Here is a 72,089-nt window from a genome sequence, read left to right as displayed (position 1 = left end):
CCCTGGTATGCCACAATGACTCTAAGCCCCCACCCCTAGCACTGCTCTTGCTCCACGACCGGTAACCCCAGGCTTATAGTATATGTCAACTGTAAACTTCACGGAATCAGGAAAAACTCCCATAAAAAGACTCAGTAATTTTGGGTCCTGCAGGTTAGTCTCATTCTGCCTCATTCTGTAGAATTCAGTACATGATCTCTGTTAATTTGGGTAGCAATACCAGACAGAAAAGTTCATTTGATCCCTGGTATCTCCTCACTGAGTTAACAAAGAACTTATATGAGGCCCTAAATGGTGTCACAACAGAATTTACATCACTTTGGAAAAAAATAGGCAGTATCTGGCACAACAAAAGCTACAGCTGATACATTACAAAAGTTTTTGTTATGATTATCACCAGCAAAATGATAGTGTTAACCAGGATTATATTACTGTACACTATCAGCAATTCTGTATTTACCAAAGATGAATTGAAGTGGTGACATATTTGGCTACCCACTTATCGCACATTTTAACTGATTCAAATTTCTGTGTGAGACACCCATAGTAGAAACCGTTGTTACCAAAGACTGATGAGCAGTTACAGGCAGAATAGATCATTGCTCAGAGCCTGATCTATTCTGCCTCAGACACTGTTACCGTCCGCTGGCCCAGCGGAAAAGTCATAATAGGGAGCCAGAAATACCGCAGGCACTGGCGGTATTCTGTCTCCTGCAGCTTCGGCGGTCTTTTTAAAAAAACGCTGAGGTTGTAATGAAACAAGATTTATTTATACTAAAACAACACTACCTATCAAAAACCGAAACTACACACTAAGCTCCACTAACCTAACTTATATTAACTTATCTTAACTTACCCCTACAGCTAACTATCTTAATCTAAACTTATCTTATACATGTAGCACCACACATTAAACATTGCCCACTCCACAGCCCCATTAAAAGGCAATAGACAAGAAGGACAACATTAACTAAAGCTAAACATAGACTAACAAAACCTGTTGCCTGAATGTTAGACCTGAGAGCCTTATGGTGGTCACCCCTAACATTTTGCCTGCCTCCCTCCACTTTTTAGATACTGTTTTTGCTGGTTTTCAGACTCTGCGCACTTTACCACTGCTAAACAGTGCTAACGTGCATATGCGCTCTCCCTTTAAACATGGTAACATTGGATCATACCCAATTGGACTATTTAATGTACTAATAAGTCCCTAGTAGAGTGCACTATATGTGCCCAGGGCCTATAGATTAAATGCTACTAGTGGGCCTGCAATACTGATTGTGCCACCCACTTAAGTAGCCCCTTATCCTTGTCTCAGGCTGTGTATGCAGGCCTGTATGCAGTTTCACTTCCAATTCGACTTAGCATTTAAAAGTACTTGCCAAGCCTAAAACTCCCCTTTTTCTACACATAGGACACCCCTAAGGTATGCCCTAGGTAACCCATAGGGCAGGGTGCTATGTAGGCAAAAGGCAGGACATGTACCTGTGTAGTTTACATGTCCTGGTAGTTTAAAACTCCTAAATTTGTTTTTACACTGCTGTGAGGCCTGCTTTCTTCATAGGCTAACATTGGGGCTGCCCTCATACATTGATTGAGTGGTAGCTGCTGATCTGAAAGGAGTAGGAAGGTCATATTTAGTATGGCCAGAATGGTGATATAAAATCCTGCTGACTGGTGAAGTTGGATTTAATATTACTATTTTAGAAATGCCACTTTTAGAAAGTGAGCATTTCTCTGCACTTAAATCTTTCTGTGCCTTACAATCCACGTCTGGCTGGGTTTAGTTGACAGCTCCTTGTGCATTCACTCAGACACCCCCCAAACACAGGATACTCAGCCTCACTTGCATACATCTGCATTTTGAATGGGTCTTCCTGGGCTGGGAGGGTGGAGGGTCTGCCCTCAGACAAAAGACTGCCACACCCCCTACTGGGACCCTGGCAGACAGGATTGAACTGAAAGGGAACCTGGTGCACTTCTAAGCCACTCTTTGAAGTCTCCCCCACTTCAAAGGCACATTTGGGTATATAAACAGGGCCTCTGCCCCTACCAACTCAGACACTTCCTGGAGAAGAAACTTGTAACCAGAACCTGCATCCTGCCAAGAAGAACTGCCTGGCTGCACAAAAGACTCACCTGACTGCTTTCTGTGAAGGACTGCTGCCTTGCTGTTGCCCTGCTGCCTTGCTGCTCACTGGCTGTGGTGAGGAAGTGCTCTCCAAGGGCTTGGATAGAGCTTGCCTACTGTTCCATGAAGTCTCAGGACCAAAAAGACTTAGGCCCTCATTACAACCCTGGCGGTCAAAGACCGCCAGGGCTGTTTTGGAGGTTGTACCGCCAACAGGCTGGCGGTACAAACTTGCACCGCCAGGACCACCGTTAATCCGCCAGGGCAGCGCTGCTTGCAGCGCTGCCCAGGGGATTACGAGTCCCCTTCCCGCCAGCCTTTCCATGGCGTTAGGAACCGCCATGGAAAGGTTGGCGGGAAGGGGAGTCGCAGGGCCGGCTCCCATGTTGCGGCCCACATCCCCGCCGGCCCAGCGGTGATGTCGGAATGGGCACAGCGGGAGTGCGGCCGCATTGGCGGTCGCACGGCGTTACAACTTGCCAATGTTGTAATGAGGGCACAAATCTCTACAAGAAGGACTCCTTGTGCAGCAAAATTCTATGCACAGCCTGCCAGAAACGACGCACAGCCTGCACTGCAGTGAAAATGTCACTGCACGCCGAACCGGAACGACGCAGCCCGACATCGCAACGAGAAGATCGACGCAGTGCCAGCGTAGCGACCGGAAATTCGACGCACGGCCCACTGGATCGATGCACAGCCGAACCTGAATGACGCAGCCTGACTTCCAGAGAGGAATCGATGCAGCACCTGCCGTGTGGTAGAAAATTTGACGCAACACCCACCGGATCGACGCAGTTCCTGTGACTTCGCCCTGCCAGTGCAGGAAATCCACGCACCATCGCTAGGGCATCTGAAAACCCTGCAACTCTGAATAGGATCCACGACCGAGAGCCGGAAATTGATGCACAGCTGTCCCTGCTTGGAAACTAAATGACGTATCGCTGTGTCGGCCCGAGAAATCAACGCACACCCCTTTGTTTCCATGCTTCTCCTCCTCTGCGGCCCTTTGCAGAGATTTTTCATGCAAACCAGGTACTTTGTGCTTGAAAGAGACTTTGTTTGCTTTTAAAAGACTTAAGCCACTTTATATCACTTTTTCAGTGATATCTCTACATTTACTTATTGCATCTTTGATCGTTTTGACCTTCAATTATCCAGATACATATTATATATTTTTCTAAACACTGTGTGGTGTATTGTTTGGTGCTATATAGTTTTATTGTATAATTTATTGCACAAATCCTTTACACATTACCTTCTAAGTTAAGCCTGACTGCTCAGTGCCAAGCTACCAGAGGGTGGCCACAGGATAATTTGGATTGTGTGTGACTTACCCTGACTAGAGTGAGAGTCCTTGCTTGGACAGGGGGTAACCTTACTGCCAACCAAAGACCCCATTTCTAACACTAAACAAATATATATGTCTTTGTATTTTTTTAATTTGCTTTTTGTTTTTTTGTTTTTTTAAATGTTTTACATATAACCCATACATAATATCCCCCAACACCCCCAAAACAAAACAAAATCCTAATTTCTACCCCCACAACTATACTATGTCCTAAAGTAACCTACTCTATGCTACCTAACCTATGCCTACTCATCTAAAACCCACTGAAAGTATTTACAATGAAAACTAAGGTAAGGTACTTGGAAGAGGAAACTGTCCAAATTTAGATCTTCTTTAGCTTCTTCTTTATGAATTTCAGCAGTTTGTAATTGCGCTCATTCATCTCCTTTAGTTTGGCCAAACTTGATTTCATCTCTGCCATGTCCTTGTGCATCTCGTCCAATTTTGAGCCAGAGGCAGTTGGTGGTGGCGTATGCTGGTATGTTGTTGTGTTATGTGCCATGGATATTGGGAGGGGGGAACCTGCAGACCCACCCCTGACCATCTGCATTGATGTTACACTTTTTTTGGTGCTTTTTGCAAGCTGTTTTGCTGGCCCTCCATACGTAAATGCCAGCCACGACCTTGATGTGGTTGCCCGTCAATACCATGTGGCCATCCTGCGGTACCCTCTCTGAACCTCACAGATGTGCCTTTAACTTTCAGCCCGCTTTTCAAAGGCACGCTTCTGTGCTTGAGCCATTGATGTCGCTAAAACATGAGGAGAACATGTCATCAAAAACTGCATTGGAGAGAGGTAGGATAAGCATGCAATGGAAAGAGCATCTTCAGACGGCACATGTTGTCCACCAGACATCCTAAAACAACGTCAAGCCCCAAGTTGATACCAATCTGCCTCCTAAGCATCTGTGATATATTGTTCATGTCGCAGGGATAACAGCTATCCAATGTTGCACACTATCTGTGCACAAACTTGAAACATCTTCTAAGTACCAAGTAAATACTCAGCATGCACATTTCATACACATGTGATGTGACCATGCCCACTCACCCTCATCAGGATGGATAGATCATGTAGGTTCATCTGCACTCATCTTGTTTGCTTCAATCCATAGATATGTCCCACATCCCTCTGGAGAAGAGCTGAAATCTCCATGTGTACTCAACTGACAGCTGGCGTTCTCAAAAAGCTCTTTGCACAGCCAGTGCCTCACTTCATTTCTGAAGAGTAGTGAAGCACCGGTGTTGCAAGTGTCTCACTGATAAGCCCCTTGGAGACCTCGACACATGTACATAACTTGTACCATGTCCAGAGTAACTTTGTGCATCGTGTGATACACAGTGCAGTAATGTGCTGTGACAAATATGTTGGCAACATCCATACATTTCTGAAAGCCAGCACCTCTGACACATATCTTGACTGTCATCACAGTGTTTGTGCACATATTTACCTTTTCCAAAGACTCGCAAATACATTGCAGCACATGTTGGCACTTGTGCATTATTAACCTCATTCTACATCCTCAACATTACATCAGACATGATGTAGATTCCCTAGGATAGTTGGTGGTGTCTTAATTGACACACATGCCATTTGAACATAGCATTGCACACATCACACTCCCTCACACACAACCCTTGATCTACACATTTGACATACAAGATAACACCTACTGGTTGCATTAGGGTCTTCAAAATGGGAAACCTCATCACTGGTGTAGGGTGGAGGTCCACCTCCAAGACATGGCAGGAAAACATAGCTTTGTTTTTGTTGAACAAAGAAAAGCATGGACAACACATTCCAATTGTTTAACTGAGTGACCTAGTCAGTTTAGTTTTAGGAATGACCAACTGATATCTATAACATATCATTCAGACTGACATAGCTTACCCACATAAACATGTACAGATATGGGATTCACCCATACATACCTGTCTCAGATGCATACATTACAAATTCTTGGGGAAAGTATACTGTCACTTGACAGAAGCCTAGTACCTTGTAGAAATTCTGTGTGAAAATGGTGCAACCACTTAGATGCTCGACTTTTTCACCCGCCTACTACCATCACATAACTCCACCATGTGTGTGTCATATTTGACATATGGCACATGTTAGGATACTAACGTTGTAAACTATGACAATATGGTGGCATTTAGCATGATTTGCGCCATACATGAAGGTGCCAAACCTGCAAAGTGAAATTAGGCACATTGAAAACAATGGGAGAATCACTTAACCAACCTGCCTTAGGCACGCGTTCAAGTTAACTCCAAAAATGCTGCAGTGGAAACTATTAGATTTAAGTGCTCAGGTTTTGTGTGCCTCCAACCACAGAAATACACCCCTTGCATTCATCATGCTTAGCACAGACATCATGTGGCACCAGGGTTTCAAAGTGCCATAATTCTTGCATTGTGAATCTTTTGACATATGGTGTGGCAATACTTGCCTCCATCAGCCATATCACTTTCCAAAACTATGACACTAATGTTGCAGTCAGAGCCACAAAGTCCTTCTTACATTTATGTCTTTGTTATGTCACTCTGCACATACATGACTCAAGGAACACACGCATACATGACTACCAATTCTGCAGCGTCATGTTTGTCATCACTCAAACATTACTTTGCTAATTTCCACAGTTGTCAAGCCAATGATGAGCATGACATTTGTGCCTGGGAAACATGAACCCTTGCACCATTGCACATGTGTGTTGTGTTTTGGGCACTTAAATATGTATATGCGATACACACAGTACAAAGAGAGGAATGTGCTAATATCTGCAACCAGTGCATTGTTGACCACAAAACTTGCTGTCCTGAACTTTGTCATGACATGCAGAAGTAATCCTCATGTCCCACTGTCATGCACATTCAAGTAAGGATGCTTCAATGTATAAGGGCTACTTACCAGCAGTTCTGCTGACCCGAATGATCAGGTGATCAAGGAGATACCTTTCACAGCTGAAAAGGTCTGCCCCCTGGTGCTTCGAGTGGTGGCCAGTACGCTCCACCAAGAAGATGCGGCAAAGCTGGGACAGCACCTTGCCCCAGTGCAGCTTCCGTGCCTCTGTTGGTTAGCCCATGATTACCCGGCCGCCCATAGCTACCACGTTGGGAGGTAGTGGCACACCAACCAGATGAACCCTCCCAGTTCATCCCCAGTCATCCACTCTGCCCTTCCCTTCCCTGACATGTTGTAGTTTCCCTTCACTGCAACCAAAATATCCCAAAAATAATGTAAACAACTATTCCTCAACTACCCCCAACTACCCAAACAAACTTAACAACCTCAAGACAGACACCCGACAATACTTACACAATAACAGGACAATAATCTACAATACAATGACAAATGTAACAAGATGGACACAACACAGACAGGACACAGCACACAATACCCAAAATCCAACACTCTTTCCACCAGCACAAGCACCACACAACCTCTACCAAATACAGGCTAGAAGACTCTAAAGTAAAAGTGAAAGTAAGTTCACTTTACCATGTGTGCAGCAAGGAAGACCTATTACATCACTTCCTGGATGTATGCGTCATGTTTTCTGATATGCGTGGTATTTTGTTACACATGACGGCCATGCATACATTTTAGTATGATGGCTGACAAGGCATAACCATTCAGTTTAGATGAGCAGGTGTGAAGGTCATTTTTGGTAAATGCAAAGTTTGAAGTACTACCATATGCATCTTTTTTTGACACATGACAGCCATGCATGAGTTCCTGCATGAAGGCTGACAAGGCATGACAACTTAAATTAGACACACATTATGCAAGGCGTCATTTTTGGTATTTGCGATGCATGCAGAACTACTGTATGCGTCATTGTAGAGTGAAGGCTGACTGTGCATCCAGATGCACATTCCTAGTTACAGGGGATATGCATCATTGTTTTTTGTATGGTAGGGCAACAAGTGTATACATGAGTATTACACTGTGTACCGGTAACATAGGAATGTGTTTCCAAAGGTTTGTGAGTATGTGAGATGCATGGGAGGGCGGATACTGTTTGCAAATGTGCATGTGTATGAAAACTCTTTTCCACATACAGGTTTCCCCCACACATTACAAAACACCAGCCACAGCACTTGTGTAGTGTCCAAGTGACCACCACATATTGTATCTTAAAGTGACATAAGGGAGTTTCTCAGCTGTCCTTCCATATCATTTATTCAACATGGGCACACACTCTCACCTGCATTCTACAACCTATGTCACATTTACGATGAGTGCATTTTGTATCTGTGATTATTCATGACAGCTATGAGTAGAGAAGATGCAACATCCAAACTATCTGTTTCCTTCATCACACGAACAATTTGGCAAAGGCCTGTGACTTGTTTGGACATTGTTTCTATTACATTCACATTCCAAACTGGATTGAGTGTGGGAGACCAAGACATTTAGGTGTTTTAGTCACTGTATGTCACTCTCTCTTGGTCATACATGTGAGTACCCCTGAGCAGTATATTTTTAGTTGTCACGTGTGATAGTGTCATTCAGACTTTGCTTGATTACCTAGCAGACATAAACCTGCCTTGTAGGTGATAGCTACTCTTTTCCTACCTAGGTCATACTTCTGTACAGCAGTCTCCACGTGTATTTCCTGGATTCTTGCAGGCATATGTTAAGCCAACACACTTTTCTAATATGTGTGTGACAATGTAAATTGTAATTGCTACAGCCTATGCCTACATTTCACCCACACATTCATGTGGTAGTGCATTCTTTTAATTTGTAATTTGGTTTTATTTCCTGACTACGGTGGTCATTATGAACACGGCGGTAACAACCGCCGTGTTCATGCTGGCATCAAAACACTGACCGCCAGCATCCCCAGATCCCCCCCCGGCCAAATAAAGAACCTTTCTGTTGGCCGGCGGGTGGAAACATTGTTTCTGCCCGCCGTCCCACAGAAAGGCCTGGCCGGGACATTGACGGCGGCTCCATATGGAGCCGCCGTCAATGCCTCTGTGCGGCGGGTGCAGCTGCTCCCGTCGCGCAGATCACTGCCCGACCTGCGCGAAGGGGCACTGCACCGGGGCCCCTGCACTGCCCATGCAAAGTGCATGGGCACTGCAGGGGCACCCCCTCCGCCAGCCTTTCCCGGGCGGGATAACCCACCACGGCAAGGCTGGTAGATCAGGAAACATTATCCGAAGGGTAGCGCAGCTACCCTGTCGGATGGTGTTTCCACTCAGCGCCAGGCTGCCTGATGGCGGAAGCCTGGCGGTGAGTGAGGGCTGCCGATGGCGGCCCTCACCATGTTCATAATGTGGCGGGTTGGCCCGCCATGCGGGCTGGCAGTTTCAGCCGCCAATGCCGGCATGGCGGGCCAAACTACCGTGTTCATAATGACCACCTATGTTCCTGGGTTATTTATACCTGTTATGGTGTAGGAATGCTCTCTGAGATATGGGCAAGTTAAAAATGGCATGTGATGGTGATAATGAGTATGCCATGAGAAATCAGATATAAAGTTAATTAATTGCAATATTTTAAGGCATAATTATTGTAGTACAATATCTAAGAGAAAAAGTTGTGCACAATTTGGTATCTTCTGCGTACTCCAGCAGCAGACTTTGTTTGTTCCCCATCCTCCTGTTGTGCATCATTGTCCTCATCCTCCTCACTGGGGAAATCTCCCTGTTCATCCCAGGGGACATTTGTGCATACACAGATAATATTAGCACACACAAGTATAATTTTGTACACAAGCGATGCTACATATAACAGACTTACTCCAGTTAGAGCTAGGCACCTGAACCTGGATTTGAGAAGGCCAAATATCTGCTCCACCACATTCCTAGTCCTTTTGTGATCTTCCTTTTAAGCCCGCTCAGCATCAGTTGTTGGATTTCCATATGGGGTCATGACCCATGGCTGAATGCCATAACATTGGTCCGCTGCAGAGGAATATGAGAAAATGTGTCAGACATGTCTATTTGTTATTTGCTATGTGCCATGGCACATATTATTTTTCAGTGGGTTGGTGATTCAGACTTGCATCTTGTGTGTGTTCCTGTTTGAATAGATGGTTGTATTGGTGTGCGGTGGTGCACTTTCCAATAATGGGTTGTGCATCAGTGACCTGGTTACAGTTGGATAATTTGTGGTCTGACAGTTCATCCGTGCGGAAAATGTGTGGTGTTGTCTATATCTGACCCTTAAGTCCAAATTTAAGAGGGCCTAGTGCCTCCTTGCACCACATTTGCATCATTTTATTTGACGCTAATGTGTCCCAACAAGGCCACAATCACTGTGCCATATTTACAATGTGGTGCAACGCATGCATTGCGTCACTTTGTAAACCCTTGCACCACATTATCCCTGTGCCAAGCATTATGTATGCAAGGGGGGTCTTCCCCCATTAGGAGGACTGCACAAATGGTGCAGTGGAAACTAAGAGCTTCCACTGTGTCATTTTCAGTGGCTACTCTTAAGGCCTGCACAGAACAGGCATTAAAAGAGGGCACAACATTGCTTTCAATGGGCCCCTATGTATTGTGCAGGATTAGCACCAATCTTTTTTGCACTAATCCTACACAGTACACCAATAGCATCAGATATTTTGGCACTACTTCCCTTACTCTATGCCATGGTGCGCCATATTATAAATATGGTACACACATGGTGGCAGTAGGGTGGTGCTAAGGGGCGCAAGAAAAGTATTGTTGCATTGGATGCTGTACTACTTTTCTTAAATCTGGCCCTTAGTCCCTTAACTTTAGACCTGATGTTAGAAAACATTTGTACTTATTTTGTGTGTCATGTAACAGGTGTTGCACCCTGTGTGTTGTATGTGAATCCCACCCCTTTTGCCTTGAAATGCCTCCCTTGCACAAAGTGTTGTTGTTGCCAATTGCTGACTAGCATGCATATGTGCATGTGATTTATATGCACAGTGTGGCACCATTGTACAGGAGGTATTGTGATGTTTTCAGACATCTATGGGACAGGACAGTACATGAGGTGCTTTTCTGCACTGCTCTGCATCACTAGTCCAGCCATGCAAAGTCACATGTCACCTCAATAATATGTGCTTATGTCCTCTACCAGTGCATTGTCAGTGGTTAAGCTGCCACATTCCACTGTTGGCACCCTTGTATCATGGTAAGGGGATGTGGGATTTGCAGGTATGATTGTTGATGTGCTGTGAGGCATCCTTTCCTATACATGGTCTATCAATGATGGCAATGTTGTATTTCAATGTGTCTTGGACTATGCACCACACAAGGGTAATATGAACACTATGAGTATATCAGGAATGTTTTTGTGATATGTAGATGGTGATGGCACCATTAGGATGGCATTGTCGGTGCTGCATCAGGTTCTACAGCATGAAAAATGTGGGGCATTGCCAATATGTTAGTTGTTTGATGGTGGCATGGCCAATGAAATACACATAGCTGAGCTTTTCCATGCTAAGTGTTATGTGTGAAGGATCTGTATTTTGTAATGAACCTGTGGACACATGTAATGGTTTGACCCCAGGGGACATTGCCCCACCAGTCCATCATGGAAAGTGTCAGTCAGGTGTGGCTAAGAACTTGTACACTTTGGTGTATGTGAGGGTGATGTGCCTTGAATGTGGTGTAATGGGGCATGTAACATATGTGTTGTTGTCTAAACATCTATGTTTCCCTGCCCATGTGTATTTAGTTAGTTTAGATATTTTGCAAGGATGTTTGTGAATATTCCATGATGGTCCATAGTGGCCTGCATATTGATTGAGTGTGTATGCTTGAGGTTCCTGAAGAGGTGTTCCATTGCAGCAGGAGGGACAAGTTGGACACGGATGCAGTCCATTGCACCCAGTACATGCGGGTACCCAGCAATTTGATAGCATCCTTGGTTGGTCTCCTGCTGCAGTTGCTGGGTGTTGGGGGAACAGATGTGGTGGGGTGTGAGGCAGATAAAGGTGTCTAGGACCATAGGAAGAAAGGAAGAAAGGCAGAAAGGGATGGTTGGGATATCCCACCCACTTGTCCTCCAGTGGTCTGAAATGATCCAGAGGCCAGCATTTGGTGGACAGCCTGGAGTCTGGTCATGGTTGGTATGGTTGTGTGACTTTCCACTCTTGTGGTGATGTCAGGATCAACGTGGTGGAGCAGCAGTACAATGGACTCCCGCTTCAGATGGTAGAGTCTGATCACCTCTTCCTCCCTGAGGTCCAGGGCGGATGAGCGCTGGCAAACTATTCTCTCCCTCCTTCTGCCCTGCCCTTGTGGCTGCAGTGGTAGTGTTTGAGGTTGCAGCAGTGGTGCTGGTGGCACTTGGCATCCTCGCTGTCATCTTCTCGGGGTGCCACACTGTAGCAGTAACAGGCCCATATTGTCCAGTAGCTTGCCAGATCTCCTTCTGTGTGTTTTCCTTATGTAGTGTGGCTGGGCCTCTTTTTAGTGCCTGGTCTGACCAGCGGTTAAAAATGTGACGCTAATCCGAATTAGCATCATTTTTTGGACCCCGTCCTAAGTGTGCTTTGTTTTTCCATCAGCTTGTAGATATGGCGCTAACAGGCTAGCGTCTCTTTTTGGGAGGTAATGCCTACCTTTCATATCATTGTCGTTAAACGACACAAGGTGAGGTGGCGCTCCCAAAAAATGACGCAAAGTCTGGGAATTTGTCGCTAGACTGCTTTAGTGACAATATCTAAATATGGCGGTGGGTTAGCACCACTTTAGAGTAAAAAAAGATGGCGCGAAGGCGGTGCTAACTTTTCTTAAATGTGGGCCATCGTTTTTAAAAAGTGCCCACACCATCTAGTAATAGCATGCTTTGTCTTCGGGCATGCTTCAACATCCCTGCAGAAACCAACGTCGGGGATGAGCATGAGGGATTAGGGAAAACAAGACACACATAAACATAAGGATCTACTCTGGCGAACAAAAAAATGAATAAAACTACCTCATGGGAGTCCTCATCCTCTTTATTGATGGACTCCCTGGATAGGATTGTAATCACTTTTGATGACACATGGGTATTAGTGCCCCTTCATTCCTGCTGAATGCTCTCATGTTGACATATTTCGGCCTTTTGCTGATCGCCTCAACTGGTCACTTGGCCTTCCTCAGGACCAGAGATCCCACTACTACAACATCCCTTAGCAGCTAATTACAATATAGGGGTGAAAGGATAACTTTAACCAAGAAAAATGACCTAATTTGCCAATCATGCATAATCACACTCTGGTAATTATGAAAATGAAGAAGTAAATTAATATCAACACGCAAAACTTTGAACCACCGCGTTTTTCCAAGGCTCACAAAATTCAGCCCCCACGCAATGTTTACTACTAAATTTTAATCTATCCATGCCTGTGCTTCTTAAAGGGAATTCTCCCCTTTCACAAGGAGCACAGCCACACACAGTCGTCTCAGTGCGAGAGACTATGATGGTAATGTGTTCCTTTTTATACGAAAAAATGCTTATGCCTTTAGCCAATGCTTTTTCGGATTGATGAGGGCCTGGCAAATTACCCATCAATAAATGTTTGCAAAAATCATAACAAAACGTTACAAGTATTGAAAGAGCTAAAAGTCTGGCAGCTAATGCTCGACCTATAAACTTTGTTTTTTCCCTTCTGACCTTGACCTTACAGATTAGGACGATTCTGTCCAAGGAACACTGTCAGCTGCACTAGTTTTGGGCCTTTGCAGTTACAGCCATTGGTCTCAAAGAGGTACTCTGCTTCATATATGTGTGTACTGCTCTGAGATTGTGAGTACCCTATCCGAGAGATTGGTGTTATTGTTTTGCTGCAAGTGTACAAAAGAATATTAACTTCTTGTCCATGCAGAAACTAGATAATACTTTCTTCTGATTCCGCCATTCCTCTTCATTGGTCAGCACTTGTATGCCTTTTTCATGACCTGTAGAGCTTATTGAGTCTACTGGGATATTTTATGCTTTGGGAAAACAGAGCATGAGATTGGGGAATGCCAATCTGGGATGTTGTGGACACTCCACTTTAGCTGCTACAGAGGTGGCCGGGTTCTTTATGGGTCTCTTTTGTTTGCAACAGTGCAAAGAAAAGCTCATAACTAATCTCTAAAGAAATACCAGAGTCAGTGAACGGAACAATTAACATAAATTTAGGAAATTGGGGACAAAGGGAGCAGATGATAAATTAGGAGAGTGAGAAAGAAAGAAAGATTAGTAAATAGGAAAGTGAATGAAGGTTTGAAGAAAGGGTGAAAGAAAGGTAGGAATACTGGTAAGAAAAAAGATGAGAGGATGGATGGAAGGTGATAGGATGTATAGGTGGATGGAGAGCTGAAAGTTTGAATATATGGCAAAGTAAATGGAAAGGCGAGCATGTGAATAATTGGATGGGCAGAAGAATCCACTGGTGGGTAGATGGATTTATTGATGGATGTCTAAGCCAAAGGATGGATGTGTGGATAGATGCATGCTGGCATAAACAATGGATGTGAGAACGGATTTTTGGATGGAATGGTCCATGGTAAACCACTAAATGATGGGTTACAGTATAAAAGGGTGGCTGTGAAATGTTGGCTATAACCGGATGAATGAAAGGAAAAAAGAATGAATGTATAGATGCTGGGATAAAAAAGTCAATTAAACTCTTGTAGGGAGAGTCAGACTAATTTGCTTTGCTTGCATGGTGTCATCAGCGCTTGAGTTCCATGTGGGAGGTATTTTAATTACGTGGCTACTACCTTGCTGCCATTAGCTTAAAACTCTATTGTATTTACCCTATTTGATGCTCTGTAGGCAACTCGGCGTCAAGGCCCGAAGGCAGTGTTACAATTTGACCATAAGCAGTTATGATTCTTAAGAATTTCTAACATCCTAAGTTGGCAGAGACCACAATATTCTTGAGATGGGAAGGGAGAATTGTATTTTTTTTACTTTTTCAAATATTATATATGGACTCAGCAGCATTTGCATAGGGACTGAGAAAATGAGCATGCTTTGGCCTCATCAGACTTCAATATCAAGGACTCAGCTATTAATAGGGCATCAGCTGCAGTGGTAGCTGCGCTCAGATGGGTGAATGGCCCACATTTGTGTGTCTTTTAATATTCATCTAGGGAAAAGGGACACATTTTCTTACTTTCATTAAGATCCATACCACAGTTGCTACTCCACTCATCAGTCAATGCAACAGAATGAAGGCGTTCCTCGATCACTGGCTTGCCTGTTGTTTGTTGTCAGGTTGCTTTGTGAGTGAACCAGAAAGAGTATTTGATCTGAAGATGTTGAGGGGACTACAGTTTGTGTGACTAACTGCATTAGGTAAAGAGTTTTCGATGGCATTAGACCTAGACTGGAAGCCTGTGATGCCCCATTAGGACCAAAGAAGATACACCTATAATCTTTGGATCCTTGAACATAATAAAAAGAGCTGGAAATTGATTAGGGCATCAAGTTGGGGTCTCTGACACACATGTTTGGGGTACCCAAAAGCCTTGATAGCACAAATTTTCTACTCCTCTAATGTCCTGGTCAGCATCTGCTCGCTCTCCTCTGCACAGCTCTACCTGTTGCTGCTGCCTCTGCTGTGTTCAAACTGAGAGCCTGCCTGACTTTCAGTTTGACGCCACCTCCACCCACAGGCTTCTGCCTGTGCCTCATCTGTGATGGCCTAATGGCCAGCTGTGTGTAAATATCTTGCTGTCACTTTTACTTTTGCTTATTTTTCGGTCAGCTTTCTTTTTTTCTTTTTTTTCTCTTTCTTGTCGCTTTCTCTCTCTTTTCAGCCTTTCACTTTTCCCATTTTCCATTCCCTGCTGCTGCTGCCCCTGTGGCCTTGCCCTGTCCTTCCTTGCAAAGTGCTTTCCTGTCCCCCTCCCTCCCAGCTGACTGGACCCCCTGCCTCCCTCCCCTTCTTAATGGCACTCGCTGCGCACTGAAAGGGTGACTTCTTTGACCTCCTGGTCAGCATCTGCTCACTTTCCTCTGCGCAGCTCCACCTGTTGCTGCTGCTGTTGTCTCTGCTGTGTTCAAACTGAGAGTCTGCCTGACACTAAGTTCGAGGCCCACCTCCACCCACAGGCTCCTGACTGTGCCTCATCCGTGATGGCCTAGTGGCCATCTGTGTGTAAGTATTTTGCTGTCACTTACACTTTTGCTTATTTTTCAGTCATCTTTATTTTCTATATTTTTCCCTTTCTTGTCACTTTCTCTCTCCTTTCAGCCTTTCACTTTTTCCATGTTCCGCTCCCTGCTGCTGCTGCCCCTACGGCCTCACCCGCTCCTTCCTTGCAAAGTGCTTTCCAGCCCTCCTCCCTCCCAGCTGACCAGAGCCCCTGCCTCCCTCCCCTTCTTAATGTCACCCACCATGCACTGAAAGGGCGACTCCTCTGACCTCCTGGTCAGCATCTGCTCGCCCTCCTCTGTGCAGCTCCACCTGTTGATGTTGCCTCTGCTGCTTTTGAACTGAGAGCCTGCCTGACTCAGTTTGAGGCCCACTTCCACCTGCAGTCTTCTGCTTGTGCCTGCGCCTTCGCCTCAGCCTCATCCCTGGTGGCCTAGGGGCCATCTGTTTGTCACTTTTACTTTTGCTTATTTTTCTGTCATCTTTATTTTTTCTTTTCTTTTTCTTTCTTGTCACTTTTTCTCTCCTTTTAGCCTTTCACTCTCCCTGTGTTCCGTTCCCTGCTGCCCCTGCGGCCCACCACCTCTGCCTCTTTGCAAAGTGCTTTCTCACCCTCCTGCCTCACAGCTGACCAGACCCACCTCCTTCCCCTTCAAAATGGTAGCTGCTGTGCAGCTGAGTGCAGTGGGTGTGCCTAAGGCAGGCCTGTCTGTGCCCGTCTGCACCTGGACCTCCCCTGCGATAGGAACCCCTGTTAACTTCCATCGCTCCAACAGAGAGACCTTCCACACGCTGAATGCTGGACACTCTGCAGCCTGCCATTTTGCATCACCCAAAGACACTCATGGTTTGTTCTCCTGCCTCTACAGCTACCTCACCCTACACCAAGCACTTGACCCTCCTGCCACTGAGCCATCAAACACACACCCAGAGCGCCTCAGCTGGATCCTCCTCAACATTCACTCCGCCCACAAACACGCCATAGAACTCTAGGACCTACCAGACTCCACCCACCCGGACATCGCCTTTCTCACTGAAACCTGGACAACCCCCGCATCTGCACTGGACATCACCATCCCCAGCTAATACAAACTGGTCCACAAAGATCGGCCTTCTCGCCCAGGTGGCGACCTGACCATATACACAAATGCACCCTCCGCCTGACAACCAATGCGGAACAACACTCCCTCCTCATGGAGCACCTCCATTTCCAGATACACACCACCCACAAGTCTACCTTCCGCGGCACCCTCATTTACAGGCCACCCGGCCCCCGCCCGGCCCTCAGCAACTCCATCGTCAACATCATTTCTCCTCATGCTCTTGCCTCCTCAAACTACTTCCTCTTCGGCGACGTCAACTACCACATTGACAACGGCAATGACATTAACACCGCTTTCCTGCTTGATAACCTCACCACAATAGGACTAAAGCAACTGGTCACCTTGCCAACACATATCGCTGGACACACACTCCACCAACGTTTCCACCAGTAAAAAAATCACTGTCAACAACACCTCCACACTTCACTGGACTGACCAACACTCCATTCATTTCACCATCACCACACTGACCATCCACCTCTACACACTCTGATCCCCAAGTGGAAAACTGAACCAGATCACCAAGGAACAGCTCACCAACACCCTCAGCAAACCTCTCCGGACCCTCACCGCAGACGCTAACATCTCAGCACGGAACTTTCACCAATGGATCTCCGAATGTGCCAACACCCTAGCACTCCTCCGTAAGGCCTCAGCTAAACACTTCCTCAAAAAGGCCAGCTGGTTCTCCCCCACACTCCAGGCACACCAACAGACAGCTTGTCATGTAGGTTCTCATTATGCTAATGAGCCTACTGGATTTGGGCTGTAAGATCACCCGGGTTGTGGGTACTAAGTAAAATTCCACACCAGGTGACAACTATCGGCCTAATCCGGAGTTTCCGACTAACTAGCAGCACCTCATCTCTGGCCGAGATAATTGTGGCAACTGGGCACATGGCAAGAAAGACTCCTCAGGGAATTATAGTAAATCAGATCTCATCCCTTTCTCACAGTTGCCAAACAGTCTCACATGGGCAAAGACAACAGAGGCAGATTGTAATTCAATAAGCATTTATTGAAATGACTGCATCTTAGATAAAATGGCATGTATAGCAGTAACTAGGCTGATATAACACAATATAAGCAGGCCTGAGACTAAAAGTGTAAAACACAAAAACAGTAATGCCATAGTGGCATAATAGGAGAGATCTATAGTTCTCCAGCCTGTGCTATGTACTGTATGAGCACAGCATACTAAGCTTAATCTGCCCTTCAGGTTTTCCCCCTGGAAGAACATCATTCCTCATACTTGGAAAAAAAACCTGTGGTCTAGAGAGACACCATCCGCATGTGGATCAGGGCTTGGGCCATCTAAGCAAGCAGCGGTAGCGAAGCAATCAGCAATCATCAATCAGCATGTAGTCATGTTCATCTGGCTGGAATCTCCCTCTAACATGTTGGGACAAAGGGACGTTTTTATAATAAAACAGCTGACATTCTAAGAATAGTCCCTGCGTATGAATGCGTGTTTTTCTGTGAATGTTGTAGACACACCATACCAGGTTTGTCAGCAATCCTATCTGACTGTAGCCTTGCAGAGAATACAAAGTGTCTGCTAAGAGTGTACTGTTTTCCTAGGTAAAAGGACACTGTGATAGTAATAATAAAACAGCACTGTGAAAGTGGCTTCTGCTAGAACAACAAAACCCTACTGACGAAAATGTATCTAGGTGAAAGTGCACAGCTGTAGGCCTACTTAGCTAAAATAACATGTATAAAATATGGCTAAAATACTTATACAACAGGCTAGAGAAAAGATGGAGAAACAGCAATTCCCCGGAAGACTCCAAGGCCTTCAAAGCTTCCATCAAATCCCTCCACCACCTCATCAGAGCCACCAGGAAAGCCACCCTGCAGCACCGTATCAGCACCACCGCTCAAAATATCAAAGAGCTCTTCACCGTGGTAAAAGAGATTGCCAAACCTCAATTGAAAATGGCAAACATCCCTCCATTTCAAGACCTACTCGATGGATTATCCAACTTCTTTCACCAAAAAATCAAAGACACAGATGATAACTTAGGACCCCAAGACCCTCTGAGCCCTCCAACAACCTTCCAGCTCTGACCCTCTGAACCATCACAGATCCTCCACTGCTGGACCACCCTCACCACGGACAAGACCCGCTCCATCATGAGCAGCATCCACTCTGGAACTGCTACGGACCTCTGTCCTCACCACATTTACATCAAAGCCAACACCTCCATTGCACCACAGCTCTGCCACGCCCTCAACTGTCCCATAGATAGAGTTACATTCTCCAAGGACTGGAAGCACACCAAGATCTGCCTGTCCCTGAAGAAACCCACGGCCGACCCCCTGGACCTCAAGAACTACTGCCACACCTGTCTGCTGCGTTTCCCAGCCAAGGGAATCGAAAAGGCCATCAACACACAGCCCCGTAAGCACATCGAGTACAACAACATCCTAGACATCTCCCAATCAGGTTTCAGGAGCAACCACAGCATGGACACCGCCCTCCTTGCCGCAACAGATGACATCCGCTCGCTCCTCTACCGGGGCCAAACAGCAGCCCTAATCCTACTGGACCTATTGGCCGCCTTTGACACGCTTTCGCACCTCACCCTCTGCTCCAGACTCCATGCAGCTGGCATCCGCAGAAAGGCCCTACAGTGTATAAACTCCTTCCTGCCTGGCAGAACACAGAAAGTCAGACTCCTTCCCTACCTGTCAGAACCTATCGAGATCAGCTGCAGAGTTCTACTGGGCTCCTCCCTGAGCCCCACAATCTTCAACATTAACATGGCCCCACTCGCATCCATCGTCAGGAAACACAGGCTGAACATTGTCTCCTATGTCAACGAAACCCAGCTGATCATCTCACTGACCAAAAACCTCACAACTGTCAAGAAGAATTTCCACAATGAGATGGAAGCCATTTGCGCCTGGATGAAGGGCAGTCGCCTCAAGCTCAACTCTGACAAGACCGACATCCTCATCCTGGGACCCTCCATATTACTCTGGGAGGTGTGTAGTGATGAAACACACTCGGTACCCGCTCACCCCAAAGTTCCATGAACGCAACCTCGGTTTCATCACTCGCCATGACCTGCCAAGTCAAGTCAGTCACATCCTCCTGTTTTCACACACTCCAACTCCTCCAGAAGATCTACAAGTGGATCCCAAAGGACACCACAGAACCGCAACCCAAGCCCTGGTTACCAGCAGACACGACTATGGCAACTCCCTCTATGCCATCACCACCCAGAAAAACACGAAGGAACTACAGCACATCCAAAACGCATCCGCCAAAGTCATCCTGGACATTCCCCGCTTCAAACACATCACCAACTACCTAAGAGACCTCCACTGGCTTCCTATTGAGAAAATAATGAACTTCAAACTCCTCGTCCACATATAAAAGGCCATCCATGGCTTAAGACCAGCCTACCTCAACCATCGCATCACCTTCTACTGCTCTACCAGACCTCTCCACTCTGCTCAACAAGCACTAACCACCATACCCTGCATATGGAAGACCTCACTGGAGCAAGATAATTCGCCTACCTGGAACACCCTGCTCCTGCACCTCAGACAGTCACCATTGTTTCCTCAATTCAGGAAGGACCTTAAAACCTGCCTCTACATCTGAAGCACAGGGACAAACCCCTTCAGCGCCTTGAGACCCTTACGGGTGAGTAGTTGCGCTCTTTAAATCCTGACTTGATTTTTGATTTGTAGATGATCATCAGTGAAAATTTCACATACTTTAGGCCTGGTCTATTGAAAAGAAGTTTGTTGAGGCGGCCAATACAAATCTAAGGAAAAAAGACAAAAAGACGGATTTAGCTACCTTTTTTCTTGTAAAGCCTCTTTGCTTATGGAACGTGTTTCCAGGATCACTATGCTGTGTGGCTGGGGTCCCTCTAGACCCCAGGCTCCGACTTTACAGAAACGAAAATCCATATGTGGTCTCTGCATGTTCTCTACGCTTCCAGCTCGTACCTTCTGGGATCACTCGAAGCACGATGAAAACAACTGGAGTTATGTTAAAATGAGTGTAGTTGTCTGTATTTTTTAAAATCCAGGGAGATTAAGTTTATTGATTGTTTTTTTCTTCCAGCAAACAGCAATTTCTCTTACTGAAATAGAGGGAGCGTCTGGTTGCAAAACACCAATTCCAGTTAAGAAACCTAAAACCCACGAATCAACATAAATCCTTTATGCTTTTATTCCATCATTGCAACCATTCTATCAGTGACATAATGCATCGGAAATGCGTTCCCCTCCCTAACCAAATCATGCTCTTTTGGAGAATCTATTTCACTGTTGATGTCAGTGCAAGGTGTCATCTTTTAAATTTGATTCGAAATTTACAAGGAACAGGACAGAACATTTCATCATGTGTCTATGAAATCTATTTACAGCGATTGGATCCATACGACTATTGCCATATATTATGTTATGTATGTTATTAAGTGCACGTCTACCATAGAAGGTCTCTGCTACTTTTTCAGCGAACGAGGGGGCGACTGGAACACGGTATATATCTCATGCATTTATATATTCCTCAAATGATGAAATAGACATTGTGGGGGCCTGAAAGTACATCTGTTAGACAGAATCATAACTAAGAGAGCAAATGGAATGTATTTTAGCATTCACGTGCAAGACGTTCTAGAAGATGCTTTCATACTGCGAACATTAATTAAAAATGAAACACATTTCTAGTTTTACATATTTCAGTGCAGCATATGCAACAGTGTGAGGTGTAATATCAGATTTAAAGTCACAGCAAGGAGAAATGAAGAACCTTTTGAAACTTATAAAGCCTTAATTGACTGGGTGAACACGACTATCACAGGAAAATTAAATGCACCTAAAATAATAGATTCCTTTCAGAATCTGTCACAAATTTGCCACAGGTAACCACAGAAATCTTTCTTGCCCATTTTCCTCTGTGTATATTAATTATGGTTATGTGCAATTTACTAGATCACCCAGTGCTTAAAACTGGGTAAATGCATGGCCGTCGCAAGAGCGAGGAGCAGCTAGAGAGCCTTTGCCTTGGGGGTTGCACTTTTCAGGAACACACCCTGCTGCTGCAAAGTGTATACATCAAAAAAGCGGGCTATGCTTTCTTTTATGATACATTCATTTAGAGGCATTGAGCATCCAGTAAGTGTGACATATCCATGATCCGTCTCCAAATTTACATTGCATCTCAAAGTGTTCTGTTACAGCAAAATCAGAAAGAGGCATAGTCTGAATTTTATGACCCAGGCCCCACAGCCACTTATACCAGAACTGCTTAAGTGTGTGTAATTGAATAAAAGGATAACTTGGCTGTGCTATCCCTGATGACCTCTCTTTCATACGTCCGTTTCGTTACGTGGCTACAACTGGACGTCCACCAACAAATACACTTATGCTCACACACTCAAAAAACAATGATTTAGTCCAATGTCTGAGTTTATTTTTACTTTGAGGTGAATTGCATGAGATATGGCAGATTACGGCAAAATCCTTTACCCTTAAATCAAGCATCCAAAGCTGAATAGAAACCACATTTTTCATTGTCCATGCTCCAGGAATAACTAACCAACGTCTATCAAGCTGTACAACGGGTATTCTAGTTCTCCCGACAGAAAGCCATACCAAACTAGATTGTGGGAGACGCATTTTGTATTAAGTAAACAGTGCGCTCATGCGTGAAATGGCTCAGATTCCTTAAACACGTACCCCCACAGACATGACAGCCACTGACACTTCGACTGGAGAAGGACGTAGCACATTTTACTTCAGGAGAACATACGGCGAAGCAGGCCAACAAAATACCATATCACTTTATTGCCTGCACATTATGCACACCCTAACACGGATATCACCCTTGAAATTTAAATGTACATACATTTTCTTTTTAACGTCCTCCTTTGGGCAGGCATGGCACAAGGACGTGGCCAAAATAGATTACTAGGCACAAAGAGAGAATATATTAAACATCAATGTAACATTCACATGAACACACATGACACATTAGGGGCCTTATTACAAGACTGGAGGTCCTAGGACCGCCAGACTCGCGATGTCGGTTGGACCGCCGCCAAAGCAGCGGTCCGGCCCCCATATTATGACTGTAGGGGAGCCGCTACAGCCCGACCGCCAGCACCGCCAGGTTACCACCAGTCAACAGCCTGGCAGTCTTGGCGGTTGTAATCCACCAGGGCAGTGCTGCCCTCCGGATTAGGAGTCCCCTTTCCACCAGCCTTTGCATGGTGGTTAGATGGCCAGGAAAAGGCTGGAAGAAAGAGGGGATGGGGGGCCACATGGGGGACCCCATGGGGGCCACCGCACTGCCCATGGACAGCCCCATCAAGCTTTTCACTGCCTGAATTATAGCCAGTGAAAAGTGCAATGGGTGCTGTTGCACCTGACGCACCGTAACGTTGCCGCCGGCTCAATTACGAGCCAGCGTCAATGTTGTCAATGTCAATGAACATCATCCACTCCGGCTCTCCATCTGACCTCTGCCCTCACCACATCCTCAACAAAGCAAGCTCAAACATGGCACTCCAACTATGGAAGATCATGAACAGCTCCTTCGAGTCCGTCACCTTCCGGGGGGCTGGAAACACGCCGAGATCAACGTCCTCCTCAAAAAGCCCAGGGCGGATCCAAAGGACCTCAAGAACTTCCGGTCTATCTCCCTGCTCCCCTTCCCGGCAAAAGTCATAGAGAAGGCTGTCAACAGACAACTAACCTGTTTCCTCAAGTAGAACTGCACCCTGGACCCTTCCCAATCCAGATTCTGCAGCAACCACAGTACAGAAACTGCCCGCATCACCGCCACCAACGACATCAGAACCATACTGGACAACGGCAAAACTGCGGCCCTCATCCTCCTGGACCTCTCTGCTGCGTTCAACACCATCTGCCACCACACCCTAAGCTCATGCCTCAGCAATGCAGGAATCCAGGCCACAGCCCTGGACTGGGTCACCTCCTAGCTCACTGGCAGAACCCAGACAATCCGCCTCCCCCATTCTGCTCAGAGACCACCGAAATCATCTGCGGCGTACCCCAGGGTTCGTCCCTCAGCCTGACCCTTTCAACTTCTATATGTCCCCGCTCGCTAACATCGCCCGATCCCACAACCTCAACATCATCTCATATGCCGACGACACCCATCTGATCCTCTCCCTCACCAAGGACTCCGCCAATGTATGAAGGCCATCGCCAAATGGATGAAGAGCAGCTGCCTCAAACTCAATTCCGACAAGATGGAAGTCCTCATCTTTGGCTCCATCCCCTCCGCATGGGATGACTCCTGGGGGCCTGCCACTCTCGCAGCCGCGCCAACTCCCACCGACCACGCACGCAACCTAGGATTCATCTTGGACTCCTCATTATCCATGACCCAGCAAGTCAACGCCATCTCCTCCTCCTGCTTCAACACCCACCGCATGCTCCGAAAGATCTACAAATGGATACCGACCGAACCCAGAAGAACAGTCACCCAAGCCCTCATAAGCAGCAAACTCGACTACAGCAATGCCCTCTATGCAGGAACCACAGCCAAACTCCAGAAGAGGCTGCAACGCATAGAGAACTCCTCGCCTGCCTCATCCTGGACATCCCCCGCCACTACCACATCACAGACCACCTGAGAAGGCTGCACTGGCTCCCAGTCAACAAGAGAATCACATTCAAACTCCTCACCCACGCTCACAAAGCACTGCACAACACTGGACCAGAATACCTCAACAGACGGCTCTCCTTCTACACCCCAACCCGACATCTTTGCTCCGCCGACCTCGCCCTCGCAACCGTCCCACGCGTCCGTAGAACTACAACCGGCGGTACAGCATCCTCGCACCTCGCTGCCAAAATGTTAAAAACACTCTTCCCACCCACCTGCGCCAGACCAAAGACCTCCTTACCTTCAGGAAACTTCTCAAGACCAGGCTGTTTGAGCAGTAGCAGGACCTCCCCCCTCCTTAACCTCCTCAACGCCTTGAGACCCTCACGGGTGAGTAGTGCGCTTTACAAATTCCTGATTGATTGATTGACTCATCGCACCTGACGCACGCAACGTTGCCGCTGGCTCAATTACGAGCCAGCGACAATGTTGCGGTAAGTTTCCTGCTGGGCCGGCGGGCCAGCAGGAAACTCATAATAGGGCCCGCGGAGGGCCGGCCGCATAGGCAGTCATCCCGATGCAGGACTTTGGCAGGCAGACTCTGCCGCCCAACTAAAAGTCGCAATGAGTGTCTCAGTCCTTATAAGGCAAACAACAGGGAGCAGCGTAGTGTATTTCCCTGTCAGGAAAAACCCCAAGAAACATCATAGGCACCAGAGGTAGGGCAAGAATGCCAGGAACACCGGTAGGTCAACCGCCCCCCATCTTCCTGCCAACGAGACAGTGTTGGAATTTAAACATTATTAATAAAATTGTGGCACTTAAACATAATGTGAAATAACATGTATTAAAAGGCCTAACTGAAAAACGTGTGTTTTGGGAAATGTGATCCCTCAGGTGTCAGCCACAATGAACTTCGACATTAAATTAAATAATGTCTAATGAAAATATATTTTGCTGAATCATAATTAAATATACTGACAAAATAATTGTTAATGTGGACTCAAAGATTTATAGTTTACATTTAAAATTAAATGTTTTATTCTTCGTGCTTAGCACTCGTTTAAGGACATAGGTGGTCATTGCAACCCTGGCGGTCGGTGTTAAAGCGGCAGTAAAAACCCAACAGGCCGGCGGTAAAAAAAATTTAATCACGACCGTGGCGGAAACTGCCATCACAGACTGCCACTTTCACACTCCGACCGCCACGGCGGTACAAACAAACACCGCGGCGGTAACCGCCAACAGACAGGTGGAAGACAATGTACCGCTCACAGTATTACAACAGGCCATCCGCCACCTTTTCTGGGGTGGATTCACCTCGAACAAAAACAGGGCGGAAACAGGACTTGGAAGGGAAAACGCTCACCTCTACACACCCCACGAGGAACCAGGACACCATGAAACCGAAACTCCAGATACTCCCTGCCTTTGTCTTCCTGCTCCTCTACCAGGAGCACGAACGCCGGCGGTGAAGACCACGATGAGTACTGCACCTACGACACAGGGGAGGGTGAGGGAAAAAAGAGTGACACACACACGCAATACGCAAACACCCCACCCTCACCCATGACAACACACACACTAATACATCATGATACATTACAGTTACACCCCCCTACCCCCCTGGAAGAATGCAAAGACACAAGGAAATGATTTGAACGTTTGTAATCTTTAAAATCCAGTACTCAAAAATATATATATACACTATAAATAATTATATACACCAAGAATACAAGTCCAAGGTATTCCACCATTAAAGTCCGTGGACCACTGAGCCCAAAATGCATGGGCGAGGCCCACACAAGATACCTGATCAAAACGGAGAGAACACTACTGGGGCATCAGATCAAAATACAACAGGCACCTCAGGGGGAAGGGAAGGGGAGCACCTCAGCCGGATGAGTGCACGACACGAGATCCATGAGGGGGCTCCATGCCCATTGATGTATCCTGGGGAGTGCAAAGCCACAGTCTCTCAAGTCTTTTCAGTGGGTGGTTTGGCCACTGCTTTATCCTGGGGAGTGCAAAGCCACACTCTCACAAGTCTCTCAAGTGGGTGGTTTGCCCACTGCTTTATCCTGGGTAGTGCAAAAGCCACAGTCTCACAAATCTCACAAGTGGGTGGTTTGCCCACTGATTTATCCTGGGGAGTGCAAAGACACAGTCTCATAAGTCTCTCAAGTGGGTGGTTTGCCCACTGCTTTACAAGTGGATAACAGTCTCCACTGGTTCTGGAGGGGGCTTGGTGCCAGAGTGCTTCATTCTGCCAAGGACTGAGGTAGTGGATGTGATACTCCACTGGTTCTGGAGGGGGCTTGGTGCCCCGAGTGCTTCATCCTGCCAAGGACTGAGGTAGTGGATGTGATACTCCACTGGTTCTGGAGGGGGCTTGGTGCCCAGAGTGCTTCATCCTGCCAAGGACCAAGGTATTGGATGTGGTACTCCACTGGTTCTGGAGGGGGCTTGGTGCCCGAGTGCTTCATCCTGCCAAGGACTGAGGTAGTGGATGCCTTTCTCTACTGGTTCTGGAGGGGGCTTGGTGCCCAGAGTGCTTCATCCTGCCAAGGACGGAGGTAGTGGATGCCTTTCTCCACTGGTTCTGGAGGGGACTTGGTGCCCAGAGTGCTTCATCCTGCTCGTGGAGGCCCCAGTAGCGTTGGAGCTTTTGCCGCTCATTGGCCTGCAGTGCTGGTGGCGGCGGTAACCTTGGCAGCGGTGCTTGTGGCGACGGTGTCCTTGGCAGCGGTGCTAGTGGTGGCGGTGACCTGTGAAGTGGTGCTTGTGGCGGTGGTGTCCTGTGAGGTGGTGCTTGTGGTGGCGGTGTCCTTGGCAGCGGTGTCCTTGGCAGCGTTGCTGGTGGCGGCGGTGTCCTTGGCAGCGGTGCTTGTGGCTGTGGTGTCCTTGGCAGCGGTGCTGGTGGTGGCGGTGTCCTTGGCAGCAGTGCTGGTGGCGGTCTTGTCCTCCATTCAGGTTTTCGGCGACTTGCCTGTCTTTCTGTGCCCCTTCCCCACCTTGGATGGTGGCGCAGCTGTCTTCCCACTCCCAACTGTACTCCTGGGAGAGGCTTTGGTGGTAGATGTTTTGCCTTTCTCCCGCCGGGCACTGGCCAACTTTTTATGCTTTTGAGATGGGGGACTGTCTGTGGTCTGGCTCCTTGGCACACTGGCTGCCCTGCTGCTTGGCGCACTCCAGAAGCCGGTTACTGCTGGCACCACTGTTCCCGCTAATGTTGTGGCTGAGGTGCTGGGTTGGGACCTGGAAAGGCGAGCCCTAGGGGACTGAAGTGGTGGGGGAGGTGAGGGGAAGAGGTCAAGTTTGGACAGGAAAAAATTTTGGGACACACTGGGACGGGTCGATGGAAGGGGTTTGGGAGTGGAGGAAGAGCTAGTGGTTGTAGGAGGTGTACGTTTGCTGACTTTGGGTGATGTGCATGGGCTGGAGGCTGTCGTGAGGTGGATGGCTGTTGGGTGGGTGTGTGGCTGCGTTTGTGTACCTTGGGAGGTGGGCTCACAGACACACTGAGAGAAGGCACAGGGGATGTGAGAATGGTAGTGGGGTGGTGACTGCACGTGAGCGGGGTGTGGTGATGGGTGTGCTGGTGATGGACGTAGTGGCTGAAGATGTAGTGCATGCAGGTGTGAGTGGAGATGAGACAGGGAGGGAGGAGGGAGACGTGGAGGAGGGGGACACAGTGGAGGCAGTGGATGTTGGTAAGTGTGCATGGGTATGATGCTTATGTGAGTGCCTGTGGGATGTGTGGTGCTTATGTTTGCCAGAGCTTCCCTTGTGTGTTGAGGTGTGTGCATGCTGGTCTGATGGTGTGCTTGGGATAGGCTGAGGTACAGGGGTTTGGGTCAGGGTAGAGGAAGTAAGAGGGGGGAGGCTGGACACAGGGACAATGGCTGCCATCAGTGCTGAGGCCAGAGTCTGAAAAGCTCGCTGTTGGGCTGCCTGACCAGAATTAATGCCCTCCACGTATGCATTGGTCTGTTGCAACTGCCTCTCTACACCCTGAATGGCATTCAAAATGGTAGACTGCTCCACAGTGAGGCACCTGAGGAGGTCAATGGCCTCCTCACTGAGGGCAGCAGGGCTGAGGTGCCTGGGGCGAAGCAGATGCCCACCCTCCTGGGTGAGCGGCCACGGGGCACACGCTGAGGGGCTGCTGGGAGGGCCGTGCTGGTAGGGGGTGGCGGCTGTACCTGTAGATGTGGTGGGCACAGAGGGGCCCACCACTGCAAGGGAGCTCCCGTCAGAGGAGGAGTCCGTGTCGCTGGTCTGAGCTCCTGTCCCCGCCGTGGAGCTCCCCTCACCCTCCATCCCACTGGTGGCTTCAGACTCTGTTGTCTCACCCTCCAGGGCCATGTGGGATGTAGCTCCCTCCTGCTCCGGTGCCACTACTCCTCCGCCTGATGATGCTAATGCATACAAGAACAGGGATTCCACAAAAAGGGGGGGAGACAGAAGAAAGACATGTTGAGTGCATGCAATACCGCAACCGTTGGCGGACACTAAAGACACAGAAGCCCCCTGCACTATGCCGTGCACTTTGAGTTCCCTAATTAATCACAGGGACATGGGGTGTAAGGCCTATGCCCGATTGCTGCACACATGGAAGTCACAGGAGCCTGACTAGGTGTAGTTGGCTCTGAACACAGGTGGGGTGGGGTGCCACATGGCCTGCCTTATGACGGGACCTTGCCTACTAAACTCGCCCTGGCCTAGGGGAACTAACAGCCCACCTCCCCCACCCAGACACCTCCACTGCACGCAGAATCAGCTGAATGAGAGTGTACTCATCCCCTTGTGGCTGCTGTGATGCCCTCAAGCGCCCATCCAACTCCAGATATGCCACCGCCAGGATCCGGAACATCAGGTGGGTCATGGTGCGACCGGCACCCCTCCCACATTGGTAGGCCATCCCCAGCTGGGCCTCCGCCATCTTCTTGCTCCAGCGGCGAATGTCCTCCCATCTTTTCCGGCAGTGGGTGCTCCGTCTGTGGTGGACCCCCAGGGTCCAGACTTCCTTGGCGATGGCACACCAAATATCCTTCTTCTGGTGGGCGCTGACCTAAAGGAATATTACAGGGGAAAAGGAGAAGATATAACCGTCCGCACGTCACAGTCATTGACCCGCATCCCTACCCTTGCCATGACGCACATGCACTCACCGTTGTTTCATGCACGCCTCATTCTTCCCCCCTATCTTCCATCTACACCACTCCACACAGGCATTGCCCATTCGGCATGCTCACAGTGTACTTACCTGTTTGTCTGGAGGACCGTAGAGTAGCGTGTACTGGGGGAGAACCCCATCCACTAGTTTCTCCAACTCCTCCGTGCTGAAGGCAGGGGCCCTTTCCCCAGACACATGAGCCATTGTCTCTTCCAGACTGAGATCACAGCAGCACTTGCAGTGTAGGTCCTCTCCTGTCGAAGATCAGGTATCAAGTGATTGAACAGAGAGAAAATGGCGGTGACGTCTGCGGCGGTGTGTACCGTCACTGCCGGCGTACATTGTCATTGGCTCCTCAAACCCATAGGGTCCAATGGTAACCAATGCAGGATTGCGCCGCGGTCTTCGACCGCCTACCGCAACGGTGTACAATGCCAGCGCAGTTACCTCATATCCCCTTGTCCCACATTACAGGTCAGGCAGTCGCTATTTCAGGGGGCCACATGGCATTAATTTTAAATGCGTCACACATATCTAGGCCATGCATACACACTAATTCTAGGCACATAGCGGTTTGAAAAAATTGAGGAATAAAGTTGTGTTAACATACCTCAGTGTTGGTTGACTCTCTGCTCGCTGTTCTCCTCCATAGAGCACATCCGCTGGGGCAGGTGAGGAGGTGGTGGCATCCTCAGGTGTACAGACCGCTGGTGGACCTGTCGACAATGGAGGAGCGACATGTAATTGTCACCTACAGACTTGATCGTGCCACAATCCTGGAACTGTGTGCCCAGTTGGAGCCAGACCTGATGTCAGCTATCCGCCATCCCACAGGACTCTCCCCTCTAGTGCAGGTGCTGTCAGTACTCCATTTTCTGGCAAGTGGTTCTTTTCAAACTACAGTGGCCATAGCATCAGGGATGTCCCAGCCTATGTTCTCCAACGTGTTGTCCAGAGTGTTTTCTGCCTTGCTGAAACACATGCGCAACTACATCGTTTTCCCTCAGGTGAAGGATTTGCCGACAGTGAAAGGTGACTTCTATGCCCTGGGACATATCCCCAACATCATAGGTGCCATTGATGGGACACATGTGGCCTTGGTACCCCCCCCCCGCAGGTGTACAGAAACCGGAAGAGTTACCATTCAGTGAATGCACAGATGGTGTGTTTGGCTGACCAGTACAACTCCCATGTGAATGCCAAGTTTCCTGGCTCAGTGCATGACGCTTACATTTTGAGGAATAGAAGCATCCCTTATGTGATGGGGCAACTCCAGAGGCACCGTGTGTGGCTATTAGGTGAGGACATGGAGCCTATACAGTGTGACTAGGTGTCTGGGTCTGTCCATAAGAGTTAGTGTGTGACAGATTTCCCTCAACATTTGTAGGTGACTCTGGCTACCCCAACCTGACATGGCTACACACCCCAGTGAGGAATCCCAGGACAAGGGCATAGGAATGCTACCAAGAGGCCCAGGGGCGAACCAGGAGGGTTATAGAGAGGACCTTCGGCCTCCTGAAGGCCAGGTTCAGGTGCCTCCATATGACAGGTGGTTCCCTATTCTACTCACCAAAGAAGGTGTGCCAGATCATCGTGGCCTGCTGTATGCTTCACAACTTGGCTTTGCGACGACAGGTGCCTTTTCTGCAGGCGGATGGTCCAGATGGAGGTGTTGTGGCAGCTGTAGAGCCTGTGGACAGTGAAGAAGAGGAAGCAGAAGAAGAGGACATCGACAACAGAAACACGGTGATTCATCAATACTTCCAGTGAGACACAGGTAAGAAGACATCACTGCCTGCTACATCTGAAATCATTGCTCCACCTCTCATCTGTCTGTCACTTTCACCCAGTGTATGAACCCTGAGTTGTCACTTTCCCTTTCAAATTCACAGATGTGGGTCCCACTGTGTGAAATCTGCTTTGTTTCTGCATGGACTAGAGCTGTGTGACATAGGTATGTTGACAGTACAATGGATATAGCATTTTTACAGTTATTGCAAATACACATTTTCGAAAGCACAGACTGACTCCAGATTATTTTGTGCTTTAACGGTGTTTATTTAAGTGCTAAATATTGGAGGGTGTTGTAAAATGGTAAGGGGTGATGGTGGAGGAATGTCCATGGCAGAATCCAGTCTATTAGTCTCACAGGTGCATTGTCCAAAGGGGCATGGGAAGTGGAGCTGGGGCAGTTTAAGGATGGACAGGGTGACAAAGTGGGACAGAAGGATGACAATCAAGGTGGTCTAATTTCTTGGTGAGGGTCTTGGCATTGTTCTCTGTCTTTGTCCTGGATCTCAGGGACTGCTTGCGGGGTGGTTCTCCATCTGCAGGGGGTGGGGTGCTGGTGTCGTGGTCCTGTGGCGGTGCCTCCTGTCCACTGGCGCCAGCGGAGGTGGTGGGCAGTTCATTGTCCAGGCTAGTGTCAGGGGCCCCTTGTTGTGCCACAGTGTCCTTCCTGGTGTTGACAAGTTCCTTCAGCACCCCTACAATGGTGCCCAGGGTGGTGTTGATGGATTTGAGTCCCTCCCTGAACCCCAAATACGGTTCCTCCTGCAGCCGCTGGGTCTCCTGAAACTTAGCCAATACTGTTGCCATCGTCTCCTGGGAATGGTGGTAGGCTCCCATAATGTTGGAGAGGGCCTCGTGGAGAGTGGGTTCCCTGGGCCTGTCCTCCCCCTGTCGCACAGCAGCCCTCCCAGTTCCCCTGTGTTCCTGGGCCTCTGTCCCCTGAACCGTGTGCCCACTACCACTGCCCCCAGGTCCCTGGTGTTGTTGGGGTGGTGGGTTAGCCTGGGTTCCCTGTAGTGGTGGACACACTGCTGCTTGACGTGTCCTGGGGACAGAGGTATGGGCCCGCTGGGTGGGTGCTGTGCTGGTGTTTCCAGAGGGGGGAGGCTTTGTTGTGGCTTGTGCCAGTGTTAGGGGAACCAACTGTCCCGAGGTCCCAGATGGGCCGGGCTGGTCATTTAGATCCAGTTGGACGGAGCTGCTGTCATCACTGTGGGCCTCTTCTGTGGGTGGAGTGGATATGTCTGGACCCTCCTGTCCGGTGACATTGGGTAGGGGTCCTACAGGGGTGTAAAGGCACGATTATTGCATCTGTGTGTGCCATGGTGTGCAATGGGTGGGTGACCCTGTACCCCAGTGCTTGCATTCTTGTGTGGGACCTTGTGTGGTAATTGTTCAGGGGTGTGTGTGGGTATGTGCAGTGGCCATGCATTGGTGATGGGTGTCCATGCTTTGGTGTTGCATGCAGGGCTTTGTGTTGTGATAGTGGGACATATGTGAGGAGTTTGAGTGATGGGGGTGAGGGCGAGGGTGGGGGTATGTGATAGCATGCAGGTAGGGTGGGGGATGTAATAGTTAAGATTTGACTTACCGGAGTCCATTCCTCCAGCTACTCCTGCGAGGCCGTCAGGATGCAGTATAGCCAAGACCTGCTCCTCCCATGTTGTTAGTTGTGGGGGAGGAGGTGGGGGTCCACCGCCAGTCCTCTGAACTGCAATGTGGTGTCTTGAGACCACGGAACGCACCTTCCCCCGTAGGTCGTTCCACCTCTTCCTGATGTCATCCCGTGTTCTTGGGTGCTGTCCCACTGCGTTGACCCTGTCCACGATTCTGCACCATAGCTCATCTTCCTAGCTATGGTGGTGTGCTGCACCTGTGATCCGAATAGCTGTGGCTCTACCCGGATGATTTCCTCCACCATGACCCTGAGCTCCTCCTCAGAGAACCTGGGGTGTCTTTGCGGTGCCATGGGGTGGTATGGGTGATGTGTGGGGTTGTGTGTGTTGTGATGTGTGTGGTGATGTTTAGGGGTGTGTGGTGTTTTGTGCGTGGATTTTGTGTGAGTGATGGTGTTGAGTGCCTGTGGATGCTAGTTTGTAGATGGTGGTGTCTCTCTCTGGCCTTCAGTCGCAATTGTGGTTGTAAGGGTTTGTGGGGGTGTGTTTTATATTGTATTGGATGTGTGGGAGTGGTGTGTGTATGTGTCTCAGGTGTGTGTATTTCGATTTGTCCAATGTGGCAGTGTTTTGTAAATGTGTGTGTTTTTTGAGCGTGGCGGTGTGTACCGCCAATGGAGTACCGCGGTTGAAAGACCGCCACGTGGATTCGTGGGTCGTGATAGTGTGGGCGTATTCCTGTTGGCGTGATGTGGAGGTTTTGTTATCGCCAGTTTATCACTGACCTTTGGTGTGGCAGACTTGTGTGGGCGTCTAAATTGTGGCAGATTCCGATCTGTGGGTCATAATATCTGTGGCAGAATTCCACGGCCGCGGCGGTGTGTTGGCGGTCTTCTGCAGTGCGGTAAGCGGCATTTACCGCCAATGTTGTAATGACCCTTATAATGTTTTAGTAATTTTCTAGAGGCACGATGTTTAAAAAGAATGTTAACTCGCAAAATATTGTTTTTTCAAACATCCTGTGTGACTTGCACAGTGGAAATTTCTGTCTTGTTCTTACTGTACGTGTTGCATATTTTATCGAGATAAAAGCTGTTAGTTAAACAAAGGGCCTTAGTATTCAATGTCCAGTTTTTCATGTAACATTTTGCTTTGCTTGAGTTTCATTTTTGGCAGGAAGCTCTTGTAATGTTTTTATGTATTTTAAATGTAATTTTTTGTATGGAAGCTGATGCCAGGAGAGGAGAAAGGAGTGACAGGATAATCCAATCATGACTGCAGAAAAAGTGAAGATATACATCTGATGCACAGATCCTGATTATTGGCCGCAAACTAAATCACCCCATAGTCTGTCCAATAGAAGCTTTGTCAATTACCTTTTGGGACTTTAATATAGCAATCTTTTAGGAGATGTAAGTCAGTTCCCCATTTTCTGAGTTTCTGTTCAGTTCTCCATTTTCCAAGCTACAAGATGCTGCTTAGTTCTATGCCTATGATTCTAACAGTTCAGATATATTAGGCCCACCTTTATTGAACTGTTTTCTCTTCCATTTTCTGATGCTGAAGACCTGATGTTCCGGTTCTCTGCTGATGAAGATTCTGCTGTTTGCTGATTCATTCAGGAGAGGCATAACTAATGTGCATTTGTGTTATCTTTGCAGGTTTTCTCTTCAGAAAATCCAACCGCTTATTTTGGTTAGCACCACAGTTAGATGTTTTCTGAATTATATTTTGTCTTATTTTTTCTTTTTGCTTAAAGCCCACAAATGCTTTCCCATTAGAGTGCTAGTTAGGGATGCCTGATCTAATGTTTACATTTAACTATTTATTAATTGATATTGTTTGTTTCAACAGCACAAACTAAATGTATGCTGTTTCTCTATTTCACTTGATTCTGTTGCTATTCTGCATTGTTCTTATGAGTGTCTAATGTTGAATTTCTTAAATAGATTGAGATTCTTCAGGCGTTTTGGACAGTCTGTGATGTCTCTGTTTTTCTATCATTTGGTCTTGCACATGATTTATGTGATGTTAGCATTGTAAATCTAAAGGGCAATAAATGTTTAACCTTTATTAAACTGGTGTGGTGATTTATGGCCACATAGGTCATGGTGTGTTTAAATTACTGACTCCAATTGATTATATTGGTTATTTGATGTTAGAATTGAGTTTTGAGAATGAATCCGCGAGGCTTTGTCAGCAACTGTGTGCGAGTGTGATAGCATTAGTTCCACCTTGGGATTGGTTGGTTGGTGAAAAGGAGCCGCAAATGGATTAATGGACACCCGTGAAGCACTATTGGTCAAGAGTAGTAAGCGAAAAGGATTTGGGGATTGAATTACTGTTTTGAATTTAATTTGTAGGTTTGAGTACAATTGAAGGCAAAATTGACATTTTTCAAAGCATGCTTATGTGTGTATACAAATTCCTTTATCAGTGTAAGAAGGAATTACATATCATAGCTTACCACTAACATATGGAATTAGTTGCAGTCTTCTGTTACCAAGATTCTATAACCAAGAATACATCCAATATTTGCATTTGAATATGGATGTTGTTTTTTTCATTTGTTCCAAGTAATCAACATTTATTTAGTATTGCTAGAGCTAAGAATATTGACATTGTATGAGGTTTCTTTGCACCTACATTAACATTTGGGTCTGCCTCTGGCCCTTGTAACAACCTCACATGTACACTTTCACACCAGATACACACAAAAACCTCAGTGTCAGAGGGCTTTGATAATAAACTCCTGGGCTCCAGGTTACTGTAGCATTTGAGGGCTATTCTTTGGTAGTTGTTTGGCTCAAATCGACCTAGGAAATGGGTATGTGTTTTTTCTGCGATCTGTCAACTGCCAGGATTTGAGGAACAAAGAGGATTCCCTAGGGGCAGCTCAACCTTTAATAAACCCTATCTCCTATGTGCCATTTTTATGTCCACGTCTGTCAGTTAATTCTATCATTGTATGCTAACAAAACTTTAGTATACTTCCAACAGCATGTTAAACGTTTCATTTCTCCTCATAATTTGACTTAAAAGGTGGACTGATTTATCATCCTGTACCACCTATTGGGAAAGGCAAAGATGCAGAACCTTTGAGAAACTCTGTCTCCAGCAAATTATATTTATCCAGTTTAGAGAGAGAACAAAATACACAGGGCACTAAGGAAAATTGAGACTTCCTCAAACTTAGCATCTCAAAAGAGATCAGACTAACATCTATTGAGACATCAATCCCATAGAAATACTATCCTCAACAGGAATGCCTGCAGGTAGCGCCCATCCTTGAACTCCGTAAGAAGTTGACATTAAAATGCTTGTTCTCAGAGCTCTAGTGTTCAGAAAAGAAACAAGTGAGGAGAGTTTTATGTCAGTCCAAGGGCCTTGTTGGCTGCTTCGTCTAATGTCATTAATTCATTTCCCCTTCTTCACATGCATTTACTATAACAACCTCAGTGCCTCATCAGAGGATGCTAAGACTTCTTTGAACACACCCTGCAGCCAACTCAAATATATTAGAAATCTGCCATGTGGCAAAGACTGTAGCCCTCATTACACACCTGGCGGGCGGTGATAAAGCGGCGGTAATACCGTCAACAGGCCGGCAGTAACAAAAATGGAATTATGACCACGGCAGAAACCGCTCAGACAGACAGCCACTTTAACACACCGACCGCCACGGTGGTAGCAACAAGCACCACGCCGGTAACCGCCAACAGCCAGGCGCAAGACAATGTATCGCCCACTGCATTATGACCAGTCTATCCGCCAGCTTTTCCGGGGCGGTACCAACGACATCAAAAGCATTGCGGAAACAGAACACAGAAGGCAAAAGACTCACCTCTGGAGACACAGGGAACAACCACGATGCCATGGAGCCTGAGTTGCACATATTTCCCATGCTCGTCCACCTTTTCCTGCAATACGAACACCAACGTGGGCGAAGACAACCAAGGTGAGTACTGCCGTCTAACACACAAGGGAGGGGGAGGAAAAGAGAGTGACACACACACAAAAACGTAATACCCCCACCCCCACCCACAACACCATACACACAACCAGATGCAATAACATTACATATCCATCCCGTACCCCTCAGGAGTGTAATACGATGAATGAACATGAAGAAGTGCATTAAATTACAAACTTATATACATATATACAAATGGAGGTACACTGGGCCACAACACATAGGCCAAGGTCCCACCTCACTCCTGCAACAACATGGAGAGAACACTGCAGGGGCATCAGGTTGAAAATACACAGGCACCTCAGGGGGACAGGGGTTGGAGAGGCACCTCAGCTGGAAGATGATACAACACCACTGGTCCTGGAGGGGGCTATATGCCCATCACTCTGTCCTGGGGAGTTCAAGGCCACAGTCTCTCAAGTGGGTGATTTGCCCATTGCTTAGTCCTGGGGAGTGCAAAGCCACAGTCTCTCAAGTGGGTGGTTTGCCCACTGCTTGGTCCTGGGGAGTGCAAAGCAACAGTCTCTCAAGTGGGTTGTTTGCCCACTGCATGGTCCTGGGGAGTGCAAAGCCAGAGTCTCTCTAGTGGGTGGTTTGCCCACTGCTTGGTCCTGGGGAGTACAAGGCCACAGTATCTCTAGTGGATGACTTCTCCACTGGTTCTGGAGGGGGCATTGTGCCCAGTGTGCTTCATCCTGGGGAAGGATGGGGTGAGTGGATGGCTTCTCCACTGATTCTGGAGGGGGCATTGTGCCCAGTGTGCTTCATCCTGGGAAGGATTGGGTGAGTGGATGGCTTCTTCCACTGGTTCTGGAGGGGGCATTGTGCCCTGTGATGCAGATCTTGAGGAGTGCAAGTTCACAGTCTCTCACCGGGGTGTCAGACCAACTGGATTTGCAGGGGCCAGGATGCACAACAGCCCATGGAGGCACGACCACACACTGTCCGCCGGCGGGGCGGCTGCTCAGTGGTGGCAGTGGCTGGGCTGGTGTCGGGGCTTGAAGTGGTCAGGGGAGGCCCCAGCCTGTCCACTGCAGCATCGGACTGCTGCCCACTGGGGCTGCTGCTGCTGGCAGTGGTGCTGGTGGCGGTGCCAGCAGTGGTAGAGGGAGGCCCCAGCCCATTCCCTGCAGCCTCGGACAGCTGCCCATTGGGGCTGCTGCTGCTGGCGGTGGTGCTGGTGGCAGTGCTTGCAGTTGTGAGGGGAGGCTCCAGCCCATCCGCTGCAGCCTTGGACGGCTGCCCACTGGGGATGCTGCTGGCAGTGGTGCTGGTGGCGGTGCTGGCGGTGGTGCTGGTGGTGGTGCAGGCAGTGGTGGGGGAGGCTCCAGCCCATCCCCTGCAGCCTCGGACGGCTGAACCACCATGGTTGGTAGTGGGGGCTCCAAATGAGTCCCAGCACCAGGCCTCCTCTTCTTCCTGCCTGCTGGTGCAGGCCCCTTGCCCTTCCTGTCAGCAGCCGGGGATTGCCCCTTGCCCTCCACACCTGTAGCTGGTGGTGCCTCCTTGCCCTTCCTAGTCACAGCTGGTGGTGCCTCCTTGTCCTTCCTTGATGCACCTGGTGCAGGCACCCTGTCAGTATTGCTGCCTGGTGCCTGGGATCCTCTCCCACCTGCAGTAGATGTCTACACTACTGTGCCCCTGGAATGGGTGGCTGAGGTGGTTGCCTGGGTTTTCTTCACCCGAACCTGACGTGAAGGACGGGGGGGGAGGAGGGGTAGGGAAGAGGTCATTGGTGGAGAGAAAAAGCTTCTTAGGGACATTGGGGAGGGAAGAGGGTGAAGGTTTGGGAGTGGAGGAAGAGGAAGTGGGTGTAGGAGGTGTCTGTCTCCTGTGTTTGGGTGCAGGTGCATGGGCTGGATGCCACTGTGAGGTGGATGGCTGTTGGGTTTCTGAGTGCTTGCATTTGGGTACCCTGGGAGGAAGGGGCACAGACACAGTGGGAGAGGACACAGGGGATGTGTGCATGGAATTGGGGGTGGTGACTACCAGTGAGGGGAGTGTAGTGATAGGCGTGATGGTGGTAGTGGATGAGGATTTAGTGCATGCAGGTGTGAGTGTAGACGCAACTGGAATGGAGGTGGAGGATGAGGAGGAGGGGGAGACAATGGAAATTGTGGATGTTGGGTGTCACTGCATCTGGATGGTGTTTGTGTGAGTGCCTGTGGGATGATGTGTGGTGCTTGTATTTGCCTCAACCACTCCTGTGTGTTGCCCTGGGGGCATGCTGGTCTGTCTGTGTGCTTGGGACAGGTTGGGGTTGAGGAGATTAGGATTGGGCAGAGGAGGTTGGAGGGGTAGGCTCGAAATAAGGACAATGGCTGCCGTCAAAGAGGAGGCCAGAGCCTGGATTGATCTCTGATGGGCCGCCATGCCAGAGTGAATGCCCTCATGGAATGCATTTGTTTGTTGCAAATGGGTTGCCAGCCCCTGGATGGCATTCACAATAGTTGACGGCCCAACAGAGATGGATCGCAGGAGGTCAATTGCCTCCTCACTCAGGGCAGCAGGACTCACTGGGGCAGGTCCTGGGGTGCCTGGGGCGAAGGAGATGCCCACCCTTCTGGGTGAGTGGGCATGGGAAACACGCTGCGGGGCTGCTGGGAGGGGGGTGCTGGTACGGGGTTGGCAACTGTACCTGTATTGGGGAGGTCACAGAGGTGTCCGCCACCACTAGGGAGCTTCCATCGGAGGAGGCATCACTGTCAGAACTGTCCCCTCCAGTCTCTGCCGTGGTGCTCCCCTCACCCATTGGTGCCCTCAGCGTCGGTGGATTCGGCCTCCTGGGCCCTGTGGGATGCCGCTCTCCCCATCACTGGTGCCTCTGCTCCTCCGCCAGATGATGCTAATATCCAAAAGGACAGGGTAACAAAATGTTAGAAATGGGGTCTTTGGTTGACAGTCAGGCTACCCCCTGTTCAAACAAGGACCCTCACTCTAGTCAGGGTAAAAGAGAATCACCCTCAGCTAACCCCTGCTTACCCCCTTGGTAGCTTGGCAGAGCAGTAGTCTTAACTTCAGAGTGCTAGGTGTAAAGTATTTGTACCAACACACACAGTAACTTAATACAAACACTACAAAATGACACAACACAGGTTTAGGAAAATAGGAAATATTTATCTAAATAAAACAAGATAAAAATGACAAAAATCCACAATACACAAGTCAAGTAAACAATTAAAAATCAAAAAGAGTCTTTAAGTGGTTTCAAACACACACTAACACTGTTAGCGTGAAAATGTACCTTGGGTGTGTCAAAAATAACACTGCACGAGCGAGTGTGCGTCAAAAAGGGCTTGTGATGCGTCGATTCCACTCATGAGCGGGACCTTGCTTCGTTTCTCCTTTCGTCGGGTCGGGGCACGTCGTTCCTTCTCTCCGCAGGAGAGCGATGCGTCGATCCGACAATACTCTCAGGTCCGGGCAGGCCTTGCGTTGTTTTTACACACCCAGCGGTACTTGCGTCGGAAATCCAGCCGCATGATAATCCAAAAACCATGCACCGCGGGTTGCGATCTCCCAGCTTCTGTCAGTGATGCTGCACGTCATTTCTCCTGCTCCATGCATTGATTCTTCGGTCGTGTTTCCGGCGAGCGTCGATTTTCAGCCGCGGAGCCGGCGGCGCATCATTTCTTCAGCCGCTGATCGGAGTTGCGTTGATCTTTTCCCCGCACGGCGCTCTGTGCGTGGGTTTCCTTCTCTTAGGCTGCCAGCTTTTCCTTTCAGGGTCCCAGGAACTGGATGGGCAACACAGGGCAGAGTAGGAGTCTCTCCAGAGATTCCAGGTGCTGGCAGAGAGAAGTCTTTGCTCTCCCTGAGACTTCAAACAACAGGAGGCAAGCTCTAAACCAAGCCCATGGAGAGTTCTTCTCAGGATGGAAGGCACACAAAGTCCAGTCTTTGCCCTCTTACTCTGGCAGAAGCATCAACTGCAGGATAGCTCCACAAAGCACAGTCACAGGCAGGGCAGCTCTTCTTTCTCAGCTCTTCAGCTCTTCAGCTCTTCAGCTCTTCTCCAGGCAGAGGTTCCTCTTGTTTCCAGAAGTGTTTCTCTAAAGTCTATAGTTGTTGGTGCCCTTCTTATACCCAATTTCTCTTTTGAAGTAGGTCTACTTCAAAGTAAAGTCTCTTTTGAATTTGAAATCCTGCCTTGCCCAGGCCAGGCCCCAGACACTCACCAGGGAGTTGGAGACTGCATTGTGTGAGGACAGGCACAGCCCTTTCTGGTGTAAGTGACCACTCCTCCCCTCCCTCCAAGCACAGATGGCTCATTAGGAAATGCAGACTACACCCCAGCTCCCTTTGTGTCACTGTCTAGTGTGAGGTGCAACCAGCCCAACTGTCAAACTGACCCAGACAGGGAATCCACAAACAGGCAGAGACACAGAAATGGTAAAAGTGGCATTTTCAAGTACACAATCTTAAAATCAACTTTACTAAAAGATGTATTATTAAATTGTGAGCTCAGAGACCCCAAATTCCACATGTCCATCCTCTCCCAAAGGGAATCTACACTTTAATCAGATTTAAAGGTAGCCCCCAGGTTAACCTATGAAAGGGACAGGCCTTGCAACAGTGAGAAATTAATTTAGCAATATTTCACTGTCAGGACATATAAAACAAATTACTAGGGTGGTCATTACAACCCTGGCGGTCGGTGTTAAAGCGGCGGTAAGACCGCCAACAGGCCGGCGGTAATGAATTTGCAATTACTACCGTGGCGGAAAACTGCCAACAAAGGCAGCCACTTTAACACTCCGACCGCCACGGCGGTACAAACAAACAGCGCAGCGGTCACCGCCAACAGACAGTCGGAGGACAAAGTACCGCCCACAGTATCACAACAGGCCAATCCGCCACCTTTTCTGGGGTGGATTCACTACGGATAAAAACACGGCGGAAACAGGATTCCGAAGGGAAAACGCTCACCTCTACATACCCCACGAGGAACTAGGAAACTATGGAGCCGGAACTCCAAATTCTCCCTGCGATAGTCTTCCTGCTCCTCTACCAGGAGCACGAATGCCTGCGGCGAAGACCACAGTGAGTACTGCACCTACGACACAGGGGAGGGGGAGGGAAAAAACAGGGGGACACACATGCAACACCCCCAATCCACCCTCACCCACCACAACACACACACTAATCCATATTGATACATCACAGTTACACCCCCCAACCCCGTCGGAAGAATGCAAAGACAAAAGAAAATGAGTGTAACCATTGTAATCTATTAAAATCAAGTAGGCAAAAATATATATATACACCATTAACAAAATATACACCAAGCATAGTAGTCCAGGCAGTGCTCCAATTAAGTCCGTGGAACACTGGGCCCACACGGTATGGGCGATCCCCACACAAGATCCCCGACCATGACGGAGAGAACACTGCAGGGGCATCAGATAGCAAGAAAACAGGCACCTCAGGGGGAGGGAAAGGGGGGGCACCTCAGCCGGTTGAGTGCACGAGGCCAAATCCACGAGGGGGCCACATGCCCACTGTTCAATCCTGGGGAGTGCAAAGCCACAGTCTCTCAAGTCTATACAGTGGGTGGGTTGCCCACTGTTCAATCCTGGGGAGTGCAAAGCCACAGTCTCTCAAGTCTCTACAGTGGGTAGGTTGCCCACTGTTCAATCCTGGGGAGTGCAAAGCCACAGTCTCTCAAGTCTATACAGTGGGTGGGTTGCCCACTGTTCCATCCTGGGGAGTGCAAAGCCACAGTCTCTCAAGTCTCTACAGTGGGTGGGTTGCCCACTGTTCCATCCTGGGGAGTGCAAAGCCACAGTCTCTCAAGTGGATAACAGTCTCCACTGGTTCTGGAGGGGGCATGGTGCCCAGAGTGCTTCATCCTGCTAAGGACAGAGGTAGTGGATGTATCTCTCCACTGGTTCTGAAGGGGGCATGGTGCCCAGAGTGCTTCATCCTGCTAAGGATAGAGGTAGTGGATGTATCTCTCCACTGGTTCTGGAGGGGGCTTTGTGCCCAGAGTGCTTCATCCTGCTAAGGAGAGAGGTAGTGGATGACAGTCTCCACTGGTTCTGGAGGGGGCTTTGTGCCCAGAGTGTTTCATCCTGCTAAGGACAGAGGTAGTGGATGTATCTATCCACTGGTTCTGGAGGGGGCATGGTGCCCAGAGTGCTTCATCCTGCTAAGGACAGAGGTAGTGGATGACAGTCTCCACTGGTTCTGGAGGGGGCATGGTGCCCAGAGTGCTTCATTCTGCCCGTGACGGACTCAGTAGCGTCAGTGCCCTTGGCTCTCATGGGCCAGCGTTCCTTGAGACGGCGGTGCCTGAAACGGCGGTGGCCTGTTCAGCGGTGCTTGAGATGGCGGTGCCCTATTCAGCGGTGCTTGAGACAGCGGTGCCCTGTTCAGCGGTGCATGAGACGGCGGTGCCCTGTTCAGCGGTGCTTGGAGCGGCGGGCTCCTTTGCAGTGACTCAGCTGCTGGCGGTCCTTCATGGCCCAGCGGGGCTTGTGCTGGCGGTCCTCTCTAGCCCAGCGGGGCTTGTGCTGGCAGTCCTCTGTAGCCCAGCGGGGCATGTGCTGGCAGTCCTCTGTAGCCCAGCGGGGCTTGTGCTGGCGGTCCTCTCTAGCCCAGCGGGGCTTGTGCTGGCGGTCCTCTCTGTCCCAGCGGGGATGACGGCTGTGGCCTCCTGGGCAGCAGGGATGACGACTGAGGCCTCCTGGGCAGCGGGGATGATGACGGTGGCCTCCTGAGCAGCTGGGTTGGTGCTGGCGGTGGCCTCCTGGGAAGCAGGGCTGGTGGCGGTGGCCTCCTGGGCAGCAGGGCTGGTGCTGGCGGTGGCCTCCTGGGCAGCAGGGCTGGTGGCGTGGCCTCCTGGGCAGCTTGGCTGGTACTGGCGGTGGCCTCCTAGCCAGCAGGGCTGGTGGCGGTGGCCTCCTGGGCAGCAGGGCTGATCCTGGCGGTGGCCTCCTGGGCAGCGGGGATTATGGCGGTCTTCTCCGCCGTGCTGCTCTTCCCAGACTTGCTGAGTTTCTTGTGCCCCTTCCCCACCATGGAATGTGTCGCAGCTGACTCCACACTCGCAAAGGGACCCCTGGGAGCGGCTTTGGTGGCTGGAGTCTTCCCTCTCTCCCGCTTGGCACGGGCCAACTTCTGATGCTTGACAGGTGGGGGACTGTCTGTGCTGTGGCTTTGTGTATCTTGGGAGGGGGCGTCACAGACACACTGGGAGAGCACACAGGGGACGTGTGAATGGTAGTGGGGGTGGTGACTGCACGTGAGCGGGGTGTGGTGGTGGGTGTGCTGGTGATGGTAGTAGTGGCTGTAGAGGTAGTGCATGCAGGTGTGAGTGTAGACGAGACTGGGAGGGAGGAGGGAGACGATGAGGATGGGGACACAGTGGAGGCAGTGGATGTTGGTGTGTCTGCATGAGTGCCTGTGGGATGTGTGGTGCTTATGTTTGCCTGAGCTTCCCTTGTGTGTTGACGTGTGTGCATGCTGGTCTAGAGGTGTGCTTGGGATAGGCTGGGGTACAGGGGATTGGGTCTGGGTGGAGGAAGTTGGAGGGGGGAGGCTAGGGACAGGGACAATGGCTGCCATCAGTGCTGAGGCCAGAGTCTGAAAAGCTCTGACCAGAATGAATGCCCTCCAGGAATGCATTTGTTTGTTCTAACTGCCTTTCTACACCCTGGATGGCATTCAAAATGGTAGACTGCCCAACAGTGAGGGACCTGAGGAGGTCAATGGACTCCTCACTGAGGGCAGCAGGGGTGACTGGGGCAGGGCCTGAGGTGCCTGGGGCGAAGGTGTCAGAGTCACCAGATCCTCGGGGTCTGCGCACGTTCCCAACACGTCCACCACTGAACAGCTCCAAGTCTCTGATAGATAAATCACAGAGGCTAAGAGAGTTCAAGAGGGGAAGAGGGGATTAGGAAGGGAAACAGCTGGGAGTAAAAAAAAGGTTAGAACACACAATATGAAAATTATATCTCCTGAAATCAATACTAGACTATGATTCTAAGCGTAGTCATTCTGAAAACATGAACAATCTAAGAATTAAGTTTAAAATGACTAAGTTTCAAGATGGCCGGATTCCTGTAAGGGAATCAAGATGGATTAAATGAAAACTTTCTTATTCAAGTACTTTCCTTTACATGAGAATCAGAAAAACATTCTGACTAAATTTTAAACCAGTCATATAAATCCTTTTTTGAGAATGCATACTAGAACCATACAATATTGCATCTAGAAACTCTGATCTTCTGTGTACTCTTAAAATGTTTCAACACAAATTGCGCATATTGTAGATTTATATATATATATATATATATATAGTAAACACCATAAAAGGATTGTGCTCCATGAATAACACAATGTGGATTCAGGAAAACAAATCACATAACTTATCAACTCGAATATTACATGATAAATATCTTAGAATAGTGGCATACAATAAACAACATGAATTAAACTCGAGGAGAGAATTGTGCGTCTTGCCGATTTGAGTGTCACCATGTAAAATGCCAAGAAATGGTAGTACGCAATGAATATCAAAGTCAAATCATCATTAAACGAATCGCGCGCCTTGCCAATTCGTAAACCACAATGTAAATGCCAAGAAATAACAGCTCACAATGAATAACAAGATCAAAGTACAATGAAACGAATCACGCGTCTTTTGCCGATTCTTAAGCCACCATGTAAATGTCAAGAAATGGTAGCGCAATGAACAACAATGTTAAAACACAATAAAACGAATCGCGCGTCTTGCCGATTCTTAAGCCACCATGCAAATGTCAAGAAATGGCAGCGTGCAATGAATAACAAGATTAAATTATCTTGAAACCAATCGTGCGTCTTGCAAGTCACCCTGCAAATGTCACAAACACTCAAGCGCATATTTCACACGCGCAAAGTCCTCTGTCAAATCATAAAAGAATTAGGCCCAAGAACATAAGAGTTCTCGATAACGGCGTCGGGAGGCCAGCCCAACCACCGTCTTACTGCCCAGAACAAGGATCTCCAAATGAAGAATGAAAGTCAGATGTCTGGAAGATCAAATAGGCCACTGGGACAGGAGCTCAGGAAGTAGCTGCTGCTCTGCACCCTGACCTCTGAATAGTGAGCACTTGGAGCTGGGCTGGCTCCTTTTTATAGAGTCTTGGCCCAGCTCACAACCACACCCAGGCATGTTGCAGGGAAAGTCTCTAGAATGCCCTGGAAAGGGACCACAACCTAACACACTCTGAAAGCCTGCAGCAATACATTGCAAATGAACAGCATTTGTAAGCATATTAAAAATATGTCTTCAGGATTGAACTCTGCAATGCAAAAGGTTAAACAACAACATATCAACACAATGCATAAATTACGTTGGTTTGAGAGTGCTAGGTTTTTGCATTCTAGTCGCCAATAGAGCGCGCACTGCCCTGGTGTTGACAGAAGGTGATGCCCACCCTCCTGGGTGAGCGGGCACAGGACAAAGGCTGAGGGGCTGCTGGGAGGACGGTGCTGGAAGGGGGGGTGGCGGCTGTACCTGTAGATGGGGGGGCACAGATGTTGCCGCCACCACAATGGAGTTCCCATCAGAGGACGAGTCCGTGTCACTGGTCTCAGCTCCTGTCCCCGCCGAGGAGTTCCCCTCGCCCTCCGTCCCACTGGTGAAGTCCGATTCCATAGTGTGGCCATCCATGGCCATGTGGGATGCAGCCCCCTCGTGCTCCGGTGCCACTGCTCCTCCGCCTGATGATGCTAATGCACACAAGAACAGGGGGACGACAGAAGAAAGACATGTTGAATGCATGCATTACCGCTACCGTTGGTGGACACGACAGACACAGAAGCCCCCTGCACTATGCCGTGCTCTTGGGCTCCACTGTTAAATTCCTGGGAAATCGCCTACTAGGCTATGGACGACATCTGCACACATGGATGACACAGGGGCATGACTAGGTGTAGTTGGCACTCTACAGAGGTGCAGTGGGGTGCCACATGGCCTGCCTTACGGAGGGACCTTGCCTACGGAACTCGTCCTGGCCTAGGGAAACCCACAGCCCACCTCCCCCACCCAGAACCCTCCACTGCAAGCAAAATCAGCAGAATGAGAGTGTACTCACCCCCTTGTGGCTGCTGTGATGCCCTCAAGCACCCATCCAACTCCGGGTACGCCACCGCCAGGATCCTGAACATCAGGGGGGTCATGGTGCGATGGGCACCCCTCCCACGTTGGGAGGCCATCCCCAGCTGAGCCTCCGCCGTCTTCTTGCTCCAGCAGCGAATGTCCTCCCATCTTTTCCGGCAGTGGGTGCTCCGTCTTTGGTAGACCCCCAGGGTCCGGACGTCCTTGGCGATGGCACGCCAAATATATATTTTCTGGTGGGTGCTGACCTACATGATTTGTACAGGGAGAAGAGAAACTTATTACCAACTGCACCGTCACAGTCATTGACCCCCATCCCTACCCTTGGAATGTGGCACATGCACTCACCGTCGTTTCATGCATGCTGCACTCTCCCCCCTTCCTTCTTACATCCACCCCTCTCCACACAGGCATAGCCCATACAGCATGCTCCCAGTGTACTTACCTGTTTGTCGGGAGGACCGTAGAGTAGCGTGTACTGGGGGAGGACCCCATCCATGAGTTTCTCCAACTCCTCCGATGTGAAGGCAGGGGCCCTTTCCCCAGACACTCAAGCCATTGTCTCTTCCAGACCGAGGTCACAGCAGCACTTGCAGTGTAGGTCCTCTCCTGCCGAAGATCAGGTATCGAGTGATTGAAGTGATAGAAAATGGCAGTCACGTCCGCGGCGGTGCGTACCGTCACTGCCGGCGTACATCGTCATTGGCTCCTGGGACCCATAGGGTCCAATGTTAACCAATGCAGCATTGCGCCGCGGTCTTCGACCGCCTACTACGACGGTGTACAACGCAGGCGCAGTTATCTCACATCCCATATTCCCACTTTACAGGTCAGGCAGCCGCCATTTCAGGGGCCCACATGGCTTCATTTTCAACTGCGTCACACATACCTAGGCCTAGACTCAACACACATACAGGCCACTTTTTAGATTATGATTGGAGTTCTGTGTAAGCTGGGAGTACGTACCTCTGAGTTGTTTGACTCTGTGCTCGCTGTTGTCCTTCAAAGGCACCGTCCGCTGGGACATGTGAGGAGATGGCAGCATCCTCCAGTGTACCGACCGTTGGTGGACCTGTCGACAATGGAGGAAAGACATGTGATCATCACATACAGGCTTGACCGTGCCACAATCCAGGAACTGTGCACCCGGTTGGAGCCAGACCTGATGTCAGCTATCCGCCATCCCACAGGAATCCCCCCTCAAGTGCAGGTGCTGTCAGTGCTCCATTTCCTTGCAAGTGGGTCATTTCAAACAACAGTGGCCATAGCATCAGGGATGTCCCAGCCTATGTTTTCCAACTTGTTGTTCAGAGTGTTGTCTGCCCTGCTGAAACACAAGCGGAGCTACATCGTTTTCCCTCAGGTGGAGGATTTGCCTACAGTGAAAGGTGATTTCTATGCCCTGGGACATATCCCCAACATCTTAGGTGCCATTGATGGGACACATGTGGCTTTGGTCCCCCCCACAGGAGTGAACAGGTGTACAGAAACCGGAAGAGTTATCATTCGATGAATGTACAGATGGTATGTTTGGCCGACCAGTACATCTCACATGTGAATGCCAAGTTCCCTGGCTCAGTGCATGACGCCTACATCCTCCGGAATAGCAGCATCCCTTATGTGATGGGTCAACTCCAGAGGCACTGTGTGTGGCTATTAGGTGAGCACCTGGAAGCTAGTCAGTGGGAATGGTTGTCTGGGTCTGGGGATATCCTGCCAGGTTAGTGTGTGTCTAACAGTTGTCCCTCGCCATTTGCAGGTGACTCTGGTTACCCCAACCTGTCATGGCTACTGACCCCAGTGAGGAATCCCAGGACAAGGGCAGAGGAATGCTACAATGAGGCCCATGGGCGAACTAGGAGGGTGATCGAGCAGACCTTCCGCCTCCTGAAGGCCAGGTTCAGGTGCCTCCATATGACAGGTGGATCCCTATTCTACTCACCAAAGAAGGTGTGCCAGATACCGTGGCCAGCTGTATGCTTCACAACTTGGCTTTGCGACGACAGGTGCCTTTTCTGCATGGACAACAGGGACTCAGTGATCCAGCGATATTTCCAGTGAAACACAGGTAAGAATACTATCCGGCCTACTACATGTACTTAAACACTACTACCTCTCTACTGTCTCTCGTTTTCACCCAGTGTATGGTCACTGAGTTGTCACTTTACCTTACGATTTCACAGATGAGGGTCCCACAGTGTGACATCTGCTTTGATTCCTCATGGACTAGAGCTGTGTGACATAGGTATGTTGACTTTACAAATGAAAGAGCTTTTTGCCACAGTAATTGTTAATACAGTATTCCGAAATCACAGACTGACTCCAGATTGTTTTGTGCGTTAAGGGTGTCTATTATAGTGCTCAAAATTAGAGAGGGTAGCAAAATGGTGAGGGGTGATGGCGGAGGAATGTCCATGGCAGAGTCCAGTCTATTAGTCTCACAGGTGCATTGCCCAAATGGGCATAGGAAATGGAGCTGGGGCAGTTTAAGGATGGACAGGGTGACAAAGTGGGACAGTAGGATGACAATCAGGGTGGTCTCATTTCTTGGCGGGGGTCTTGGCATAATTCTCTGTCTTTTTCCTGGATCTCAGCGACCGTTTGCGAGGTGGTTCTCCCTCTGCAGGGGGTGGGGTGTTGGTGTGGTGGTCCTGTGGCGGTGCCTCCTGTCCACTAGCGCCGGCGGAGGTGGTGGGCAGTTCATCGTCCAGGCTAGTGTCAGGGGTCCCCTTGTAGTGCCACAGTGTCCCTCCTGGTGTTGAGTACTTCCTTCAGCACCCCTACGATGGTGCCCATGGTGGAATTGATGGTTCTGAGTTCCTCAATGAAGCCCAAATACTGTTCCTCCTGCAGCCGCTGGGTCTCCTGAAACTTGGCCAGCACTGTTGCTATTGTCTCCTGGGAGTGGTGGTATGCTCCCATGATGTTGGAGAGGGACTCGTGGAGAGTGGGTTCCCTGGGCCTGTCCACCCCCTGTCGCACAGCAGCCCTCCCAGTTCCCCTATGTTCCTTGGCCTCCGTCCCCTGGACCGTGTGCTCACTACCACTGCCCCCAGGTCCCTGTTGTTGTTGGGGTGGTGGGTTAACCTGGGTTCCCTGTAGTGGTCGACACACTGCTGATTGACCTGTCCTGGGGAAGGAGGTATGGGCCCGCTGGGTGGGTGCTGTGCTGGTGTTTCCAGAGGGGGAAAGCTCTGTGTTGGCCTGTGACTGGGTGAGGGGAACCGACTGTCCTGAGGTCCTCGATGGGCCGGGCTGGTCATCTAGATCCAGTTGGACAGAGGTGCTGTCATCACTGTGGGCCTCTTCTGTTGGTGGTGTGGACATGTGTGGACCCTCCTGTCCGGTGACGTTGGGTAGGGGTCCTTCAGGGGTATAAAAGGATGTTTATTAAATCTGTGTGTGCCATGGTGTGCAATGGGTGGGTGACCATGTACCCCAGTGCTTGCATTCCTGTGTGGGACCTTGTGTGATGATGGATTAGGGGGGTTTATGGGTATGTGCAGTGGGCATGCTTTTGTGATGGGTATCCATGCCTTGTTGTTGCATGCAGGGCTTGGGGTTAGGATGTGTGGTTTGTGATGTTGGGACATTTGTGAGGAGTTAGAGTGATGGGGTGAGGGTGAGGGTGGGGGTATGTGCTGGCATGCAGGTAGGGTGGGGTATGTAATAGTTATGATTTGACTTACCAGAGTCCATTCCTCCACCTACTCCTGCGAGGCCCTCAGGATGCAGAATCGCCAAGACCAGCTCCTCCCATGTTGTTAGTTGTGGGGGAGGAGGTGGGGGTCCGCCGCCAGTCCGCTGAACCGCAAGTTGGTGCCATGGGGTGGTGTAGGTGATGTGTGGGGTGGTGTGTGGGGTGATAAGTGTGCTGATATGTAGTGGTGTGTAGTGTGAGGTTATGTGGGTGATGGTGTTGTGTGCCTGTGGATGCTAGTATTGTTGATGGTGGTGTCTCTCTCTGGCCTTCGTTCGTGATTTTTGGTAGTAGGGGTTTGTGGGTGATGTGGGTGTGTGTTTTATATTGTATTGGGTGTGTGGGAGTGGTGTGTGTATATGTATCAGGTGTATGTATTTCGAATTGTCCAATGTGGTAGTGTTTTGTAAGAGTGTGTGTATTTTGAGCGCAGCGGTGTGTACCGCCAATGGAATACCGTGGTTGAAAGACCGCCGCATGGATTCATGTGTCGTGATAGTGTGGGCGTATTCCTGTTGGCGTGATGGTGGAGGATTTGTTTTCGCTAGTTTATCACTGACCTTTGGTGTGGCGGACTTGTGTGGGTGTCTGAATATTGGCGGATTCCGTGCTGTGGGTCATAATAGCTGTGGCGGTTTTCCGCGGCCGCGCGTTGTGTTGGTGGTCTTCTGTACGGCGGTATGTGGCTTTTACCGCCAATGTTGTAATGACCGCCTATATGTCCTACCTTAACCCTACACTGCACCCTGCCCTTCAGGCTACCTAGGGCCTACCTTAGGGGTGTCTGACATGTAAGAAAAGGGAAGGTTTAGGCCTGGCAAGTGGGTAAACTTGCCAAGTCGAATTTACAGTTAAAATATCACACACACACACACACACTGCAGTGGCAGGTCTGAGACATGATTACAGAGCTATTTATGTGGGTGGCACAACCAGTGCTGCAGGCCCACTAGTAGGATTTGATTTACAGGCCCTGGGCACCTCTAGTGCACTGTGCTAGGGACTTACTAATAAATCAAATATGCCAATCATGGATAAGCGAATTACATACACATTTTGTAAAAAAGTGCTTGCACTTTAGCATTGGTTAGCAGTGGTAAAGTGCCCAGAGTAACAAAAACAGTAAAATCAGAGTCCAGCACACATCAACAACCTGGGGAACAGAGGCAAAAAGTTAATGGAGACCACGCCAAGGATGAAAAGTCGAACATGTGTCTCCCCCAGCTGAAAGTGGGGAGCAACTACCCAACCTCATGGGAGTTCTCATCACTAAGGCGGAAGAACCTGGACAGACCATCATCATTGGCGTGTTCTGTACCAGGATGGTGTTCCACCATAAAGTCCATCCCCTGTAGGGAAATGGACCACCTCAACAGTTTTGGATTCTCACCCCTCATCTGCATTAACCATCTGAGGGGCCTGTGGTCGGTCTGAACTCGGAAGTGAGCCCCAAACAGGTATGGTCTTGGCTTCTTCAGTGCCCAGACCAAAGCAAACGCTTCACGTTCTACGGCGCTCCACCTTCGTTCCATGGGTAGTAACCTCCTGCTGATGAAGGCTACGGGTTGATCCAGACCCTCTTCATTAAGCTGTGAGAGTACTGCTCCAATACCATACTCTGAGGCATCTGTTCGCACAACAAACTCCTTGGAGTAGTCAGGAGCCTTCAGCACAGGTGCTTTGTATATGGCAGCCTTCTGGGGATCAAAAGTGTTCTGGCAAGCCTCTGTCCAGATCACCTTCTTTGGTTGCTTCTTTGAAGTCAACTCAGGATAAAAAGTCTAACACAAAACAAAAAGGGAGGGACGAGACAAAGGATACCCTTGATCAAAGGCAGCAACAACACCACTGCTGGCGTACACAACACACTCACACACAACGAACAGCCCTACGCAGTAGGCAATGCACTACCAGTAACACTGCTAGTCACCATTACATGGACAGGGATACCTAAAACCAGTTACAGCATACCTGAGACCCACAGACTTATGCCCAATAGTGGAGGCCTACTGGCTTGTTTGGAGGAGGTTGACATCAGACCCTGCCCAACATGGGCCCTACCCTGCACTGGCTGGCCTGGCCTAGGGTCACCGACAGGCCCACACCCCCCACCCAGATGCCACCCCACCACGCAAAGGTAGTATTGGGGTACTGTACTCTCCCCCTTGTGGCTGCTGTGATGCCCCCAAGCGCCCATCCAGCTCCAGATAGGCCACCGCCAGTATGCGGGCCATCAGGAGGGTCAGGGTTCGAAGGGCACCCCTTCCTCATTAGGAGGCCATTCCCAGCTATGCACCCACCATCTTCTGTGACCAGCATCTCAGGTCCTTCCACCGTTTGCGTCAGTGGGTGCTCCACCTGCCATAGACCCCCAGGGTCCACACGTCCTTGGCGATGGCATGCCATATACCCTTTTTTGATGGGCGCTGACCTGCAGAGAATTACACATAGGAAAAGGTATCAGTCAGACCGTCCTGCCTGTTACACTCATGGCCCACCATAGCCCTCTCATCCCCTTACGCACAGACATTGCCCACCATACATGCAGCATGCTGCCCAGGGCCCTTACCCCAACCTCCCCCTACACGAGGCCCTCACACACAGCACTCCATGCATTCATGGCCCATTTATCGTGTTCACAGTGTACTCACCTGTTGGTCTGGAGGCCCATACAGCATTTGGTACTGGGGTAGGACCCCATCCACCAGTCTCTCCAACTCTGCAGCGGTGAAGGCAGGGGCCCTTTCCCCAGTGACTCGAGCCATGGTCGGTGCCAGACACAGGTCACAGCAGCACTTGCAGTGTAGGACTCTCTCCTGTTGAAGGTCAGGTAGCAAGTGGGTGAACAGATAGAAAATGGCGGTCACGTCCACGGCGGTGCGTACTGTCACCGCCGGCATACATCACCATTGGCCACTGTCACCCATGGGGCCCAATGGGATCCAATGAGGATTTGAACGGCGCTTTTCGACCGCCTCCCACAAAGGTGCACAACGTCAGCAGAATTATCTCATTTCTACCTGTCCCTCCATACAGGACAGGTGGATGCCATTTCAGGGGGTGGCGGGCAGGCCATGGCACCAAACTGCGTCACAGTACACATATGCACCATTTGGGCCTATACAACAATATTGTGATACAGTCACAACATGCAATACTGTGTAGTGTTTGGAAATATGGAATACTGACTAGCTACTCACTGTTTGCCCCATAGATTTCAACAGCTGTGGATTAATAGGAGATGGAGACATCCCCCCTGTACAGGCCCCTGGTGGACTTGGCAACATGGAGGACAGGCACATTATCCTCACCTATAGACTGGACAGGGCCACAATCATGAAGCTATGTGCCCAATTGGAACCTGACCTGATAACTGCTATCCGTCAGCCCATCGGCATCCCCCCTCTTGTGCAAGTCCTATCTGTGCTCCATTTCCTGGCAAGTGGCACCTTCAAAGTGACAGTGGACTTGGCAGCAGGAATGTCTCAGCCAATGTTCTCAATAGTGCTGACCAGAGTATTGTCTACCCTGATTAAACACATGCACAGCTACATTGTTTTCCCCCAGGTGGAGGATTTGGCCACAGTGAAAGCTGGTTTCTATGCAATGGGACATATCCTCAACATATTGCATTTGTCCCCTTCCCAGGGAAATGAACAGGTGTTCAGAAATTGAAAGAGCTTTCACTCCATAAATGTGCAGATAGTGTGCCTGGCAGATCAGTACATCGCCCATGTCAATGCAAAGTATCCTGGGTCTGTGCATGATGCCTTTATCCTGAGGAATAACAGCATCCCATATGTGATGTCTCAGCTCCAGAGGCACTGGGTGTGGCTAATAGGTGAGTCCTGGTTCCCACCCAGGGGTTGTTGGGTATGGTGTGGGCCCTAAGGGTTAGTGTGTGTCTAACAGTTGTCCCTCTATATCTGCAGGTGACTCTGGTTGCCCCAACCTCTCATGGCTACTGACCCCTGTGAGGAATCACAGGACAAGGGCAGAGGAATGTTACAATGAGGCACATGGGCAAACAAGAATAATAATAGAAAGGACATTCGACCTCCCGAAGGCCAGGTTTCGTTGCCTCCATCTAACAGGTGGATCCCTGTGCTACTCACCCAAGAAGGTGTGCCAGATCATCGTGGCATGCTGTATGTTGCACAACCTTGCCTTACGTCGCCAGTTGCCTTTACTGCAGGAGGATGAGGCTGGAGATGGGCGTGTGGCAGCAGTGGACCCTGTGGACAGTGAAGATTAGGAGGCAGAGGATGAGGATGAGGACAACAGAAGTGCAATAATACAACAGTACTTCCAATGACACACAGGTAAGACACTGTAATTAAACTTTACATTGACAGTTTTGTAACTGACATTGTCACTGGCAGGCTGATTTTCCCACTTCTATGTCCACTTACTGTACCCTTTGGCATCTCTATTTTCAGATATTTGAGCCCCACTATCGCTCCTGGTGTGTTGACTGCAGCCAACTACAGGTCATTCCTATGTATACATTACTGTACAGTTATATTGCAGTGTTTAAAGCTTGTTAAACGAATACATGGTTAAATGATTTCACAGACTCCATACTTGTATTTATTCAAATGGTGTTTATTTTAGTGCTAATGATTAGAGGGGGATGTGCAATGAGCTGGTGTGATGATGGAGAACTGTCCAGGATAGAGTACAGTATATTTGTATCACAGGTGCATTGTCCAAGGGGACACAGGAAGGGGAGCAATGGCAGTTCAAGGTGGACAGGGTGACAGAGTGGGACACAAGGGTGACATTCAGGAGAGTCTTATTTCCTGGTGGGAGTCTTGACTGGATAGCAGGGACCGTTTGCGGGGTGGTTCTCCTTCTGCAGGGGGTGGGTTGCTGGTGGCCTGTTGTTCCTGTGGCAGGGCCTCCTGTCCAATAGCGGCAGTGGAGGTGGAAGGCTGTTCATCGGTTTGGCTAGTGTCAGGGGCCCGGTGGTGTGCCACTGCCTCCTTCAAGAGTGCCAGCACCCTTGCAAAGGAGACCAGGGTGGTGATGATGTCTTTCAAGTCCTCCCTGATCCCCAGGTACTATCCCTCCTGCAGCCGCTGGGTCTCCTGTACCTTGTCCAGTACCTGGCCCATCGTCTCCTGGGAATGGTGGTATGCTCACAGGATGATGGTGAACGCCTCCTGGAGAGTCGGTTCCCTGGGCCTGTCCTCCCCCCTGTCATACAGCAGTCCTCCCAGCTTCCCTGTTGTCGTGTGCTTCTGTCCCCTGAACCGTGTGCCCACTGCCACTGACCCCAGGTCCCTGATCATCCTGTGTTTGTGGGGTGGCCTGAGGTCCCTTTAATGGTGGACACACTGCTGATTGACGTGTCCACGGGACAGAGGTATGGGCCAGCTGGGTGGTTACTGTGCTGGTGTTTCCTGAGGGGGGTGGCTCTGTGGTGGTATGGGACTATGCCTGGGTTACCGACTGTCCGGAGATCCCTGATGGACCAGGTTGGTCATCCAGATATCCAGAGCTGCTGTTATCACTGTGGGCCTCTTCTGGGGGTGGACTGGAAGTTGCTGGCACCTCCTCTCCGGTGACGTTGGGTGGGGGACCTGCGGGGATGTTAATGCAGTGTATTGTTTCTGTGTGTGTCATCTTGTGCATGGGTGTGTTGCCCTGTATGGTTGTTATTGCCCTGGCAGCTTTGCCTTGTGTGAGTAGTTTGCCTTTTCTGCCTGGGGTGACTGGACTGGGTGCTTGCCAGTGTCCCTGGGACATCCAGTGGTAAGTGGACGTGGCTCTGCCATCTGCCAACGTGCGTGGACATGAAGGAATCTGGGTAGGAGTCCAGTGGGGCATGCGTCTAAACAAATTGCGTGCTGGAGTGGGGGACTTGTGAGACCTTCCGCCCCCTGTGGCCCTTTCCCTGTCTGACTTGTAATCTGATCAAAGGGTGAAGCACTCACTGGGGGCGGTTGGGTGCAGGGCCATCACTCACATCTTGTGAACCTTCATTGGACTGACTGCTGACCGGGGGCTTGGTTGTTGGGGGCCTACCTGAGAGCTCCCCACCCGAGAATAGATACAATCAGGAGAGATCCCTTAGAAACACCCAGCACAATAAAACAGATCAATGTACAATGCAGGGGTCCCAGGAAAGGGGAGGTTGCCTCTTCTGTCCCAGCAATGACTGAGAGGGAATCAGACCCACAGAATGAACTCTCAGGAACACAGATACTGGCAGCAATTGAACAATCTAGTGCTAAGGTTTAAGCCAAAATAGATGCCATTTCCCTTGATGTTGGACTACTCAGAGAGGATCTCTGTGCGGTCGCAGAGAGGTCAGTAGCTACAGAACAACAAGTCATCACACTGTAGGGTGAGGTGGCTGCTCTAAAAAATGCCCTCAGGGCCCTCTCTGCAAAAACTGGAGCGGGGAGCAGAGGATGGGGAGGGAAGGTCTCTTCGCTTTGTGGGATTTCTGGAAGATGTTGAGGGCTGGGATCCAGAGGTATTCCTTGAACAGTGGATATGAAAGGCTTGCCCAAGTGTGGAACTGTCCCATATCTTTGTTGTGGAGAGGGCACATAGGGCCCTGAAGCCACTTGTGGGAACCCTACCTCACACCATTATTGCAAAGTTTCTCAATTATAGGGACCGGGACTCCATCCTTTGCACTGTACGACAGACGGGAGACCCCAGGTTTGACAACCATACAATGAGGATTTTTCCAGACCGTGGCATGTTCAACAAACTCCGAGCATGCTTTGGGGGCGTGAAACAAAAACTGGCGGCAATTGGTGTACGTTATATGCTACCATTCCCTGCAAATTTAAAAGTGCTGCATGTGGACCACACCTATTTCTTTAACAATCCGGAAATGGCTTGGGACTGGCTTGAAGTACATGTGGAGGGTGGCGGTCCATTGTCTGGTCATAAGGCCCATGGCGGCAAAGTCTATGACCCCACTCAGGATGTTGCAGGAGCAGAGAGAGCAGAGAGGATCTGGAACTACTTGGCTGTCTCTGAGACAGGACATTACCCTAGAGGCGGAAGACCCAAGGGAACAACTAGATGAATGAAAGGGCCCGTCTAAGATTTTGAAAGACGGCGGCTGGAAAGAGAAGCAACACGATCAATGGTTTATGAGGTGATGGCTTTGGGGTCTGATGCTGGCTTCAGTGACTGAGATAGACGCTTAATGTGATGGAAGTTTTGTTGACTGGGACTTCGGCCCTCAAGATGCGTTGTTTGGCAGGCCCTATGATGGACTTGGCTGGTGATAACGATTGCAGTGGACTGGGCCCAATCTCACATTGATGGTCTCAAAAGCTGGATGAGCCCTGACAAAGGGCTACCACAGATGTGTGATTGGTCCTTCCCTCCGCTCCCCAGGGAAGGTACCTTTGGTGTGACGATTGGATTGGTGTGAGTGAAGTGAGAGTGAGTAGAATTGAACATAAATGTGAACCATTGATAATATATTTAGAGAGTGCATATCGAGTGATTGAGGTGGCACCTGGGCCTGTAACCCAAACCTCGGTATCGGGGGATGCTGAGAACCTGCCTGATTGTGCACAGAATACGTATTGTGGTGGTTGCTGGATTGAATATGAAGAAGTTAGGTGTATGTGTGAAGGATGCAAGGAATCAGTGGAGAAAGTTGAGTACCTTAGTAGGGCAGATTGGTTATGGTTGTTTAACTGTGCAACAATAATGGTATGTTTAAACAGTGAACGAGTGGGGGGAAACTTGAAAGGGTTTGGGGATGCACAGATTCTTGTTATGTGTCCACCAGAGTGTGGGGGGGTGGAAAGATTACTGAACCGATTTACCAACAAAATGCAAGGTCAGCAATGTTAACGTTCAAAGTGGGGGTGATGGAAGCTCTAGAAATGTTTGACACAATGGCTATCAGATACAGACTTATAACATGGAATGTTAGGGGGCTAAATTCATATGTTAAACCGCATTGAGTTCTAATAGAGCTAATACAGGAGACTCATTTGACGGACACCAAGGTCACTAAACAACATAGGAAATGGAGGGGTCAGTTGTATTCCGCCACTTATTCCAGTTATGCCTGTGGGGTCCTTATTTGGATTGCCCCACAGGTGCCTTATTTATTGTGAGTCTATCAGGCAGATGTTAATGGGCAACTTATATTGGCGCATGGACTCATGAACGGACTAGAAATGTGCCTATTAAACATATATGCTCCAAATATGGACAATGGGGATTTCTTCCAGGAATTAGAAAAATAATTGATTCCATACTTGGAGCTTCGTTTGGCGAGGGCAGGGGATTTTAATTGTGTTCTTGCGGAGAACTGGACAGGCACCCTCCAAGTCCCCGACTAAAATCCGGCATGGCTAGTGAGCTGCAGGCTGTAATGGACAGACTACGCTGCACGGACATCTGGAGAGCTACACACACTGAGGCACAGGAATACACTTGTTACAGCGCATCCCACCTCACATATAGCAGGCTTGATAGACTCCTTGTGACTGACGATATAGTAAGGGCGCTCACGAAGGTCCAGATCAGTGTCAATGGAGTGGGAGGTGGGGGGCAATAGACCCTTTACCCACCTTTGGAGATTGAGACTTGAGGCATTGGGAGACCCCCCTCTTCAGAGAAGAGCTTAGCCGTGTGATAGATAGATATTTTGATACAAATTGGTTGATGGCTGGGGCTAGAGGCTCAGACTGGGACGTCTTCAAAGTGGCTGCACACAGAGAATATCTATCAACGATAGGGGGTACATGTTGCCGACTAGAGCAGGACCTTAAAGAGGCCAATGTTACCCTGGTGGACATACAAAAGGCACACTTGACAACTAATGAAACCTGAGAGACAGAATTACAGACAAGCCGCTGTGTGGCGGACTTATGGGATAGACTCGACAGACTGACCTCAATGAAATACAGGTAGCAACTACATAGGGCGGGCGATCGCTCTGGCCGATTGTTGGCCTGGTTACGACATTGAGAGAGGCCACCCCCATTCATATTGTCCCTAAAGAGAACAGATGGAACAAGAGCTACAACACAGGAAGTATAAATAGACCTTTGAGTGAGCATCTGACATCTGTTGATACCAGGGGACAGAGTACATCAGTGGTGGAGATTAGAAATTACCTGACGGAGCTGGAGCAGGGTTGGAAGAAGACCTCCAGTTGGAGGAACTCAAGGAAGAGGTTGGGGAAATGGCACATCAAAAAGCCCCAGGCCCTGACGTGTGGCCCGTCAAGTATTACCAGGCCTATGGTGCCTAGTTGTTACCCAAATTACTTGCAAGAGATTGGGCATGTTACCTGCTTCAATGCATGAGGCTCAGATTATCATGCTCCACTAGCCCATTAGGGACGAAGAGGACCCTGGTGTGAAAAGGTCCCTGTCTATGTTGTTTGTGGACACTAAGATATTGGCTAAAGTACTTGCCATTACAAAAAGGGGATCTCACCCTTGGTACACAATGACCAATGTGGTTTCATCCCGGGCAGGGGTACATATATGAATTTGCGGTGGTTGGCACATGTGCTGCACTCAGTGGCAGATACTGCAGTCCAGGCAGCAGTGCCAGCGCACAATATTGAAAAAGCAATTGATACCGTTGAGTGGGAATCCATGTGGATGGTTATGGAGGAAATGGGGGAAGGCCTGAATATCTCGCCTGGATTCGTGTCTCATACACATGTCTAGTTTCACAAGTTTACACGGGCGTGGTGATCTCAGACACCTTTGCTATAAAGAGTGGGTTTAGGGATTAGACAGGGTTGTCCACTGTCCTCTCTCTTGTTCGTGCTCATAATGGAACCCTTGGTGAAAAAGCTGTGGAAAAAGCTGTGGAGGGACATGGAGGAGTGGGTGATCTCATGGAGGGCCCACACACATTGTCTCCTTGTAAGCAGACAATGCTCTGATCTATGTGTCGAACTCTGAGCATTCAGTGTCCATACTCTTGGATGCGCTAAGAGAATTTGGTACTTCTCAAACCTCTATATTATCCAGAGCAACACTATTCTTCCCGATAGATAATTTGGTGGAACAAGCCATAGAAGATCTCCCCCGGACATCACTTACTTAGAAATGTAACCATTTCAGATACTTGCATGCAAATAACTCACTCAGATTTAGATCACTATAACTTAAATATGGGAGCCACTTTACAAATATGTGGAAAAATCTATGGAGTTTTGGAAGAAACTCCAGCTCTCTGCTATGGGTAGAGTGGCTCTGTGCAGAATGATTCTTCTCCCCTCCTGCCTTTATATCCTACAGAACTCACTGTATCTTATTCCTCATGTAATTTGTAAAAAAATTTATCAACTCCTGGTCTCTCTGATATGGGGAGGGAGACGGCGTAGTGTTAAGATTGAGGTGATAAAGTTGGGCCACAGGATGTTCCTGATCTGCAGTACTATTAATATGCTGGAATTCTACAATATCCTGTGCAGTGGTGCACAGATGAAATGACTGCTGAAAAGGACCTTATAGGTGACTGGACGGGGTGCCTGATCTTCCTGGATACTCGATGAGGGGACGGGGAGTCCAAGATGGGGCTCCGTACCTGATCTGCCAGGTGGCGGAAGTCTGGGAGTGCACAGTCACTGTTGTACTCAGACATGCTCCATACCTTAAACTGCTGCCCCTGCAATGTCTACCGGGCTTCAGGAAGGCGCAGAGGGTCATTGACCTAACAAAGAGGTATGAGGGGGGGGCTGTCTGACGGCGGGAGACTTATACCACTGGGGGACATTCCTTACATTTGAGGAGGCATGTGACTTTTTTTGCTTACCCCTGGGTCAGTACTTACAATATGCTAAGATTTCCCATATAGCCAGTGGAATATGGACATTCTTCCCTGAAGAACCAGAAGAGTTGCACACTTAGCGGACCCTACTAGATCCCGGAGTCACTAGAGGTTTGACATCTCGGATCTACAAAGCCCTCAAAGCAGACCACAGAGTAGATGTTACATTGTTACAACACTGATGGGAGTCAGAGATTGAACCCCCACTCAGTGTTGCGAAGTGGAAGAGGGCATTTGCACAAGCAAAGGAGATGGCTTGTAATGCTCATTTTAAGTTAACCCAATTTCATGACCTACACTGCACCTATCTCACAGCCCAGAGACTGCATAGGATTTACCCTGCTCATGCCCCCGGTTGCACACGTTGTGGACATACACCGGCATCTTTCATTCATATGACCTGAAGCTGCCCACAGCTGAGCAAATTCTGGGTCTGGGCCACTATCATTGACGATCTGAAGAAAGTCACAGCAGTGCGCATTGACCCATCACCCAAACATTGCTTATTAGGACTCCTCCCTCTACCACAGCGGGGAAATAAACACAGTATCCCTTTGCATTGCTGGGGTTGGTGTTGGCCAAACGCCACACTGCGATACACTGGACCCATACAAAACCCCCCTTTTGCAGAAATAGGGGCCGACCTCAGGGAATGGGGCAATGCAAAAGAAAGACAACTGTGGATGGTCTGTATTGATGAAAACGCAGAGCGAGACATAGAAACGTGGGATGACATGTTGGAGGCCTTTGAGGCTCAGGGCTCCCAGACAACCACACAGGCCTCTGGGGGTCAGGTTGAGATGTAGTGAGCTTTCAGGATGGGACGGAGAACCCAACGGATCAGGTGGACAGTTAGAGGACAGACATGGGGTGGGGATGCTCTTCTTCCGCTCCTTACTTGTCCCATTCCTCACCACACATGGCATAGACATAAAACAACCCCAGACATGAATTATACACAGTACCTGTTAAAAAGCGACACAAGATTCCCTCCCCCTGTATTACCATGCCAAACCTCGACTACAGAGATATTGCTTCTAGGGGCATTTGCACTGCTAGACCCACAACCTGACTGAAAGAGATATATGGATCAGCCATAGTTACAGTTGACAAAGTTATGCTGTTATATTTTGTTGAATTTTTATCAATAATTTTGCTAACCACAAGTGTTTGGTCGATCTCAAGATAGTCATGACATAGGATGTTGTAGTATGAGGCAGCCCTTGCTCTGACACTTATTCACACAACGCCATGGTACTGTGATACATATTTGGGTCTATGTGGGTGGGATTTGCTATGGTGGAATGTAAGGCACTTTACCTCACGCACACGGCGCTAGCCCTCTAACAGATGCCAAATAAATGTATGCAATCAATGACTTTTACTTGTGCAATGATTTGATGAGATGTTGAAGTGTATTGCCAGTACTGTGGAAACGCCAATAAAAACGATTTACAACAAAAACAACTGGGTGAGAGGTCTCATGTATCCATTCAATAAATAGGAACTCCACATGTGTTTTTTTGTCAATGATAAGGAACTAACCTTGATTTGTTGGCCACTTTAATCTTAATAGTGACAACAATTGACCTCAGTTGAGCTGTTTCAGCTTATCTTTGTGTTTTTCTTGGTTGGTGAGGAGTTACTACGTTATTAGTTCTGCATATTTAATGGTGGAGGAAGTCAGCCAGCTTGAATGATAGTTTTCAGGTAAGAAGGATTGTGAATTAAAGGAGGCAAACCATTCATAGAACCTGCTTGTGTCAAACTTTATTCTTTTATTATGGATTCTATAGGTGGACCAGCTAAATGTATCATCTCTTGGAATTAGTTCAGCATGTAGTACATGTTTTAAATAGTCTCTAATGACATAGACTCTCAGTGCAATGAGCAGAGTCTATCTTAGGTATTGTTTGGCAATTTTTAAAGTTGCAGGGAAAATTTTGGACTAATTGCAGACAAATTAAATTTAACTAGAAAGTAAATTCATAAGACGTATCAAGGACCAGGAGCAAAGCACAATGCTTAAAATGTCAAAGATAGTATTTATTAATTTTGAGTCCAACTCAAGGTCAAGATTAACACTAAGACCTTTTTATGTAATGGTGATTTATCAGGTAGTAAATCAGCCACCTCCCATAAATAAGGTTACACTTTATCAATACAGGTATATTTCAGAGGATTTTAAGCAGCTGATTCAATCCCAGAAGCAAATATACATTTCCAGTGATTTACAAGAGGAGAAAACCAGGCAAACTTGAAGATGAGCAGCATCATTTTGAGCTCTAGCAGATAAAACTAGAGGTTGCATTGTTGAGGGTGGCATTCACTGATTAAATTAGATTATATTAAATTTGTGTAGCTTTACTAATCAAGTTATTAAAGTATTCTCATTATGATTGGCATTTTAACCCATTTCATGAGTATGATTTTTTCCACTAACAAAGTTTATTGTCTATACTGATTAAGAGACAAAAACGAAACATTTTTCCCCATGTGGAATTTTACCACTGTGACCTCCAAAACCCCTAACTGTATCTTGCTAGGGTGCGGGGGAGTGAAAGGTTTCGATCTTGAAGCTCCTTTTGTTTAGAAAACCTCAAAAATTAGTGATGAGAAGGAAGAGGGTAGTCCAGGTTTACCTAGGAGAGATTTGAGATCATTTGGGAGGGTGTCCTCTGAAAATATACTTAGCTGTTTAGGAGCCAAGGTGTCTGGCTGCACAATTCAGGGCAAAAGGAGATTTGCTAAGACATTGCCAGACTCTGGAGTGCAGTTGGTGGTGTTCACATCAGTAGAGCCAGAGAGTGCCGCAATACCTGGGAGAATTTCTGGCACTCCGGACACTTGAAGATACATGATCTATTAAGAGACCATTCCAAATCTCTTTGGGGTACACCAGACTTTCTCCACTGTACAGGAGGGTGCTGGAAATAGCTTGGCGTATCATTCACATTCAACTGGAGGCAAACGAATAGCAGCAAGATGCTAAGTTTTACCATAAAGAAAATGCATTATTTTTGCTCTCAGTTGAAAGTTATGAGAAGTCACATCTATTATTTAATGTGTTTTATTATACCCAGGTTGCATATATTACATGTTGCTTCTAATATGTGTACGTGAAAGAATGCCATCACTGTAATCTTTTTTTAGTGTAAATTTTTTAGAATATCAAAGTATTCAAATTTGCATCATATCTTGGTATACAGCAACTTGTTAATGACATTTTACCAGCTGGTTATGAAGATTGTTCAGGCCACCATTGTCATATAGCCTAATTTTCATAATGAGTGACTTTTTGTTATAAAATCCAACTAACACTTAGAACACAGATCATAAAGTGTGTGAAATACACATCACTACCATTCTAACACAGCACATGCAAAAACTAATTGTCAGGTTATTATATGCAGTGTGCACTTAAAAGAATCCATCATCTCAAGTCCAACTAAAAGCCATGCTGTAACAGGGGTGAAGATGAACAAGGCTACCTGACAGCAACAAAAGGACCATGTAGCAGCAGGAGAGGAGGGAAAAGCACTAGCAGTAAGAGTACACTTGCCTGGAAAGTGACTAGATCACAATTGAAGAGACTCCAGGCAGAGACGGTGGGCACTTCCAAAGCAGTGGTTGACTTTAGGATCACGTGCAAGGTGGAGTCTAACAATGGGGCTCTATCTGACCCTGAAGAAGCAACAACTGTGGTGTCGAAGGAACAGCTTTCTCCACAACTGAATAGGCCCCCAAATCAACTAGACCTCTAGCTGCAGCACTGTTACCCTACCTCCTCTAAATGCCTACCATCAAGGTCATTAGCTGAGGGTGACATTTGCCTGTCACACCCCTGAGCTATCAGGGGTACCACCACCAGCCCTTTCAGAATACCTTCATGGCTACATTTTAGGAGGGAAAGAAGCAGCTGATGGCTGGTCAGCGGGCATGCTCTAGCAGCCTTCAAGAGGTGGCATCAGCAGTGAAGACTCACCAAAAGATACAGGCTGACCAGCATAGGGAGCTCTGCTGCCTTATATCCTCCTGGAGTGCATCCATTTCACCTTCTAGAGATACTCATCACTCATACATGCCGTCTTCCCACGTCTCCCTGTTATTCTTCACACTCTGTCTCTAAAACTATCCCAGTGTGTACTTCAGTTTTTCATTCCTGACCTGCAAGCCCAATGCCTGCACACCTCACATTTGCAGTATATTGAGCATACTCTTGTATGTTCAATGTAGTACAAATTAGGGCTGTGCGAAATTCATATATATTTCTTTGTCATATTTACACCAAATGTTGTCAAAATTGGCCCACTGGGGGTGCAGGAAGCCCACTAGACACCAGGGAATTAAAATTAGTACAAACAATTGGACAGCCAACCTTGGCATTGAAACATACTACCACTTCAGATGGATTAGTAGTATATCTGCTGTTTTATGGGGGGCACAAAGGAGATTTGCCCCAGTTGGGGTTTTACCCCGAATCTGAACCTCAGAGGGTAGAAAGTCCAGTAGACACTAGAGAAAACATGGCTCAAAAAGAAGAAGTTCGGGGCCACCGCCACAGAAATAGAGCTGTGTTCCTACCCCAGAATGAGCCCAACAATCTTTAAGCCCCTGAGTTAATTGTGGATTTACCACAATTTTGACCTGACAGGAAGGGGGTCAAAATGTCCACTAGACATCAGAGATATTTTTTTGCTTTAGTAAAAAAAAAAAAAGGCATCCCCTTCCCCCAAGAGAGCTTGGAGCAAAAATAAATGCTTTAAAACCAATTCACCCGCTGCCGATCGAGCTGGGGTCATCACTTGATGCTTTCATACAGAATGTTAACATCTTCATTATCAACTCTTTGAATAATTCCACCCCATTTTAAGTAAACAATTCTCTTGCTGTAGCTAATAAAACTATCAATAAAAATGTACTTCCCAATTATTTAGAGCAACCTCCATAGAGTCTTCCTTGACCCTCTTCCGTGTTCTTCTAAAATGTAATCTCTACTCTTCTACTGCAGCCTTGTAACTAGGTAAATCTTCTTAATTCTGATTTTTTGTTTAACAACTAATCAGATTTTATTTCAGTCTATTAGCACAGTAAATTCATTGAGTTTTCAGTAACTTTCCCCTGAGTTCAGGACAACTTCAAGGACATTCATGTACTTCTTAACTCCAGTCAAGTGAATCTGATTTTGGGATATTTAGCATTTGGCTCTTGCAGTAAGTCCATTCAGGTGCTGAATACTTCCGACAAGGTACTCTTACTCTTTTTGATCTTCTCATTGTTTGTTGATCTCCTGTGTCTCTCATGCTATTTGAATCTGTCTGTTCATCAACTGCTGGTAGTATGAATCCAATGACAGACAGTTTAAATTTCTTTCGACTGTAGGTTCTTGGCCATTTAACATTGTGTGAGTCTCTCATTGTTCTTGATTCAGTACTTGTGACTTCCCCTGGATCGTCTTGTTGCTCTTAAGGTGTTTCAACTGTCACCTCGGCTTGAGTTCTTGCTTCTCCACTTTTAAACCAAGAGCTTCAATGCCACTCCGTGAGATATCTCAGAAATGGACTTCTTCACCTGTATGCAGTTCTTCACCCCTTTCTTCTTGCTGTTATGCCACTTGCGAATTTGCTCCCTGTACTTGTGTGACTTGCAATGTTTGCAGTGGTACAGTCACCAGTGTCCTTTGTTCTGGCTCATAGAGCACTATTTCTATAAATCGATCTCTTGTTCTATGGATTTGCAAGAGATGCACCCAGTTTGGCACTCCAGCACACTTGACAGTAGTGTTTGTGATTAAAATCACCTGGTAGGAGGCTTTCCACCTTGGCTCCAGACAGGACTTTCGCATATGTTTCTTGATGAGAACCTAGTCACCTGAATTTAAATCATTACACTGCTCTTGATGCAGATTTGCAGTGACAGCTTCAACCTGCACGATCCAGAACACACCACATTTGCCAATCCTTTGCAGTGCTTAATTTGAGCTTGGTTTCTGGTGCTTAGCACCAGCACTTAATTGTCAACCTCAGTGCTTGGGATAGTCTCCCACCTGGTGGCACTATTCATCTTATTTAGAGACAAGCACAGCAACAGTTGTTTGTTAATTCAGTATACCTAAAAAATTACTAAAGTCTGTCCTCCCAAGCCATCCTTATGGCTTGCAATAGTGTGAATTGTCACACTTGTAAGAGTTTGATGGTTGATCGATGTGTTCTACTGTTATTGGCAGTGCTGGAAGAGACAATAGGTGGTGTGGTTTCACAAATTAAGCACTGGTAGTAATCAAATACCATGTCATCTATTATGCTCACAAGTGCATTTGCAGGTACAACAGGCAGTCTCATGGCCCTTCCCATGAGAATCTTGTGAGGTGCTAAACCTGTCTTCCTGTTAGGTGTACTTCGAAGGCTCATCAACACCAAAGGTAACACATCGGGCAAATTCAGTGAAGTAAATGCATAAACTGTTGCCAGTCGAGACTTGATTGTATCATTGAGCTGCTTTACTATACCAGAAGCCTCTGGTCAAAAGCTGAAATGCAACTTCTTCTTTACTTATAAGCTGCACACAACATCTTAATGGTCCAGCCGGTAAAATGAGTTTCTATATCTGATTCCAGCGAAACCGGTATTCTGTGCCTCGGTACCAGTTCCCGTAAAAGCAGTCTAGCTACAGTGAGACTGTCATTTCTCCTTGTTGGGTAGGCTTACACCCATCCACAGAAAATGCACACTATAACCAGGACATATCTTAGACCATTACAAACAGGCATTCTGATCCAGTTGAAGGTACCACCTGATCTCCCTACATGACTCACAGTAACTGGTCTTCATTTCCTTACATTCATCTCTTGGCATGTGACACAATTATGATACAATTCTTCTGCATGAGCCCTAAATCTGGGGTTACACCACTTCTGTCTGAAGGGCCTGCATCCCTACCTACATTTGTGCAGCCATAGGAATGTCATGTATCAGCTATAGACAATAATATTGAAAAGACAGTGTCCTCTTGAGATTCATCTGTGAATGTTCCATTAAATGAACAGGCCACAATTGCACAATAGCGTGCCCCTTTGTCTGCAGATATATTGCCGACTGTGACATAACTTTTGTCACTCTTGTGAGCCGTACATTTTACAACAGCAATTTCAGTCGAAGATGCAATGTTTCAGGTAATTTTCTCACATGCTTACAGTTCCTGTCGAAACTGGAAGATGTCAGAAAACCACCTTCTGACCAAAACTGTCTAAAGTCAGGGACCACACCAAAGCCATACTGACTGTCTGCAATAATAGTCACTCTCATTTGGGCAGTCAAGCTACAGGCTCTGGTAAGGGAAATAAATTCTGCAACTTGTGCTCATGTAACACTTTGAAGCCATGAAGCTTCCACAATCTCTTGTATTGTGTAGACAGCATAAGCTTCGCTCAGAGAACCATCATTTGTTCTTAAATATGAACCATCAAAGAAAAGAACATTATTAGGACTGATTAAAGGCTCTTCTTTTATGTCAGGTCTTGGCTTGGTGCATTCATCTATGACATTAAGACATCAATGTTCAAACGTGTCAGATACATCACTTTCAGACAGGTGAAGCAGGATACTGGGGTTGAAAACTTGGCAATGCTTCAATGTTACATTTTCAGAGGCAAAGATTTTCTGCTCATATTCTGTTATTCTGGGTTTTGTACTGGGTTTTGGTTCTGGTACGCAAAACCTCAACCTAGTGTGGGACCATAAAAGTTAAAGTATGTCCCATCACTATGCTTTCACATCTCTCTAGACTGACGCTCACAGCAACTACCAATTTTAGACAACCAGACATCCCTACGGCAACAGGGTCACTGGTAATTGAAAAATAGGCCACAGACCTTCTTGCATCGCCATGCAACTGAGACAGCATTGAAAGAGTGCTGCCCTCTCCCTCTCACTGCAAAACAAGGTAAAGCTATTGGTATAATCAAGCAGATACTTTCTTCTAGCTTTAAGAAAGCTTTCATGTATTTGCTGTCCCATGGAAGTGAGTCAGGCAATTTTTTTTGCATCAGCCTCATTAAGGGCATAGCCAGCAACGAAAATTTGGGCATCCACTGTCTACAATAGCCAACCAGTCACAGAAACATTCTGACTTCTTTTCACATTTCTGGTGGACCATCTGTAGAATTGCCTCCACTCTTTCTCATGATACTTTTCACCTTTCTTTTTCAATTATATGTCCCAAATGTTGAACTCTTTTTAAAAATACTGTAAGTTGTTGAGGGACACTGTTGCCCTCATTACAACCCTGGCGGTCAGTGATAAAGCGGTGGTAATACTGCCAACAGGCCGGCGGTAACAAAAATGGAATTATGACCACGGCGGAAACCGCTCAGACAGCTAGCCACTTTAACACAACGACCGCCACGGCGGTAGCAACAAACACCGCAGCGGTAACCACCAACAGTCATGCGGAAGACAATGTACCGCCCACTATATTACAACAGGCCTATCCGCCACCTTATCCGGGGCGGTACCAATGACATCAAAAGCACAGAAGAAACAGTACACAGAAGGCAAAGGACTCAACCCTGAAGACACAAGGAAGAACCACGCCGCCATGGAGCCCGAGTTGCAGGTGTTCCCCATGCTCATTTATCTCCTTCTTCACTTTGAACACCAACGCCGGTGAAGACGACCACAGTGAGTACTGCCGCCTAGCACACAGGGGAGGCGGGAGGAAAAAGAGAGTGATACAGACATGCAACACATAACACCCCCGTAACACCCCCACCCCCAACACCATACACATAAGCAGATGCAGTAACATTACATATTCACCCCACACCCCTCAGGAATAATGCAAGGACAAAAGGAATTCATTAAAGTGAGTGTAATAAGATAAAAGTGTAGAACATCGTGCTTTAAAATCAAAACAGTATATACATAAATACAAATGGAGGGACACTGCCCAGTCCATAATGCCTGTGGGCCACAGGGCCACATCATATAGGCCAAGGCCCCACTTGACCCCTGCAACAACATGGAGAGAACACCGCAGGGGCATCAGGTCAAAAATACACAGACACCTCAAGGGGACAGGGAACTGGGGGGCACCTCAGCCGGAAGATGGTACAACACCACTGGTCCTGGAGGGGGCTACATGCCCTGTGCGATGTCCTGGGGAGTGCAAGGCCAGAGTCTTTCAAGTGGGTGGTTTGCCCACTGCTTGGTCCTGGGGATTACAAAGCCACAGTCTCTCAAGTGGGTGATTTGCCCACTGCTTGGTCCTGGGGAGTGCAAAGCTACAGTCTCTCAAGTGGGTGGTTTGCCCACTGCTTGGTCTTGGGGAGTGCAAAGCCATAGCCTCTCAAGTGGATAATTGCCCACTGCTTGGTCCTGGAGAGTGCAAAGCCACAGTCTCTCAAGTGGGTGGTTTGCCCATTGCTTGGTCCTGGAGAATGCAATGCCATAGTCTCTCAAGTGGATAGTTTGCCCACTGCTTGATCCTGGGGAGTGCAAAGCCATAGTCTCTCAAGTGGATGGCTTCTCCACTGGTTTTGGAGGTGGCCTTGTGCCCAGTGTGCTACATCCTGGCAAGGATGGGGTCAGTGGATGGCTTCTTCCACTGGTTCAGAGGGGGCCTGGTGCCCAGTGTGTTTCATCCTGGCAAGCTTGGGGTGAGTGGATGGCTTCTTCCACTGGTTCTGGAGGGGGGCTGGTGCCCAGTGTGCTTTATCCTGGCAAGGATGGGGTGAGTGGACGGCTTCTTCCTCTGGTTCTGAAGGGGGCCTGGTGCCATGTGATGCAGCACTTGGGGAGTGCAAGGTCACAATCTCTCACCTGGGTGTCACACTCACAGGATTATCAGGGTCCAGAACGCACTACAGTCCATGGAGGCAGGACTACAAACTGCCCGCTGGCAGTGATGGCTGCTCAGTGGTGGCAGTGGCGGTGCTGGTGTCAGTGCTGGCAGTGGTGGTGGGAGGCTCCAGCCCTTCCCCTGCAGCCTCGGAGGGCTGACCACTGGGGCTGCTGCTGCTGGCAGTGGTGCTGGTGGCAGTGGTGGTGGGAGGCTCCAGCCCTTACCCTGCAGCCTTGGACAGCAGCCCACTGGGGCTGCTGCTGCTGGCAGTGGTGCTGGCTGTGGTGCTGGTGGTGGTGCCTGTGTCAGGAATGCCAGTGGTGGGAGGAGGCTCCAGCCCTTCCCCTGCAGCCTTGGATGGCTGAACCACCATGGTTGGGGCTTGGGGGCTCAGAATCAGTCCCAGCACCAGGCCTCCTGTCCTTCCTGCCTGCAAGGGCAGGCCCCTTGCCCTTGCCCTTGGCAGCTGGTGGTGACTCCTTGCCCTTGGCAGCTGGTGGTGCCTCCTTGCCCTTTGCAGCTGGTGTTGCCTCCCTGCCCTTGACAGCTAGTGGTGCCTCCTTGCCCTTGGCTGCTGGTGGTGCCACCTTGCCTTTCCCCTTGGCAGCTGTGCAGGCACACTGTCAATGCTGATGGCTGGTTCCCTGGAGCTTACTTTGAGAGGAGGGGGCACAGACACAGTGGGAGAGAACGCAGGGGACATGTGCATGGATGTGGGGGTGGTGACTAGGGGACATGTGCATGGATGTGGAGGTGGTGACTGCCAGTGAGAGGTGTGTAGTGATAGGCGTTATGGTGATGGGGGCAGTGGATGAGGATGTAG

Source organism: Pleurodeles waltl, chromosome 6 (genome assembly GCF_031143425.1).
Source record: "Pleurodeles waltl isolate 20211129_DDA chromosome 6, aPleWal1.hap1.20221129, whole genome shotgun sequence".
NCBI classification, from domain to species: Eukaryota; Metazoa; Chordata; class Amphibia; order Caudata; family Salamandridae; genus Pleurodeles; species Pleurodeles waltl.
This window is presented reverse-complemented; position numbering follows the sequence as displayed.